The sequence below is a fragment of the Pipistrellus kuhlii genome, unplaced genomic scaffold (genome assembly GCF_014108245.1).
Source record: "Pipistrellus kuhlii isolate mPipKuh1 unplaced genomic scaffold, mPipKuh1.p scaffold_m20_p_3, whole genome shotgun sequence".
NCBI lineage: Eukaryota > Metazoa > Chordata > Mammalia > Chiroptera > Vespertilionidae > Pipistrellus > Pipistrellus kuhlii.
In genome coordinates, this window is record NW_023425529.1 from 81,878,236 (window position 1) to 81,948,620 (window position 70,385).

The window sequence follows — 70,385 nt, forward strand, 5'->3', positions numbered from 1 at the left end:
TCCTATATAATAAAACCCTACAATGCAAATCGACGGAACAGTGGAATGTCCCGCAGAATGACCGGTCGCCATGACACGCTGACAAGCACTGACCACCAGAGGGCAGACGCTCGATGCAGAAGCTGCCCCCCAGGTGGTCAGTGCGCTCCCACAGAGGGAGCACCACTCAGCCGGAAGCCGAGCTCAAGGCTGGCAAATGCAGAGGCGGTGACGGGAACCTTTCCCACCTCTGCAGCAGCAGCAGTGCTAAGGAGCAGCGAGCTGAGTGGTAAGGGGCAGCGAGCAGCGAGGATAATGCGCGAGGAGTTGCAGACTGTGAGGGGGCACAGGCCAGGGTAAGGACCAGGCCTCTAGTTGAGTTAATAAAGGACTCTTGAAGATGTTGAAGAATTTTCAAACCTAAGGAGTGCATTCCTAAGAATAAAGTTGGAGGAGACACCGTTCAGTGTTGGGGCCAGCCCAGCATCCCAGTATGCAGGTCACTCACTGATTTGTTAGTGCATACAATTAATCCCATGGAATCAACCACCAGGAACCAGCACAATGTGTCAGTGGATCCTTTTCGACCTTTATCCCAGGCAAATGTGTGGTGGTAGTAGATGTCAAGGCATGGGAAGGAACTGAAATATTTCACTAAAATAGAGTCTAATTGAAGCAGGATCTGGTGGTCTAGAACTTGATAAATGGAATCATACTATAGTTTGGTTTTCATTTCATGTTTATCATTTTTATCAAATTATTATATATATTTTAAAATTATTTTTACTGATTTTAGAGAGGGAGGGAGAGGGATAGAGAGAGATAGAAACATCAATGATGAGAGAGAACCATTGATCAGCTTGCCTCCTGCACACCCCCTTCTGGGGATCAAGCCCGAAACCCAGGCATGTGCCCTTGACCGGAATCAAACCTGGGACCCTTCAGTCCACAGGTCAACACTCTATCCACTGAGCCAAACTGGCTAGGGATATATATCTATATATATATATTGATTTCAGAGAGGAAGGAGATGGAGAGAGAGAGAGAATCATCAATGATGAGAGAGAATCATTGATTGACTGCTTCTTGCACGTCCTCTACTGGGGATTAAGCCTGCGACCCAGGCATATGCCCTGACTGGGAACAGAACCGTGACCACCTGGTTCATAGGTCCTTTTGGCATAATGGAAACTGAGCGAGACTTGGGAGACAGAACACAAGGGTTTGATTCCTATGGTTCTGCTGTATAATAAGTGAGTCTTGGGCAAATTTTCAAAGTCTAAGTGTATTCCTTTCCTGGGCTGTCATAACAAAATACCACAAACTGGGTGGCTCACAAAGAGAAATGTATTGTCTCACAGATATAGAGGCTACAAGTCCACTATCAAGGTGTTGGCAGGGTTGGTTCCTTCTGCGGGCTGTGAGGAAGGATCTGTTTGAGGCCTCTCTCCTAGCTTCTAATGTTCTGCAGGCAATTATTGCCATTTCTTAGCTTGTAGATGCATTACCCCATTCTCACCCCCCATGCTCATATGGTTTTCTACCTGTACATCTCTCTCTGTGTCAAATTTCCCTCTTTTAATAAGGATATATACTCATATTGGATTAGGGCCCACCTTACTGATTTCATTTTAACTTGATTACCTCTATAAAAGCCCTATCTCCAAAGAAGGTCATCTTCTGGGGTACTGGAGGTTAGGACTTTAACAAATGAATTGGGTGGATCACAACCCACAACACATAGCTAGTTTCCTCAGCTGCAAATGGGGTTCATGATAAAATACTTCCTCATACTATTGTAGTGGTGGTGAAAGTGCCTCAAAGAGGCTTGGTCCATAGAAAAGCAGAGGGTACCTGGTTTGTCTGAATGTGCACTTGCCTTGGGAGTGTTTGGGCCAGACCGTGTCCCTAGGGAGCAGGGCTCCAGTGGGTACTCATGCTGTGAGTGTCCACCACATGCGAGCAGGTGCTTGACCAAAGCATTTTGATGATGGTGAAGACACAAGGCTGGAGAGAAAAATCTGAAGACAGATGAGTCAGCACTATAAGAAGTCCGATACTAAGTGTGGGTGAGGAAGTGGAGCCCAGGACACTCCATACATTCCTTACTGAAATGAACACTTGTATTTTGGAGGGTGATTTAGCATTATCCATAAATGGAGAAGCAATTCTCTAGGTATATACTCTAGAGAAATGCTTATACATGTCCCCAGGTAAGATATGCAAAAATGTTCATACCAGTAACCATTGGTTGGGGGGGAAAAAAAAAAAAGGAAAGGAAAAAGAAAACCTAATTTTTCTAAATATGACATGTTCATATAGAGGAATACTATACAGCTGTTAAAGTAAATGAATCAGAGCAATGTGTATCTCATGGATGAATCTCACTAGTAAAATACTGAGCAAAAAAAAAAAAAGACAAGTTGCAGCCAAAACTGGTTTGGCTCAGTAGATAGAGCATTGGCCTTCAGACTAAAGGGTCCCAGGTTCGATTCCTGTTGTGAGCACATCCCCAGTGTGGGGTGTGCAAGAGGCAGCTGATCGATGTTTCTCTCTCATTGATGTTTCTAACTCTCCTGTTGTGTTTCTCCTGTTTGAGCAGCGCCGGCTCAAACAGGCCACCCATCCCTCTCTCTTCTTCTCTGTAAACAATCAATAAAATATATATATTTTTAAAAGACAAGTTGCAGAAGAATATATGCGATGCGTCAGGCAAAACTAAAAGCTGTATTGCTCAGGATACATACACAGTTATATGTATAAAGAGCATAAAAACAAGTGTGGGAACAACAAACACCAAATTCAGGAGGGATGTCATACAGGGAGAAGGAAAAGTACAAGCTGAGCTTCAGCTGTTTCTTGTTTGTTTGTTTGTTTGTTTGTTTTTTACTCCCCCCCCCAATTGATTGTTTACAGAGAAGAAGGGAGAGGGATAGAGAGTTAGAAACATGGATGAGAGAGAAACACCAATCAGTTGCCTCCTGCACACGCCCTACTGGGGATGTACCCGCAACCAAGGTACATGTCCTAGACCGGAATCAAACCCAAGACCCTTCAGGCTGACGCTCTATCCACTGAGCCAAACTGTTAGGGCATGTAGTATTTTTTTTTTTAAATGAGGTCTACAACTAAGGTGTATCATTTCTTTATAACTTCCTGTTTGTTTGAATTAGGCCTTTTTTTTCTTTTTTTTTTTTTTTTCTTTTAAGCCAGGGCTGGGGAAGCCTTACATAAAACAGAGGGAGAAGCTGGGCTGACTTGTGAGAAGATTCAGAATTGCTCTTGCCAGCCCTGGAGCCCAGACCCCACAGTAATGGGAACTGATGGGCCACACCGAAAGGCTGAGTCCAGAAACGTCTCCTGTTGAGGGGAGGAAATGAAGGGAGGACATTTTGATGCTGCCCCCTCTGGTTCTGAACCTAGTTCTTGGCCTGCACCTGAACCCCTGGGCTGCAAGAACCCCAGGTGGAGGGGATGGGGGTAGAGGGGTGTGGAGGGCTACAGAGCCATCTAGTACCCAGGCCCATGGATGCACATGCCTGCATGTCTTACTCACACCAAGCACACCCATGCAGGCTGCCACCCCCACTGACACACACTGCCTTTCAAACAACAGTCCACAGCGCCTTTACAGTCCTTCAAGCAGGCACACACACACACACACACACACACATACACGCCCCCCCCCCCTCACCACCCACCCCGGCCAGAACCCCAGAGCTGGAGCTGCTGCAGAGCCGGTGGCAGGCCCCCAGCACCTCTCCAGCACTGCGTTTTTCCAGCAGATCTCACTCCCTCTACCGTATTCTCTGGGAATTGGTGTCTGACGCGGCTGCTCCGGCACATTATTTATTTATTTCCTCTTCCTCCCGCCCAGACCCTCCTGTCAGGAGAGCTGCAGCCCAGACGGAGACCGCAGGAAGCTACAGGACACAGGAGGCAGAGGGCGGCAGGAGGACCTCGCAGAAGCCCCCGCCCGGCACACCAAGCTCATCAAGTCTCCCCGTGGCCATGAGCACCCGGCAGGAGACCAGAAGAGAGGGGGGAGACTCCAGCAGGAGGGGGCAGGGGGCAGAGCTCCGGGACCGAGCCCACCTGAGCCAGCAACGCAGGCTCAAACAGGCCACCCAGTTCCTGCACAAGGACTCCGCCGACCTGCTGCCCCTGGACAGCCTCAAGAGGCTGGGCACCTCCAAGGACTTGGTGAGGAAGCCCTCTCCCCTTCCCCAGACCCCCCCAGAAGACCTCTGCCACCTCCCCCCCCCCCATCTCTCCACTCCCTACCCTGAGGGGGGGAGTGATGACATTTAACTGGGGACCCTAAACCTTCATATCCCCTCCCTCACTGAGAGTGGGAACAGGCAGACCCGCCGACTTGAGGGGCTCCCTCTGATCATTCTCAGCTCCTCATCAGGAATATTTCCATGACTTGTGGCTCCGAGGGACCCGATTCTCATTGCTCAACTTCCCCCTCCCCAAACCCAAGGCTTATCTTGGAGTGAGCTCTGCTGTTTGGGAGTAGAGGTTTTTAGGGGCACGGAGCCTCTGGAGTGGTTGATTACAGCTGGAGGGCCTGGAGGATTGGCCAGTTTAGGGTTATGATTTCCTTCCTCTCCCTGAACCAGAGCCTCTCATACCAGCTCTGGCCATTCATGTGCTTTCCCCCCTCAGAATGAAGCCTTAAGGCCTCCATCCCTGCCAAAGCACAGGGTTTCTAACAGCACTGGCCAGGCCACCTGCCTCCTGAGGGCCCCCTTCCTCCTCTCAGCCTCCCTCCAGGCTCCTTTCCTCCCATCTTCCCGCAGCAGCTCTGACCTCCAGAGGGAATGAGGTAGGGTGGGGGGAGGGGGGTACCCGTGGGAGGTGAGTGGTCAAGGGACCTGCGTATGTGCATTCCCTCAGAGAGAGGGGTGAGGGGCATGGGCTTTGGAGACACGCTGCTTAGATTCAGATTCTGCTCTGCTACTTGGGCAGGTTACTTTATGTCTCTGCCTCAGTTTCTTCACCTATTAAATGAGAATAAAAGTAATAGTATCTACCTCATAGGGTTGTTGCAAGGGTTAACATGAGCTAAAACCCATAAAAGACTTAGAACAGTAGCCGAGTGAGAGAAAGCCATGTGTAAATGCTAGTTATTAGGATTCCTTCAGCGACTGTGCTACTTAGCCTGGGAGAAAGGAAGCTCTGTAGGATGCAGAGAACCTGGCATTGTATCTGGCCTCTTGGTCGTAACAGAGAGGAAGGCTTTTGTACAAAGGTCTGGGGGCACTCCGTTCACTTAGGAGGGTGGGTACTCCTGCAACCTGAGGCACAAAGGCATTTCTGGGGGCCTCAGGCCACTCCGGCAGCTCCTGCTACCTGAGAACCTCACAACTCTTCCCTGCCCTTCTGGCCCTCATCCTACTTTCCAGATTCCTCCCAGCCAACTGCTCCCGCTCCAGAGCCCTGACCAGAGGCCAGGCAACCCCCTAGTCCCGCTCAGCAGCCCCCCAAAAGGAAAGGTGATCAGACTAAGATTTCAATTGAGAGAACCTCCTCTTCGCAAGCATGGCAAGCACAGCCGAGAAACCACGGACAGTGAAGCAGGTTTTTTGGTCTTAGGGCTAGGACCTTTCAGCTTTACCCTTAGGGGACCGTGGATTTGGCCCTGGAGAGGGCCCCCCCCGTGGGAAAGGTGGGAGGAGACCTGGGAACTGCGAGCTGCTCTTTCTGGCCATTCCCAGAGCTCGCTGCCCTTTTCCCAGAGTTGGTTCTCCTGCTGGCAGCCTTGCTGGCGGGAGCAGCCTCAAGGGCCTCATTAGGCCAAGGGTGGAAAAACAATCCCAGGCTCCCACGGAGAGAGGGCAGGTGGGGAAGCATGTGTGGAGCCTGGAAAGACACAGTATTCCTCAGCAAGTATATGCTGGGCTCAGCCCAGCAAAACAGAAAAATGAATGAGATGCAGACCTACCTGGTCTCAAGTACTCGCCCAGTTAATGGGGGAGTGAAATCCAAAAAGAACATCTGTGAGGAGCATGACTAAGGGGAGTGCCCCAGCCTTGTGTGTGGAGGGAAGAGCACAGAGGTCAGAGAGCGCTCCCTGGAGAAGGTAAACCTGCACTAATTACCAAGATGCATGTGGAACCCCAGACGTTTCTCCTGATAATTTAGTTCTTGAACAAAGTGTGTTGAGCTAGTCATCCAGTCTCCGGAATAGGCGAGAGCAGAAGCAAAGGCACGGAGGTGGGAAAACAGCCTGTGCAAGCAGTATGAGCAGGTGGCCGGGGCAGGAGTGGGGTGGGGTGGGGTGGGGTGGGAAGGGTGAGCTGAGGCAGAGTCCGGCAGTGACCAGGTCATCTGGGCTGAGGATCTCCTTAAAAAGTTTGAGCTCTACCATGTAAGCAATGGGGAGGGGGGTGCTTTGATGGATTTTAAAAAGAGGAGTAACATGTTTTATTTGAACACTTCTCAAACTTTAATGAGCACACCAATGATCGGGGCATCTTGTTGGAACTGAAACTTCTGATTCAGTAGCTTTCCTGCATTTCTTCCAGGTGATGTTAAAGCTGCTGATATGAGGACCACACTTTGAGGAGCAAGGGTTTTAGATAATCATTGGCTTTGAGCAGGTGTAGTTGAGAGGCAACAGTACTAGAGGCAGGTTCTTATGAAGGCAAAGGGCATCCCAGTGAAGCAGGAGAGCTGGGGTGAGTCTGGAATAAAGGCAGCAACAGCAAGTACGATGGACTATAAACACAGGAGGCAAAACTGGTAGACTTTAGAAAGAGATTGGTCTGTGTTGGAGGGAGGGGGTTGCAGGTGAAGGAGAGTCCAAAGATGACTCCCAGCACCCTAATTTTAAATATTTTAAGTTTCTCCTTTTTTTTTTTTTTTACTTTGATTTTTATTAATCACACCATCAACCCTGGAACCTGCAATCCATTCAAGGATAAGGTCAACAAAGCGGGGGAAATGTCCAAACAAACAAACAAACAAACAAAAAAACCTGTTGTAGACTTGAGACAGAATTTCCCCTAAGCATAATACTAGTTCCTGAAATGTACCATCAGCCAATATTAATCAGTCAAACCCAGATGGGCTATTCCCTTCCCATTTCTTCATCGCTGAGCAATTCTTGGGGTCCCAGGAAATGGCATGATTTGATACTGGGTTCACTCTGCTATAATGATCTAACTGCTGGGAGTCTTGGGTAAGCTCCTGCCCCTTTCTTACTCCTGTGAGACTCAGGACTGGGTGGGAGTAGAGACAATGTCCTGGGACATCTGAGGTGGGGAACCAAGCAGCCTGGATACTTGGCTTCAGACCTATCTTCCTTCATTGTTCTGTGATGGAGCTAGCAGCCGCATAGCGTGATCCAAAGACGCCTGTTAGAAGGAAACCAGAGTCGGAGTCAGGGAGAGTCTCCCCTGGTGCAGGCCCTGATGCATGGCCAGGAGAACAGGAGGAAGACGAACACGCCAGAGATTCCAGCTCTTCTGGTCAACTGCAAGGTGAGAGGCCTCCCAGGGCATGGCTTTCCTTAACAATCCTGCCTGTGACTGGCTCACTTCACCCACTCTCCTTTCTGCCCTGGGTATCGAGGGAAGGGAGGAGGGAGAAAATGAATCTCTCTCCTAAGCCTGGACCAAAAAGTGGGATCCTCTATCTCCTTTACTCTTTGCCTCAAACCATCTTCCCTCTATGTGCACTTCCACCATGACTCCCTTTCCTTTATCAAAGTATAATCTTTAAATGTGAATATGTAAATGATCTTCAGGGTGCTCTACATATTAATAATAGTGTGTGCCCGGATGGGTAATGCAACCCTCCTGGAAAAGCTCATGTGATGGCCTGGTCATCTCTGAAGCCATTTAGCCACCCACCAATACTGAACCTTCCTAATAAATGCCCACTGCTCTTAGGCCACTGTCTTCGCTCAGCATTTCCTCTGCCTGCTTTGCAATCATTTTATGTCCACATTCCACAATCTTGTAAGCCTCAAATGTTACCTCTGCCTTGAAAACTTTCAGTAGGAAACAGCCTTTCCTCATAGGACACTTTACTGACAATCCTTTCATAGGTCTTAAGACTCTATCATACAGCAGTTACATTTCACTTCCCTTAGGCTCTGAAAAAATAGTATTCATTGCTGTGCCTTCCAGCAATATCTATACATAGTAGATGCTCAGTAAATGTTTGGAATGAGACCTGGCTGGTGTGGCCCACTAATTAGAGCATCAGCTTGTCCCCAGAGTCATGGGTTCGATTCCTGATCAAGAGCATGTACCTTGATTGCAGGCTCACCCCAGTTGAGGTGTGTGTAGGAGGCAACCAATCGATGTGTCTCTCACTAAAAAAATCAATGGAAAAATTATCCTCGGATGAGGATTTAAGAAAAAAAGTTTGGAATAAGAAAACCATGTGTTTGTGATATGCAGGTGTAACCCAGAATGTCTGTATATGTCCTAAAGAAAATGAACGGGTCTTCCTTTGCTTCCCATGGTGAACGTCTCTCTTGCTCACATTTGAATTTCCCAGCAAGGTATTCCAGTCTCCTCATCCCTCCCCCACTCCAACTAGATTTCTCTAACCTGGTGGCCCTCAGCCTCCCAAGAACTCCTCTAGACCAGGAGTGGGGATAGTCTGGCCCGTGGGCTATATAAGGTCCATGAAGTCATTTGGTCTGGCCCTGCAAAGGCATTAGGAGTTGGTTAAATGTTTGACCAAATTGAGTAGGCTAATTTTTAAAAAAATATATTTTATTGATTTTATACAGAGAGGAAGGGAGAGAGAGAGTTAGAAACATCGATGAGAGAGAGTCATCGATCAGCTGCCTCTTGCACACCCCCTACTGGGGATATGCCCGCAACCAAGGTACATGCCCTTGACCAGAATCGAACCCAGGACCCTTCAGTCCCCAAGCCGACGCTCTATCCATTGAGCCAAACTGGTCCCGGCTGAGTAGGCTAATTTTTAAGTTGATAATTTTGTATGGCTCAAGAATGATGTTATAAATATCCAAATGGCCCTTGGCAGAAAAAAGGTTCCCCACCCCTGCTCTAGACAAACAGATATCCGTTTCTGGTCAGATTGTTCCCAAACAGATAGACTCAGTATCCCATGCAGCTCACTTCCTTTTTTTTATTATTTTTTTTTAATCTGAGCCAGTTTTTTCTCAGTTGTACAAGTGCCATGAAAACCACTTTTAAAGACACAGTTCATTCCTTTCGTCCGCTTCTGAAAGGCTGGGAAGGTGGAGGTCCCCAGGCCATTCTCCTGGGACTCATTGAATCTCCCACCACCCTCTTTCTCAGTGTCAGGACCAGGTCCTTAGGGTGGCCGTGGACACAGGCACCCACTACAACCAGATCTCCGCTGGATGCCTCACCCGCCTGGGGTAAGAGTATGGCCCCAAATAGTGGATGGGGGATGGGGCTTCCTTTGGAGTGAGTGATGATATTGTGAAATTAGATAGTAGTGACTATATCTGTGAATACAAAAACCCACTCAATTGTACACTTTAAAAGGTGATGACTCCCACGGTATATGAACTATATCTAGCTGATCGAGCTCTGACAAGGCTTTAGACCCTATGTGAGGCCAGGGATTGGATGAGAACCCAGTGTGGTGGGGGGGACGTTAGCTGCCTAAGGGAATAGGAGTTGGGGCTGTGATGGCAATAACCCTCCTTCCCAACCACAGGTTAGGGAACAGGGACCCAGCACCTGGACTCCCACCCCAGGTGGAGCAGCTGGAGCTACAGCTAGGCCAGGAGACTGTGGCATGCTCAGCTCAGGTGGTGGGTAAGTCCTCCCTTAATCAAAAACCTCACTTCTCATCTCTTCTACCTTCTCTCCTGTGGGAAGAGGGTGAAGGGGGGAGCAAAGGTGGAATTTTAGCCTAGTCAGCACCAGACAAGGCATCCCCAAAGGTGCTCTGATTATCCCCAATATCTGTGCCAAGATTCTCAGACCTGGGGGGTGGAGTGGGCGAGAAGGGGCATGCACTGACGTGAGGGCAGCAGTGACCACCGAGTACCCTCCAGTCTCGTTTTCATGTGGCTCCTGCAGATGTGGAGAGTCCTGAATTCTGTCTCGGACTGCAGACTCTGCTTTCTCTCAAGGTAAGGAGGACACTAGCACTTTGGGGCCTGACCAAGGGCTGGGAAAGAGGCAGGAAGCACAGGTGTGGAAGCCTGGGTCAGGACCCAGTGAAAGACATGATATGGGACTGCAGCTTTGCTTCCTAAAGAGTTTCCTGATCTGCCTACAAGTGAAAAATATGGAGCACCGGGTCTCTCCCTGACACAGGGGTCCGGGTGAATGGAAATGGGGAAGCGGGAGGGGGAACAATTAAGAGGTGGCTGGGAGACAGGTTACCTGAGGAGGCAACCTCACATTTCCCCTCCACACCCCACAGTGCTGTATCGACCTGGAACACCGAGTGCTGCGGCTGAAAGCCCCCTTCCCAGAGCTGCCCTTCCTGCCTTTGTACCCAGAGCCTGGCCAGTGACTGCTGGCCCCATCAGTCCCCAGGGGGAAGCACTGTGACTTAGGGAAGAGCCATGAGGGGTACAGGGACATTACTGCAGCCAGGGAGTTGGGGATCGCTTTGTCTGTGCCTTCTGTCACCACCCTGATCCTACTGTCCTATTACCCTGTCAGCCACATTCGTCTCTGCTTCTTGGCAACTTCCCTATCCCCCAGGAGCTTTCCCAGAGGGCCCAGGATCTCAGGGCTCTGGCTTCCCTCTTCTCTCTCATTCCCCTCCAGAGAAGAGCAAAGCCAAATCAGGACTGCAGAAAGTGACTCAAGCGTCCTGGCCAGTGTGGCTCTGTTGGTTGCGTGTCATCCTGTGCAGAGAGGTTGCCAGTTAGGGCATATGCCCAGGTTGTGGGCTCGGTCCCTGGGGAGGGGTATGCAGAAGATGCCTCCCTCACATCGATGTTTCTCTTTCCCTTCCTCTCTCTCTAAAAATCAATTTTAAAATACATTTAAAAAAATTATACAAGGAAAATGGGGTTAGAAACTGGCCTCCACCTGCCCCCTGCCACCCCAAACCTCCTTGACTACCTTCACTCCCACATCTCTCATCTCACTTTCTGGGCTCATTATCTTTCAGAATTAGATGGCCCACTTCACCAACCAGCTCCCCATCCCGGCTGGTGCCTACTGTTCTGATTCTGCACACGCCAGCTCACAGCTGAGTGGCGGGTGGAGGGACACACTGAACGGAATGATTCAACACACTAGGAAGGTGGCTTAGTAGAGGAATGCCAGTTCACAAGGCTGGGAGCTCTGTTAGTTACCTTTTCTGGGCTTGCAAACACCTGAAGCCAGTTATTATTTGATTACCCTGCACGAAACCGTGGATATACCTCTAGTATTTGCTCCAGATATTTGTCCTCCACTTGCTTTTTCACCCACTGGGTCCCTGAACTTCAGGGTGTGTGGGCAAGAGCCCTGCAGAGAGCTGCCCCCAAAGGTGAACAGGATGGAGGGGTTGTCAGTACTTAGAGTCCTTATTTCTAGGACTATCCATCTCATTAGACCTTCTTCCTACCCCTCATCTTGGGCTTCTTGAGCTAGACCTTGTCTTGTTTTGAAATCTGTGGCTTTCTGTCCCCTGGCGGGCTCTAAGCCACAGCAAAGGGACAAGGAGGCTCTTCTGACTTCACTGTGGAGAAGAATCCAAACCTTAAGAAACTAGACCCCCGAGTGTCTTTCTGGCTGGTTTGAGCCTCTAAAATCATGGACGTAGAGGAAGAGAGTGGTGTAACGAATCTGACTAGGGAACTAGGACCTTGGGCTGGAAACAAAATCTTGAGCGTGGGGCAGGTTAGCAAGGAACTGCCCTGACACCCAGCCTTGCCTTTCTCGGCTAAGTCCCCGCCCTTCCAGGGCCCTCGCTGTCACAGTGCTAGGACCCTGGTCCCTCACTGCCTCGCTCCACGGCCTCTGCTTTCCTGGCCTCACCCTGCTCCTCTCGCTTCTGCCTCCTGCTGCTTCTGTAATTGTAGACACAGACTGCAGACTCCAGGCCCTAGGGCTGGCCCTCAGCTCAGCTGCTTCTCTATTTGAATAAACACCTATTTCTCTATGGTGATGTCCTCCTTTGTTCTTCTTCCATACCCACCAGAGCTGAATGAGAACTCTGCCCTTATTCCCTTACAAAAGGAAATATGAATGTGGACCCTTCCCCAGAAACACCCATCAGGCTGGGGTCAATATAATTGAGAGCAATATCTTTCAAACTCCTTTGAACATAATTTAAAGCAGGAGATACAGTTTATATTACACTCAATATACACATACAATTATAACCAATGTTTTCATATACTGTAGCAATTAGTACTTTATTTTTCATTCTATTGTATTCTATTTTATTTATTTAAAAAAAAATGCTGATCACAACCCACTAAAAGATTGCAGTCTACAATTTGAAAGATACTGATTTAAAGCACACAGAATTATTATAAGAGCAGAAGGGATAGAAATGGCCCAAGATAGAATTCTGATTATGGTCTGGATCATAAATCTGCATCAGGTTGTAAATGTCTATTGTCTGATAGACGATAAAGTATTTCTGTGGAAATGGGGGGTGGGAAATGGACCGAGGCCTAGGAAGATGCACAGTACTCGAAGAATATGGCAAAATGAGAGGCTGCTGCCCCAGTGTCTTTGGAAAATAGAGCGAAATCATCTCAGGGTTGCTGGGGACACAAAAACCAGACTGTAAAATGTCCTGAAAGGCCCCTAAAAACAAAGCAGACAGTTCTCCATTTTTGCAATAATCACCACTGTCAGAGTTGTGACATGGAAGATGGGGCTTGGGATAGGGCAGAGCCCCTCTCTCACAGCTGCACTGGCCGACGCCTTGTTTCCTCACAAGTGTCAGGGCCACCCACAGACTGGTGCTTCCTCCTCACAAACAAGTCTGCTTTCCATACGAGACTGGAGAGCTTTGGGGAGGGGGCAGTCCCAGGTGATGTGGAATGAGGTCAGGGTCCTTTACCCTGCTGATGTGATGGCTGAGGTACACAGAAATGGGCAGACAGTCCAGTTGTCTCTTCTCTCACCGGGGAGACCAGGGGTTCTATAGTTCACAGTCACCCTCCGGTTGCTACCATCTGTCCATGCTCCTCTGTAGTATACGTTCCCTCTCCTGCCAATACCATGATACCTTGGGGGCAGGGAGGTTCAGAGGATCCTTCTTCAGCCAAGAAGGAACGCCCCGCTAGGTGGGATCCTGGAGGCTTGCAGAAGCACACGGTGGTGGCTGGTCAGGATGGTAGAGGGTTTGGTGAACCAGAGTGCGGGCTGCTGGGAGATCATCAGGATCTGAGGGCAAGAAAGGAGCTGGTAAGAGGCTGTGGCCTCCTGCACCCCCCGATTTACTAGCCCCGCAGCTTGCTGGGACTCACCCAGGCCCAGCTCCTGCAGCAGGCTCTGGAACTCGGGCTCGGCCTCCAGCAATTTCAGCAGATTGGTAGACTCCATCCGCTCAAGCTGCACCTCCCAATACACATAGATCTTCTGGTTGAATGTGACATACACGAGGCAGGGGCTGTTGTGGCCGTCTTTGCAGGCATACAGGCCTGGGGGTGGGTGGTGAGACAAAGGTCCAGAAGTTTCAGTCCAGTGGTGGGAAAGCAAGAACAAAATACGAGTCAGCAGTTTTGACCCTCCCAGATGCCAAACAGAAAACCAAAGGCCCTCTTTCTAAGTCTTCTCTGATGGGAACTCAGTAAAACAGAAAATATCTGGCCCTATGCCACAGAAAAACTATCGTAACAAAACCCAGGCAGAATAGCATCCGGATATGTGATACTTCATTTGTCATGTTAGTGACAGCCTTGGAGTAATGACTAGTTTTGCTAGTCTAAGGGGTAAGTCAGCAAAATGTAATCAGAAATTAAGGTTTCTCTGAGGTGGCAACCCCTGTGCAAAGGCCCTGCAGTAAGGATGCCAGCGCACTGCTCAATTCTTCTCACTTCAGTAACCTCGCTTATCTCCATGTCATCCCGAGTGAGTGCTGGCTTCCAAGGTCCTAACTGGGAACTAATGGGAATGTCCTAGGTCAGCAATTTTCTACCAGTGTGCCACAAGAATTTTTAAAACATGCAATACCTGACTATTTAGTCAGGGGCACTGTTCTCTTTTCCCTTAGACTGTGAATAAAAAATGACAACAGCCAGCACAACAGCTGTCCAAAAATGTGAAAGAATCAAAATTATACTTTTTTTTTTGTCAGATTGTAAAAAAAAAAAAAATACTTTTTTCGTGTGCCGCAGGAGATTAGTGATTAGCTTACAAGTGCCATGAGAAGAAAAAGGTTGAACATCGATGGGCTAAGACCATGTCCTTCACAGAGTTTTGATATACTCAGATGGGAAAGAGCTTTCTGACGTCCTCACATAGATAGATAAGAAATCATACATTCTGCTCTAGCCAGTTTTGGCTCAGTGGATAGAGCTTCAGCCTGTGTACCAGAGGGTCCCACGTTTGATTCTGGTCAAGGGCACATGCCTGGATTTTGGGCTCAATCCAATGTGCAGGAGGCAGCCAATCAATAATGCCCATCATTGATGTTTCTATCTCTCTTCCTCTCCCTTCCTTTCTGAAATCAATTTTAAAAAAAGAAATCATACATTCTTTAAAATATTCAGAAATAGAGATCTCACTGTTTTTTCTTCTTCTTCTTCTTTTTTTTTTTTTTAAATATATTTTATTGATTTTGTACAGACGCTTCAGTCCCCAAGCCGACGCTCTATCCATTGAGCCAAACCGGTTTTGGCTGTTTTTTCTTCTTAATTAAAACTGTAAAGATGGCAATTGAGCCTGGCTGGCATGGCTCAGCGGTTGAGTGTCAACCAATGAAACCAGGAGGTCAAGGTTCGATTCCTAGTGGGGTACATGCCCAGTTTGTGGGCTCGATCTCCAGTAGGGGGTGTGCAGGAGGTAGCTGATCAATGATTCTCTCTCATCATTGATGTTTCTATCTCTCTCCCTCTCCCTTCCTCTCTGAAATCAATAAAAATATATATTTTTTTAAAAAGATGGCAATTGAGCACTCACCCATCACCCTCCAATGAAAGAGCTAAGGAACTCATTTGTTTATGAAGACTCACATAGGGGACACACTAAGAACGGGGCAGGGGCCCACCTGCACAGAAGGCTCGGACATTCTCATCCACTTGGAAGCGGACGACTGTGCGGTTGTGATCAATGATATACGTCTGCCCGTCCCAGGCACAGGCAACCACCTCCTCATGCCCGTTGCCCTGAAATAGGTCAGAGACAAGATTGCAAGGGGTGGCCAGGAGCCATGTTAGAAAGAGATCTAATGACAGGGATGAATAAAATACTGTACAAGGAGCTGTGGACTTGGCTCTGGATGACAACCAACCAGCTGGGAAAGAAGACAACCATATGTTTCTTACTGAATTTCTCCCATGTGCCAGGCACCAAAGGGGCTGTCAAATGAGCCACCTTACATAATGCTCACAACAATCCTGTGAGCATTACTCCCAATTTGATACTGAAGGAACTTCAGCTTATAGAAATAAAGTCATGTTCTCAAGGTCACTCAGCTGGAAGGTGGTGGAATCAGGCCTCCAACCCAGGCCTGTTCTACCAAACCTCAGGCCTTTTCTCCGACACCACTGAGCATGCATGACGGCAGCACAAAGGACAGCCCCCATTGCAGATTCAGGAGCCACAGCCTTAGTAAAGACAGACTCACACAGGACAAGAAAATAACATACATTTGCAGTTGGGACTGATGACTAACTTCTGGATCCAAGTACTAGTAATTATATGTTTCTCTTTGGAGTGATTACTGCTGCTGAAAGGAACTGGAAAGAGAGATTGCCCAGAGCACATAGTGCTATGCACTGTGGAACAGGGGAATGACTCACTCCAAAGAGAGTAAGAGCTGTCTAAAGAGGGCCCTAAGATAAAGTTGAGCTTGGCTGGTGTTGCTCAGTGGCTGAGAATCAACTTATGAATCAGAGGGTCATGGTTTGATTCCCAGGAAGGGCACAAGCCTGGGTTGTGGGCTTGATCCCAGTAGAGGGCATGCAGGAGTCAGCCAATCAATGTTTCTCTCTTATCATTGACTAGAGGCTTGGTGCATACAGGGGTAAAAAGCCTGGGAGCCCAAGGGGTGTGAGGCAACCCGGAGATCAGGGGAAGGTGACACCCCATCACACCTCTGCTGCTGCCACTGCTGTCAGCGCAAACCTTGGCCCTTGGCCGGCCCTGTTTACCTGAGCCTCAGGCGGCCCTGGGCGGCTGTGGAGCTGAGGGGACTGGGGGCTGCCATCTTATTATTATTAGGATGTTTCTATCCCTCTCTCCCTCTCCCCTTCTCTCTCTGAAATAAAAAATAATGTATATATATATTTTTAAAAGATAAAGGTGAGAGTTAACCGTGAAGTGAGAATGGCCTCACTAAAATCTTCTCTCTTCATGTGAAGGTAAGAACGTTCCTCTCCACCAGGTGTCCACCCACCGTGACATCCAATTTCTCTAGGGCGAAAAGCTGGTGGTCCACCTGCACGGACCACAACAGCTTGTCTGCTTCCTCCATGAGCTTCAGTGTCCCTGCAGGGTGAGAGGCAGGTGGATGGGTCAGGCAGGATCCCCGAGCAGATCCCCAGGCACACAGCTGGCCCACAGCTGATCTGAGGAACTCACCATCCATGGTGCAGAGGGCAAAGAGGCCAGAGCCACCATTCTCAGCAGTGTGGCCTGTGGGTAGAAGGACCAGAAGAAGAAAATGTGAGAAAGGCAAGATCAGAGCACACGTGGGAGGAATGGCCAAAAGGAGGGAGGAAGAGAGGAAGGAAGAGAGGGAGGGAGAGAGGGAGGGAGAGACAGGACTAGAAATGAGAGAAAACACAGCATCTCCTCTCCTAAAAGCAGTGTTTGCCCTCAGCAACCTGCCTCGTTTGATGTTGCCAATGAGGTGAGTAGAGACATTCTTGTTGTGGATGCGGCCGGATGTCTGGTGCAGCACAACATCTCGGGCAGACGGGGTCTCCCTGTGGGCAGAAAACTAGGGGACTAAGTGGAAGACCAAGTGAGCTTAGTGCTCTGGCACCTTTGAGCCCCATCTCCGTAAGAGCTACCAAGCTGTGAATCAGCGAGGAATCCTATTGCTGACCCTGTCTGGCCCGTGTGGCAAGTAGGAAACAGGGATGGAGCTATCAGGCTACAATCTTGGAACCTTTTCCAGTTGCTACAGAGTTAGAGCCAGGATACTCTGGGTCCCCAAATATAGGTCTTCCCTCACTAGGAGAGAGGTGCTTATGCCGTTCCTCGCCCAAGAAGTTCTGCCAACCGCAGACCTATCATCCTCTGCCGGGGACCCAATCTTGCTCTCATGCACCCCACACCATCCACAGGCCTACACCCCTTACCTAATGCCTTCTGTGGTCCCCTCAGAGGTAGCGGAGTGCCTAGCGTCCTTGTTCCAGGTGCACAGTAAAACCGCATAAGCACAGCCTGGCTGTGATACCATCAGCTCAGGAACACCCAAGGGACCCAGAGTCACCGAGAGACTGTCCACCTGCACCAGGGAACAGAGGCTTAAGGGGTCTGGGGAGACAGTAAGTAGAACCCTGCAAAGAACGGGGAAGGGAAGGGGGCAGCCCCTGCTAGCAGTACCCCAGGCTCCAAGGTAGCAGCAGGAGGAATAGTGTTCACAGGGCTCCTGCGGGACACACCTCTGCACATACACCACCTGCTTTCCTCTGTGCAGCCTCAAGTGGGGCCCAGTCCTGATACAGGCCCCACCACATCCCCATTCTTAGCTCTGGGCTCCTTCCTATTAGTTATTACTAGCAATTTCCCCTAATACTCTGATTTGAAATGATCTTTAGATATCTCCCAGCAAGGTGATTTTCCCTTCTTTCCACCCTGCATGATGGCCCAAGACTGTTCTCCCACAACCCCCTTCAGAAGGCCTTCTCTGGGCTCTGCGGCTCCCATACTCAGCCTCTCACCTGACCTTCCAGTGTCCATTTCTTAAGTGACACCAGCTGCCCTGTCAGATGTTCAGAGCCCTCGCCCAGATCTTCCCAGCGGAAAGCACGTACCACACGGTCTGTGTAACCTACCACCAGCTCGCAACACCCGTCTCCATCTGTGACGATCCAGAAAATAAGACAAGTTTGGAGCCAAAGTTGCATTCGTCAGCTTAAATCCTACAAGCATCTCATCCCCACTCCTCTGCTAACATCACTGCTGGCATTTTATCTGGTACGATTTCAAGCCCAATCTGTTGTGGAGCCGTCTCACACACTCTGAGTCTGGTGCAGGCTCCTCTGTCCTTCCTGCCCTGACAACACCTACCTGTTCCTGGGCCCTACCCACCCATCTGCTGCACAGGTCCTGTCACCACTTCCCTCGGACACACAACTCGAGGTGTCCTGATTCATCCCATATACCTACCACCACCTTCAAGACATTTTCTGGCCAACGTATCAGCCCAGTATCTATATAACTCACTCCTTTGCCATCTTTAAATTTTTTACCAAATGTCATCTTCTCAGAAAGGACTTCCCTGACAACTCCATTTAGAATCGCTACATCTACCTCAACACTCTCCTGCTCCTTTCCATGGTTTATTCCTCCTCCCCCTGAATCCCTGGAGATCTGCTCTATTACCAACTGACTCCCAGCTGCCTGCAAAGACAGCCATGCCCACCGATGTCGCTGATCAGCATGACCTTGGTGTTGGCAGGGATGTGCTGCTTAAACACCAGGCGCTGCTCCTCTCCCATTAGGGTCTCATGGTGCCCAGAAGCATCCAGGGTCCTGGCAGGTGTCAGGTCACACAAGTGAAACCAGCCCTCAGCACTCACCGCCACCACGAGATTCTGGGAGAGACAGAGGCATGAGAGATGGACTGGGAAGGGAGTCTGAGCACAGGCTGATCATCAGAACACAGAAGTCAGGGCTGAAGCATTACCTTCAGCCGATTTCAATCTTGAGACAGCAATCAATCTAAGTAAGGCCTTGGAGTTACAGTGAAATCCCAAGGTCCCTGAGAGTTCTTACCTTTCCTCTATTGCATACATCTCCAACCCCAACGCAAGTAAGCTGCAAAAGAAGAAAGGGAGGCTCAGGGAGACCCAGAGGAGACAGGTACTCCCTAATAGCTATGAGGTTGGAAGGACCAGGTTTTCAAATTACTATCATTCGCTGAAAAGCTGTTGCCAATGACCTACACTGATAGTCTGAGTTAATCAAGTTACTGTGCTATAGGTTTATTTGGTTTACCCAGACGGCAATATAAAGACCTGAAGACAATTTGGGCTCAAAACAAAATTGTTACAAAAACTCTAATATGGCCAGACTGTCACGTTTCTGGACATATTCAAATACTGCCCTCATTTTCTACTATTTAACCTAATAATAGAGTAATATGCAAATTAACCATCACTCCACTACATCAGCCAGAGTGAATATGCAAATTAACCCAACAAACCTGGTGGTTAATTTGCATATGCAGAGGGAGGGAGGAGTGAAGACAGAAGACAGCATAGAAAGAAGAGGGAGGGAAAGTGGAAAGCAAGGCGGCTGAAGCTGCTGGAGGGAAAGCACTAGCAGCACCTGCAGGACGAGGCAGAGCAAGGTGCGCAGTGGTGGAGCGTACAGCTGCGGAGGTGGCAGCGCGGTGGTGGGTCGGGTGGGGCACGCAGCAGCAGCAGCAGCAGCAGCAGCAGCAGCAGCATGCAAGACACCAGAGGAGGCGGCAGCAGGTGCGGCCGTGGAGGCAGCGGCAGCAGCCGCAGCGGCGGGCGCAGCAGGTCAGGCGTGCGGGGTGAGGCACGCAGTAGTGGTGGCAGTGCGCGTGCGCGGCTGCAGGAGCCGGCAGTGGCCACAGGTGCGGTGGAGCAGGCAGGACGGGTGGGGTGAGCCCGGCTTGCCCCGCCCCCCCCCTCCTCCCGCAGCTGGAAAGGTGTGGGCGGGAGGGAAGCTCGCCAGAAGTTTTGCAGGAATATTCCTACTACAGTTGCCTAGTAATTTATAAGATTAGACAACCTAGGCTGAGCAGCTGATGAGTTTAGGACACGCTGGTGGGCCCCTGTGTGGGTCTCAGCCTTGACAGCTCCTGGACAGAAGAAATCCCTTCCCTGACCTGTAGACCCCGGTAGTTGAATACTTACCATTCCCTGGCAGGAACAGGTGAGCCATGGCCGGCTGTCATCATTCTTATATACAGATAGCTTCCCACTGGTGTCTCCCACCACCAGTTCATTTAACTTCAAACGGAGAGAGAAGAGAGTTAGCATGGGATCCTGCTGACCCACCTCCAACTCTACTGGGCCCATCCTGAGGAAATCACAGGACATCAACTTGAATCTTCATTAACTTTACTGAAAATCTTTTGTGACCAACACAGCCATAGTTTCCCAGTTTCTTTATTTCCGTAGCGGGGGAAGGGTGGTGTGTGTGTGTGTGTGTGTGTGTGTGTGTGTGTGTGTGTGTGTGTTACAGGTAGGGGAGATTAGAGGAACAGGGTAATACAGAATCCATCCCAGGAAACTTTGACATCTGAACAAATTAATGCCCTACATACTTGTCCATTACAAATAGGACATACAGAATGGGGCAAAATAGTTTTACAACTGTATGGAAAAGAACACAATAATTAAACTGTTGAAAGTTTTGCTCAGTGGATAGGGTACTGGCCAAATGAAGGGTCCTGGGTTTGATTCCAGTCAAGGGCATATACCTGGGTTGCAGAATTGTTCCCTGGCCCTGTGGGAGGCAACCAATCGATGTGTCTCTCTCAAACCAATGTTTCTCTCTCTGTGTTTCTCCCCTCCCTTCCACTCTCTGAAAATAAATGAAAAAATATTGTGTGAGGATTAACAACATATAGATATATGCACACACACAGTATATACTAAAAGTAGTCTAGGTGGTTGTCATGCTCTGACACCATGACGTCCTCATGCCATCACAAGATGGTTGCGCACATAGCGAAGGCGGGTCCTGGTGGAGTCCCGTAGAGGAGGCAGGACCTGGTGTCTCCGCCACCTTGCACGGAGGAGGTGGGTCCTGTGGCTTGGTGTGCTGCACAGGCAGAAGCCCCATACTCTGGCCTACCTCTTTGGGGCAATCCATTGTGGGGCTCCCGCACTGTGAGTGGGCACAGGCCAGGGCAAGGGACCCTCCCTGCCCCGATGCACAGTGTATATATATTAGAGACCTGGTGCACAAATTTGTGCATAGGTGGGATATGGTTGGCCCACCCTGACCGGGACTGATAGGGCCAGGCCAGCTGGGGGCTAGAGGCTGGGGGCAGTTGGCTGGCTGGCCCCACCCCCTGGTTGAACTCCTGGTCAAGGGGACAATTTGCATATTATTATTATAGAGGGTAAAAGAAACAGTTTCTCATACTGTAAACTTACTTTTGCCCCATCCTGTATTTTGAAAACAATCCCAAATATTCAACTTTTAGAGAATTTAACTTCAAACCTCATATTCTATTAGAGGCCAGGTAAAAAGAAAATGTAAGCTCTGGGGCCCTTCTCCTTTAGAAAGACCTTTGATCTTGGTGTGTATGAGTGAATATAGGATGGAGGTTGGGGGTAACATGAAGGGGCTGCTGGGTGTCAGGATCATGCTCCGGGCCTCTGGTGCCCTCAAGTGGTGACTAAGCTCTCAAGAGGGCAGGCTCTATGTGATACCTTAATCAATAAAGAAATTAAAATAAAAATAAAAAGAGGGCAGGCTCCTGCATGGAGCCTCTTCACTATTTGGTTTTGGGTACTCCACCTCCTAGAGGTCCCCAAAAGCTGTCCACCCTTTCCAGAGACTAACGATAATAAATACTAAGGTAGCTCCAAACCCTATTTCCACTAACAGCTTCATAATTTCCACTGTGGGGACATGCAACATCCCCTTCCTGTCCTCGAAATAGAGTGAATATTAGAGTCTCAAGAGATTTAATTATTTTTTTCTTTTTTGAATTTATTGGTTAACAAATTTATACAGGTTTCAGGTGCACAATTCCACAAGAAGATTTAATTCTAAAGGCAACAAAGATATTATAACAACAACAACAAACCAGTAAGGAAAAGTTAGCAATGAATTGGAATTTATCAATATGATTTAGTTTATTTGAACCTTAGATTATTTTTAATAGTTATGGGAATATTATATTTATAGAAGCATAAAACAAGTTTACTTGCATTAAATCCTATACATCTGATGTTTCAATTACAGCTGCCCCTGGAGGACTTCTGCAGACACATAAGAGAGAAGCATGGCACAGAGGCTCAGATTGCACCTGCCTGCATTTGAATCCAGCTCTCTATGTCCCTATTTTTTCATCTATAAAATGAGGATCATAAAAGTAGCCACCTCATAAGATTGTTATGAGAACTGAGTTAACAGAAGAAAGCAATTAGAAGTGACTGGCATATAGTGAGGACTAATACCAAGTGGTTTTCAGCCTCTAGTTAAATATCTCCAAGGCTAGGGATCTTAGCATTTTTCATATAATCCATTCTTTTATTATACCTTCATTCAACAAATGAATCTATAGTAGGTCTTGATAGAATGTTTGTTTAATAGACAAATACCAACAAAGATTTTTTAACTTTTGTTTAACAAACAAAAATGTCTGAGCTTTCTGTTCATGCTGAGGTTGAAGCCTCGTGGTGACTGGTACCATAGATCTGTCTCTCACCCGGTGGGGCGAGCTGGGCCCTCCCTGGAGAAGAAACCTGGCTTCCCCAAGATATGTGATCAGTGCCGGGACCTCACCAACAGGTGAGGGGATCCCAAGGCAGGTGCTGGGTGTGGAGGCACCAGGGTATAGGCTACCAAGGAGACAGAACTGAACCTCACGTCACCCTCCTTGGCCCCAGAGGATGGCTGGTTAGCCAGAGATGGGTAAGATTCCTCAGGGAAGGAACAACCTAAGACAGGCACAGTTGCAGAGGGGCCATCAGGAGAGAACTTGGGAATCAACTGAGGTGGGGCACAGATCCTCCCCCCTGAGCACCCACAGCTGAAGCTAAGTTCCCATAAGGAGCCTTAACGACCAATCATCTGGGACCTGAGACTATGCCCTCCCCCGCACCATGGGGCTTGATAAGGGACCTCAGGCCACCTTCCTCACATGGCAGGGCATGACGGGGAACCTCAGGCCACACATCCCCCACCCGGCAGGGCTTGACAGGGGACTTCAGGCCGTGCCCCCTGCCCTGGCATCAGGCTGGGGGACCTTAGGCCATGCCCCCCACTCCAGCACCAGGCCAGGAGACCTGAGGCCATGTTCCCGGCCCAGCTAGGCTTGACGGGGGACCTCAAGGTGCACTTCCTGTCTTGGTGCTGGGATAGGGGACCTCAGGCTGCTCCCCCCCTTTTTACCCGCCCCTCCCCGCTCCTCTCACCGCCCCCCCCCCCCAAGCGCCAGACCAGGGGACCTCAGACCACACCCCCTGCTCAGCAGGGCTTGAAGGAGGACCTCAATGGTGGGTTGGGGGAACTCAGGCCTCACTCCCTGCCCAGTGGGATTTGACAGGGGACCTGAGGCTGTGCCCCCCTCCCAGTGCCAGGCCAGGGAACCTGAGGCTGTGCCCCCCGCCACCTGGCTGGGCTTGACGGGGGAACCTCAGGCCATGCCCCCCACCCAGTGGGGCTTGATAGGGATCTCAGGCCATGTCCCCCACCTGGCAGGGCTTGACAGAACTCAAGGCTCGCACCCTGCCCTGGTCTGGGCTGGGGGACCTCAGGCCACGCCCCCTCTCCTGGCACCGGGCCAGGGAACTTGAGGCTACATCCCCTGCCCAGCGGGGCTTGACAAGGGTGGAACTGGCCAGGTCTGGATCTAGCCCAATGGAGGCAGGGGCCAGCTGGATCTCACACAATTATGAGGTGCAAATGGGTGGGCGGGGACTTGACTCTGGGTCCCGTGGTGTGCCTCAGACTCTTGACAGGAGGAAGGTTTTTATATACATTTTACTAATTTTCTTTCATATCTGACACTTCAATTATTTAAGAAAGGGCAAATAACAATATTAAATTATTTCCTCTAATCCCATTTTAATGTGCACGAATTTCATGCACCAGGGCCACTAGTAAAATCATAAAACAGTGTGGTAGGTGCAGTGAGCCAGGCAGAGTGAGATAATGCCACTGGAAGAGGACATTCCCAGGGCAACCTATCTGCTCTCTAGCATCTCAGTCGTCTCCTCTTGTCCATAAGGATATGTTCAAAGACTATAGTGAATGCCTGAAGCTGCAGAGTGTACTGAACCCTCATATACACTACTAGAGGCCTAGTGTATGAAATTCGTGCACAGGGTGCAGGCGTGTCCCTCAGCACAGCCTGCACCCTCTTCAATCTGGGACTCCTCGAGGGATGTTAAACTGCCCATTTAGATCAATCCCACTAGGATTGGGTCTAAATGAGTAGTCGAACATCCCTCTCCCAATCCAGGACTGCTGGCTCCCAACTGCTCTCCTGCCTGCCTTCCTGATTGCCCCTAACCACTTCTGCCTGCCAGCCTGATCACCCCCTAATCACTCACATGCCAGCCTGATTGATGTCTAATTGCTCCCCTGCCAGCCTGTTTGCCCCCAACTTCCCTCCTCTGCTGGCCTGGTCACCACTAACTGCCCTCCCTTGCACACCTGGTCCCTCTCAACTGCCCTCCCTTGCAGGCCTGGTCCCTCCCAACTGCCCTCCCTTGCAGGCCTGGCCCCTCCCAACTGCCCTTCCTTGCTGGCCATCTTGTGTCCACATAGGGGCAGGATCTTTGACCATATTGGGGCAGCCAGCTTATGTGTTGGTCAATCTGCATATTACTCTTTTATTAGATAGGATAGAGGCCTGGGCACAGATGGGGGCCAGCTGGTTTGCGCTGAAGGGTGTCCCGGATCAGGGTGGGGATTCCCTTGGGGTGTGGGGCAGCCTGAGCGAGGGGCCTGTGGTGGTTTGCAGGCCGGCCACACCCCCCAGCGACCCAAGCAGAGGCCCTGGTATCTGGGATATATTTACTTTCTACAATTGAAACTTTGTAGCCTGGAGCAGAGCCAAGCCTCCTGCTTGCTCAGTGGTGGAAGCTATTTCTTTCTTCCTTTCTTTCTTCTTCTTTTTAAAAAAAAATATTTTTTATTGATTTTTTTTACAGAGAGGAAGAGAGAGGGATAGAGAGTTAGAAACATCGATGAGAGAGAATCATCGACCAGCTGCCTCTTGCACACCCCCTCTGGGGATGTGCCTGCAACCAAGGTACATGCTCTTGACCGGAATCGAACCTGGGACCTTTCAGTCCGCAGGCTGATGCTCTATCCACTGAGCCAAACCGGTTTCGGCATGGAAGCTATTTCTGTTTGGATTTGTTTACTTCTATAATTGAAACTTTGTAGCTTTGAGAGGAGGCTTAGTCTGGCAAGGGCAGGCGGAAAGCTTGGCTTCCTCCATTGCCGGGGAAACGCCTCCCTCCTGCTCTCTGTGGCTGTAGCCATCTTGCTTCTATTTGCATACTTGCTCTGACTGGCTGGTGAGTGTGGCTTGTAGAGTGGAGTTATGGTTAATTTGCATATTACTATTTTGTTAAGTAGGATAGAAACCATTAGCCAAAAGTGATGGCCACAGTGATTAAGTGCTAGTTCTTTAAACTAATTTATTTTCTGCTATGTTGGAGGAAGAAGCCATGAATAGAATACACTCCCTCTAAAACTACACACCCAAGCCTGGCTACACCATGGGAGAGAGAGTCTCTACTTTCTAGAAGGATCTTACTTCTGTTCTCCTTTAGCATCTCTGACTGTTGGTGTACTATCCAGCTGGGGTTCTTTAGTGTCACTGAGTGGCCTCTAGAGCCAGAATCAACCAGAAAAGCAGAACTGCTGGGAAGCGTTATACAGTAGTCACCCCTTAGCCTCATTTTCAATTACCTACAGTCAACAGAAGTCCAAAAATATTAAATGGAAAATTCCAGAAATAAATAATTTATAGGTATTAAATTGTGTGCTGTGCTGAGTATCACAAAGGAATCTTGCTCAGTTCCACTATATCCTGCTGGAGATATGAATCATCCCTTTTTCCAGTGTGTTCTCACCATAGACATTACCCACTGTTAGTCACTTAACTGCCTGGGTTATCAGATCAAGATCAAGATCAGTATTGCAGTATTTGTGTTTAAGTAACCGTTATTTACTTAATAATGGCCCCAAGCATAAGAGTAGTGATGCTAGCAATTTGGATATGCCAAGTAGGAGTGGTAAACTGCTTCCTTTAAGTGAAAAAGTGAATGTTTTAACTTAATAAGAAAAGTAATCCTACAATACGCTGAAGTTGCTAAGATCTGTGATCAGAACAAATCTTCTACCTGTGAAATTATGAAGAAAGAAAAAGAAATCCATGCTTGTTTTGCTGTCATACATGAAACTGTAAAAGTGATGGTCACAGTGCCTGATAAGTGGAAAGGTGGAACAAAATATGTTCCAGTTGATGGTAACATGTTACCCCAGAAAGCACTGAGCCTGTATGAAAACTTCAACAAGGGACCCCCCTGAAATAAGTGAGCATATCTGCATAACTTTTATCATAGTGTCTAAAATAATAAAAGCATAATATGCTAATTAGACCAGATAGATGAACAACCTTCTAGACATCCTTCACGACAATCTTCCACACAAAGCCAGGGCTGCAAAGCCCGAGGCAAGCCACCACAGCGGTGAGAGCAGAGCCTCTTGCACAAATTTAGTGCATCAGGCCTCTAGTATTGTTATAACTGTTTCATTTTGTTAGTAGTTGTTAATTTCTTAGTTATAAATTAAACTATCATGTATTTATAGGAAAAACATCCTACCTAATAAAAGAGTAATATGTAAATTAACCATCACTCTGCTCAAGCCATGCCCACCAGCCACACCCACCAGCCAATCAGAGTGAGTATGCAAATTAACCCCAACCAAGATGGCTGTAGCCACAGAGAGCAGTTGACTGGCTTGGGTTTCCCCGGCAACGGAAGCCAAGCTTTTCACCTGCCTTAGCCAGCCTAGGCCTCCACTCAAAGATACAAAGTTTCAATTATAGAAGATACATAAAACCAAACAGAAATGGCGGCAGCCAGAGTGAGTGAGCAGCGGGTTTGGCTCTCTCTGCTCAAGGCTACACAGTTTCAATTGTAGAAGGTAAATAAATGCCAGATAGCAGGGCCTCTGCTTGGGTTGCTGGGGGGCCTGCAAACCACCACAGGCACCTTGCCCAGGCTGCCCCACACCCCAAGGGAACCCCCATCCTGATCCATGACACCCTTCAAGGCAAATCAGCTGGCCCACACCCATTCACTAGGCCTCTATCCTATCTAATAAAAGAGTAATATGCAGATTGACCATCACTCCAACACACAAGCTGGCTGCCCCAATATGGTCAAAGATCCTGCCCCTATGTGGACACAAGATGGCCACCACAAGATTGCCAGCAAGGGAGGGCAGTTGGGAGGGACCAGGCCTGCAAGGGAGGGCAGTTGAGAGGGACCAGGTGTGCAAGGGAGGGCAGTTAGTGGTGACCAGGCCAGCAGAGGAAGGAAGTTGGGGGCAAACAGGCTGGCAGGGGAGCAATTAGACATCAATCAGGCTGGCATGTGAGTGGTTAGGGGGTGATCAGGCTGGCAGGCAGAAGCGGTTAGGGGCAATCAAGAAGGCAGGCAGGCGAGCAGTTGGGAGCCAGCAGTCCTGGATTGTGAGAGGGATGTCCAACTGCCCATTTAGGCCCGATCACGGTGGAATCCCAGATTGGAGAGGGTGCAGGCTGGGCTGAGGGATAATCCCTCCTCCTTACCCTCCCGCCCCCGCCCCCCACCACCCCAGTGCACGAATTTCATACACCAGGCCTCTAGTGTGTGTGTGTGTGTGTGTGTGTGTGTGTGTGTGTGTGTCTCTGTGTGTGTATATACATACATATATATATATATATATATATATATATATATATATATATACACACACCTAAGCGACCTTACAACTGAACAACTGGCTGTGTAGCTATGATGCACACTGACCACCAGAGGGCAGACGCTCAACACAGGAGCTGCCCCCTGGTGGTCAATGTGCTCCCACAGACAACCCTCAGTTGGCCAACCTCCCACAGTCCCTCCTTCAGGCCAGCTGCCCCAATCGGCCCAATGGGGATTGGGCAAGAAGGCCCCAATCAGCACTGATTGCCAGCCAGGCTGAGGAGTGCATGAATTTGTGCACCAGGCCTCTAGTCGTAGAATAAAATAAGTCTTTTTCCTGCCCCAAATCTCCAAATGCTGGCCTGGGGAACCAATAATAAAATTTCTATCCACACTTCTATAGGCTGAGTGTACCACATTTGATCACTAGCCAACTATCTCACTACTTGCCTTCTTTCAATTATATTTATTAATAGGCAGAGGCCTTCAAATTGCTTAGATACATAATAACATTTGCTTTTCATAACAATCATCATTTATTCAACAAACATGTACTGAGTCCCTATTATGTGGCAGGCACTATTCTAAGTGTTGGGAATAAAATAGTTAAAAAACAGACAAAAAATTCCTACCCTAATGGCACTTACAACTTGGGGGGGAGAGGGGGGGTTAGTTAATAATATACCCAACAAAGCAGAACTGTGTAGTCTATTCACTTAGAAAAGTACAATTTCCAAAAGAGCTAGTGCTATGAAGCTATTTTAAAAAGCATGTATTTCCCTTGTAAACAAGACATTCAGATAAAAATGAAAATAATGCACTTCTAAAGTCACTTTGTTAATTTATTACTTAAAAATGCCTCCCTTAATTTTGTCATAAAAATTGTACTGCTTGGCATATGAAAAAATGTGAAAGCCCCCCAAAAAAATACAAATTTATGAGAATAACTTTTTCCTTCTTAGAGGAGTAGAGCCAAAAGAAGCCTCATAAAATACCTCTCCATAACAGCACAAAGGAATCTGGAAAGAGAGGAGGATGTCCTAGCTTTTCGTTTGTTTGTTTTTTCTTTCAGGCAAAAGACAGTACGGAACAGCAGGGAGGCAGAGTAGGGAGATGGGACAGACGGTAGGAGAAAAAGGCAATAAGGTGCTCTGTATTAAAAATATAGAGATTGGTAGTTAAGGCAATATAATCATTAATAGCCATTTGTAAGCTTCCCAACACAGGAGAACAAAAGACCAGGAAAAACTTGCTGGGACACCAGGAGTCATACAAGGAATGAAACTGCCCTAAAAGCAGGAAGGCACCTGGTCACACACCTGCATTCTAAGCCCACCAGCTCTGCCCCCGGACCACTGACAAGTGTCCTACCAGTGACTGCATGTGAGGATGGAACTCCAGCCCGACTGCTGCCATCACAGACCCAATGCCCCCCCTGGCTCTGTGATGTGCAGCCCTTCCCTTGGGACATCGCATTCCCAGCCCCTTTCCTTAAAGAAATTCCATTTTTAAAAAAATATATTTTATTAATTTTTCACAGAGAGGAAGGGAGAGGGATAGAGTTAGAAACATCGATGAGAGAGATACATCGACCAGTTGCCTCCTGCACACCCCCTAACAGAGATGTGCCCGCAACGAATGTACATGCCCTTGACCGGAATCGAACCTGGGACCCTTCAGTCTGCAGACCGACGCTCTATCCACTGAGCCAAACCAATTTCGGCTCCATTTTCTTTAATCACCAGCTGAGTTGGCTATTTAGCCTGAATGTGTACCACCATGTTAACCTTTCAGAGATAAATGGAAAGATAAAATCTGGAAGAAAAAAAAAGAGTGTTTCACACCACCAATAGCCCCCATCCTCTTTGAAGCTTCACCCTAGAACCTTTAACATATTTTAATCAAGGCATCTCATTACATCTTGTTATTCTATGACTATCACCCCACCTGATTATGAGCTACCTGAAGCCTGTGTCTGTCTTGTTAATTATTTAATTCCCAGAATGTAACAATCCTTGGTGCCTAATGGGCAGTTCAATAAATATTTGCAGAAAAATATGATACAGGCCGAAACTGGTTTGGCTCAGTGGTAGAGCGTCGGTCTGCGGACTGAAAGGTCCCAGGTTCGACTCCGGTCAAGTGCATGTACCTTAGTTGCGGGCACATCCCCGGTAGGGAGTGTGCAAGAGGCAGCTGGTCAATGTTTCTCTCTCATCGACGTTTCTAGCTCTCTCTCTCTTCTACTCTCTGTAAAAAATCAATAAAATATATTTTAAAGAAAAGAAAAATATGATACAAATTTAACAATGGCGCTAACACTTTTTACTGTGTCCCAGGCATGATGCTACCTGCTTTACCTTATTAATTCATTTAAACAATGGGAAAAAGAACGACGCGAGGGAAGAAATGGTAGATGGGAATTATTTTTGTAATTCACTTCAAGACTAGAGTGTCCAGTCACTTGCTTGTATGAAGGAGCAGGCACCATAAAAAGACGTTCAGATTGAGGTATTGGGGGCATGCATCTGTCGCTCAGGCTGAAGCTTAGTTTACAGATTAAATTGGAATAAATTCAGCGCCTCAAGAAGCCAAGTGTAAGAATGGCAGAGGTGCTTTTAGAACCCGTTTAGAGGCTTTAAAAAAAAAAAAAAAAAGCACACCTGTATTTTCTTTAAAATGTATTTTTACTGACTTCAGAGAGGAAAGAAGAGGGAGATAGAAGCATCAATGATGAGAGAGAATCATTGCTTGGCTGCCTCCCGCACAACCCACACTGGGGCTCGAACCCACAACCCCTGGCATGTGCCCTGACCCTGAATCCAACCGCGACCTCGTGACTCATAGGTGGAGGCTCAACCACTGAGCACGCCAGCCGGCCTGTTTTGAGACTCTGAAAGGTAAAGTGGTTTTAGAAGGGATAGCCCTGGAGGAAGCGCAAGGGACCAGGAGATTTGGCCACCAAGGTTTAATAGGCTCTTACGGTAAATAAGTTACTGACTTAGAGTCAGTCATCTATGTTCCTAGAAGAATACCAGACCAGGGAACGAGAACGATCGGCCTGGACACCCCGCCATTTACGCCAAACATAAAAGCTTTCCGGGGCCGCCACGCCACCCCTCGCGCAGGCGCCGCTCGCGCCCGACGTCCGCCGCTCCTCTGGCCCCGCCCCGCCCCGGCCCGGCGTCGCCGCAGTGCGCATGCACTGACCGTGTCGTTATCGACGTCTCCGAGGCAGATCGCGTGCGGAAAGAGGCTTCCGCTGAACTCCAGGGTCACGCGCTGCACGTAGCTAACAGACCGCATCGCACTTCCAAGGGCTGAGGGGTTGGGGGCCTCGCTAAATGTTCCCCGAGCCTCTCCCGGCCGCTGCCCGCGCGGAAGGCCACCCGAAGCGGAAAGTCACGTCACCCCCTGAACCTCCAATCCCGGCTTTCCTCGCTGAATCTTAGAGAGGCGGGCCTTCCGAGCCCGCTGGGTCTGGGGCGTGACCGCTGATGTGAGTGGCAGGGGCGTGGGCCACTCGTTTTCACCCGAGGGCTGGCTCCCAAGGGCAGACCCATCCTAACCGAGCTGATCCCTTCCCTTGGCAACAGGACTCTCTAGTGCTTGACCTAATAACCTTGATCTCTGCCTTTGTCGCCCTGTCATCAGATCATCCATAAGAATCATGAGAATCGTAATAACTGCCAATTTTATAGTTTCCAGCAGTGCTTTTTTAAAGTTGCCCGTTAGGAGTTGTGAAAACTATATGGTCGATTGAACCAGCATTTAAAAACACAAAATAGAATAGAATAGAAAATATCAAGTGACATAAAAGTATTGTTTTGGTGAAACCTTTGTTTCAAGTGTATATATTTATGTGTGTGTATATACTGGCTAATGTAAAAAAAAAAAAAAAAAAAAAAAAACACAGTGTGTGCACTTTGTGATCAATAGCTTGAAAGCCACTGATGTAAAGCACATCTCACATATTATTTCATAATTAGCACAACAAAAACGTGAGCTTTATTATTATTTCACTAGAGGCCCAGTGCATAAAATTTGTGCACTGATAGAGTCCCTATTGACTGGGTACTCCTTCCCTTCCCCTGGCCACCTGCCACCACAACTCCCAATTAAGGGGACAATTTGCATGCTACGCTTTTGTTATATAGGACTAGAGGCCTAATACAATAATTTTGTGCAGGAGGGGGAAGAGGAGAGGTGTGTCTCCTCAGCCTGGCCTGTGCCCTTTCATTTTCCGGGAGACCTTAGGGCATGTCCAACTGACAGTTTAGACATCCTTAGTGCTGTTGCAGAGGTGGAAGAGGCCCCTGCCACTACTGCTGTGCTCACCAGCTGTGAGCCTGGCTCAGGGCTTCTGGCTGAGTGGTGCTCCCCCTGTGGAAGTGCACTGACCACCAGGGGGCAGCTCCTATGTTGAGGGTCTGCTCCCTAGTGGTCAGTGTATATCATAGCTACCCATCGTTCCACTGTTCAGACTATTTGCATATTAGCCTTTTATTATATAGGATTATTTTGGATGAGAAAAACAGATTCAGTAAGATTAAGTAACAAGGAAGAAAATGGTAGAGGTGGAACTCAAACTGGAATTGTTTGATCCAAAACACTAGATCCTTTCATATCTATCTATCTATCTATCTATCTATCTATATATATATATATATATATATATTAGAGGCCTGGTTCTCAAAATTTGTGCATGGGGGTTGGGGGGGGGGTAGTTGTCCCTCAGCCCAGCCTGTACCCTCTCCAATTTGGGACTCCTCTAGGGATGTCCAACTGCCCGTTTAGACATCCCTCTCACAATCCAGGACTGCTGGCTCCCAACTGCTCGCCTGCCTGCCTTCCTGACTGTCCCTAATGGCTTCTGCCTGCCAGCCTGATCACCTCCTAACCACTCCCCTGCCAGCCTGATTGATGTCTACCTGCTCCCCTGACAGCCTGTTTGCCCCCACCTTCCCTCCTCTGCCAGCCTGGTCACCCCTAACTGCCCTCCCCTGCAGGCTTGATTGGCCTCAACTGCCCTCCCTTGCAGGCCTGGTCCCTCCCAACTGCCCTTCCCTGCTGGCCATCTTATGGTGGCCATCCTGTGTCCACATGGGAGCAGGAACTTTGATCACATGGGGGCAGCAATCTTGTGTGTTGGAGTGATGGTCAATCTGCATATTACTCTTTTATTAGATAGGATATTTTATTGGTTTTTTTTATAGAGAGGAATGGAGAGGGAGAGGGATAGAGAGTCAGAAACATTGATTCAGCTACTTCCTACACACTCCCCACCTTTCCTTTTTTTTCAAAATGTATTTTATTAATTTTTTTTACAGAGAGGAAGGGAGAGGGATAGAAAGCCAGAAACATCGATGAGAAAGAACCATCGACCAGCTGCCTCCCGTACACCCCCCACCAGGGATGTGCCTGCAACCAATGTACATGCCCTTGACCAGAATCGAATCTGGGACCCTTCAGTCCACAGACCAACGCTCTATCCACTGAGCCAAACCGGTTTTGGCAGCACTAGATCCTTTCTATCATTTATGTCATAGTTCCTAGGAAAGTCCTCAGGTTACAAGTTAGGGTTACTGAGATTCTGGACCTGCCCTGCCTTGTGTGCCCCTGCCATAAAGCTCTTGCCTCCCTTCCTCAGTGGCCCCACTCTGTGGTATAAATGGGACATCACCATCATGGCTGGCTTCTTAGGGAAACTTTTCATGTTGGATCAAGTCCAATCTTTCTTTGGGTGCCTCATCAATTAAGACACCAAAGTGTTGTTGTTATTATTATTATTATTATTATTATTATTATTATTATTTTATTGTCTAAAGTTTTACATTTGTCTTCTTTTTCCCCAATTGACACCCCTCCCCCCCAGCCACTCCCACCCCAGGCAAGTCCCCACTGCCTCAGTGCCTGTGTCCATTGGATATGCTAATATGCATGCATATAAGTCCTTTGGTTGCTCTCTAACCTGCACCAAAATATCATTTATTTAATATGTGTATTTATTGATTTCAGAGAGGAAAAGAGAGGGAGAGATAGAAACATCAATGATGAAAGAGAATTATTGATTGGCTGCCTTCTACACACCCCCTACTAGGGGTCAAGTCTGCAACCTGGGCGTGTGCCCTTGACCAGAATTGAACCTGGGACTCTTCAGTCCACAGGCGGATGCTCTATCCACTGAGCAAAACCGGCCAGGATCAGAGTATTATTTATTAAATTGTGCGGGTGTTGTATGCATTTTAAGGTTTAGGTCTGCTGGCCCAGGCTGATTTCCATATTGATCTTTCAGGAATCAATACTGGGAAAGTGAGGATATCTATTTCACCTGGGGATGTTAGACCAGGGCTTGTTCTGCTTTGTGAACTTAGAGAAGATGCTGGAGGGCAAGACCTTGGCCCCTGGGGACACAGGAGGGGACGGCACATTTCGTCCTAGAGGTTCCAATGGATCTGATGGCCAGATAAGATGAGAATAAGGAACAGCAGGTCAGAACAGCAAACAGGAGACAGTCTAGCCAAGGGTGGAGAATGTCAGGCCAGCAGGCCTTAAGGCCCAAAGAAATCATTTGGTCTGACCCTAGCAAGGCATTAGGGGTGAGTAAATGAAATGTTTGACCAAATAGCTGGCTAATTTTTTTAAAATATATTTTTTTATTGATTTCAGAGAGAAAGGGAGAGGGAAAGAGAGATAAAAACATCAGTGATGAGAGAGAATTACTGATCGGCTGCTTCCTGCACACCCCACACTGGGACTTGAGCACACAACCTAGACGTATGCCCTTACCGGGAATTGAACCATGACCTTCTGGTTCATAGGTCAATGCTCAACCACTGAGCCATGCCGGCCAAGCTGGACTAGTTTTTAAGATGATATTTTTTGTATGGCTCTCGAATGACATTATAAATATCCAAATGGCCCTTGGCAGAAAAAAGGTTCCCCACCCTTAGTGTAGACAAATACTGGGACTGTAGTTAACCTGAAGTTTCTGTTTCTCTTGGTGTACTGTGGGATTGACCAGTTTCATGCAAAGGCTCTGGGTTACACAGGTGTTTCTGGTACTTAAAATACATAATCTCATTTATGGAGGGATTGCATGCTACCTCATGTTGCCCTACCATGTCTCTATTCTTCTCTCATCTTAGCTCAAACCCTAAACTTCATGTAAAGTTTTAAATGGTGAAAAAACAAGCCAGTTTAAAAATACTCACCTCTAAATGTAAAGTTAACTAGTTTGAATTATGTTTCTTTTCCCTACTGTTTCTACATTGTCTTCTCTTTTTCCAGCCCTTAGAATGAAATTTGTAAAATAAATAAATAAACAAAAAAAATAAACAAGTAAATAGTCTAGCACAAAACAGATAAGGATCACCCTGCTTCTGTCACCAAGTGCCCTTGCCTGACCCAGTTCTCTAATAGAGGGTCCTCAAACTTTTTAAAGTGGGGGCCAGATCACGGTCCCTCAGAGAGCTGGAGGGCCGGACTATATGAACTACTAATTCCTTCTGTAACACCTCGGCTGCGCTTACTGCCCAAAAAACCTGGCGGGCCGGATCAGACTCCTCTGCGGGCCGCATGTGGCCCGCGGGCCGTAGTTTGAAGACGCCTTAGATCATACTCTGATCCAGCTCTCCACAATGCCTTAGTTTTGTCTTCCTCATCACTTGTTTTTGACCTTTCTGTGCCTAGTGGGTGCCTATTTCTGTTTGTTCTGTTTTTGCCGTAAAGGTCATGTCATTATGATCACAACTTGGATACCATGCCTTCTGGCTTTTGTCAAGAGAGCCAAATAAAGTTAGAAAGGGAGGAAAGATGAGACTCCAGAGAAATATTTCATGAATTACGTCTTTTCATTCCATGTCTTTCCCCACCTTGTGTCAATTACTTTAAGTGCATTGAGTGTTAAATTCACAGCAAGTGGAATACAGGACTAGGCACTGCAGATCATGTGGACAGATCCTGGCTCTCCAAGGAACATCCTTGTTCTTGGCTCTTGCTAACGGGATGGTTGGTCATTCTCCACTGGTACCATCTATAGCCTGTCTTGTTTCAGACAAGCACTCTGTCAGCATGGGTTTTGGCTTACTCCCCAGAACTGCCAAACCAGTACATCTTCCTGGTTAGATGACACGGATACAGTTGTGCGGGTGGCATAGTCTTTACAAAACAGTCAAACAATAGTTTCAATAGAAGCCTGCTATGGGACGGGAGGCATTAAAGGAAAACATTTCTAGGGAGGTTATTTGTCCATTTCTTCATCCAAGAGTAGTCAGAAGGTTCCTATCAAGTTCTGTCTGCTTAGGATGCCCACGTAAGAAACAAGACCTTTAAAGCTCTTTCTATAGGGGAGGCCCAGAGCCACTCACTAACCTGGGGACAGGACCAAGGCCTTGCTAATGGGCTGTTGGGGAGACTTCCTCTTTCTCACTCCCCATGTAGTTCACAGTGCACCTTAGCACACTAAAGATTCTGCGAAGTCATGAAGTACAGAAACCTGATTCTCACGCAGCCCTGTTGAGTGAAATATTATTCAGAACTTTACTTTGAGTCCCACCTATCACAAGTTTGACCCTATCAAAAAAGGACCAACTCCCAGAAAAGAAAAAAAAGGGGGGGAAAAAAAAAAAGGACCAACTCTGAAAAGCTTTGATCCTAACACCTATTAAGGTTGTTGTCTGTTCAAGACTCCATTGACCATTAACTAAAGGATGATAAGTAGTTCTTCATTGTCTCTGAAGAACATGAGGAAATGGACTTGAAATGCAAAGGATGATGAACATGTTAGAGGTATAGAACTAGATAGAGATGTTGGGTGCACAACATTGTAATTGGATTAAATGCCACTAAATTTAAAATGTTTTGTTATGTAAATCCCCTCCCCCTCAACACACACACACACACCCCAAAAAACAAAACCAGAACCATTTTATGTGTGAAGCATTTCTAGTAATGGAACAGGCAGTCCAAAGAGCATACATAGCTTTTAGGGGTTGGTAATAAGGTATGCTGATCTCTTCTAGCCAAAGAACTCTTAAGTTCATGAAGGCATTGCTTTTTGTTGATTATTCCTCTTCAGAACTTCATTGTGAGTCTTATTCTCACTTTGCCTCCCGAATTGGTATATTTAATATTAATTATATAATAAGGTTTATTATGACTATTAGCTTTAATAAGCATATTTGATTTAGCCAAGTTATGAGGTTAGCAAGCAGCTGGGGAACTACAGCTATAGTCAGCAATAACAATATCCAGAAAGAGGACAAGTTTTCCTCCTTAGAATATGTTCAACTTTTACACTGGCTTTATTCAGCACTACCCTCAGCCCACTGTCATTTCAGTTTAAGGGTTACAAGGCTCAGAGGTATATCACATTTAGAAAGGGAAGATTGTCACTGTGACAGAAGAAATAAGGTATGTAAGTTTCCACTGATTTTTTTTTTAAAAAAATAAACCAGTTGTTTATTTAAAATTGTATGCTTATCCAACAGTATTATCTTTTTATCTGGATATTCTTTCATAAATAAGTTGAGAAATAGACGATAGGTGACAAATGGATCAACATTTGGATGGATAAAAAGACAGGTTTACAATTCGACCCACTTTCTAAAAGCTACAATTTTTTTAGTAGTCCCGCCTAAAATGTCTTTTACATATTATTTCTCCAATTGAAATGAGCTACACAGTTCATCCTTACACCCAGGGTGGGTGTGGCTATTGTAGAGTGAAGGAGTGTCAGGTGTGTATTGATGTGGGTAAGGCAGACTGGGCCAGGCCTTAAAGGGGTTTTTGGCCTGTGATAGATTCTGGTGGAGGCCAACAGAATGGAGATTGTAAAATAAGGTACTTAGGAGGTATCTTTGTAGAACTTGGTGTTTGAACCAGCAGGATTAAATTTTCCAGAAACTACTTGCAAATTTGTACTAACAGCTAAAAGTAGTTACTACTAGTTTTCCTCATTCAAGCACATTCTCTCCATATTGGAAAGGTTTAAGTGTTGGTGAAGAAGGTGCAACTATCTGGGAAATTAATTCGAGCATTGACCTGGAGGGAAGTGGAGGAAATGGTGGGTTCATTTTTAAGCTTAGACTTCTAGCCACTTTAGTGTTTTTTGTTAATTCTCACCTGAGAATATTTTTCCATTGGTTTTTTGGGAGGGAGAGATAGAAACAGCGATTTGAGATACATCCATTATCTCCTGCTCATGCTCCAAACAGGGCTGGGGATCAAACCTGCAATCAGGGTATGTGCCTGGAATCGAATCCAGGACCCTTGAGTCCACAGACTGACGCTCTATCCAGTGAGCCAAACTGGCTAGGGCATGGCCACTTCAATAAAACATCCTTACAAACCAAGTCTTGTCCATCTGCAGGGTGCTACACAAACACTTGTTTGAATTTCTTGGATCCCTACAGAAGCACTCACACTGGAAGGAGCACTTTGTCCATCTCCCTATATTTGCAGTTGAGGAAAGAGGCTCCACTTTTCCAAGGTCACAGAAACCTCATGGCTGACTTTGGATTTGTTCACGATTTTACTTTCCAGGCAGATCTTTCATTAACTTCCAAGCCTTGGTTTCCTCACTGCCCTGGTCTGGTAGCTCAGTTGTTTACAGTATCATCCCAATACACCAAGGTTTGGGTTTGATCTCTCATCAGGGCACTTATTCAACCAATGAATACTAAAGTGGAATAAGTCAATGTTTTTTTCTCTCAAATTAAAAAAAAAAAAAAAGAGGGGAGTAATACCTCCTTGGTAGGATGGTTACAGAGATTAAGGTTAATCCACATGTGGCTCTTAGTTTAGTTCTACGTTTACATCATGTTAACTATGGTTACCTATTATTGTTGATTGCAGAGAGGGCCATGTCCAATCTTGAAATACCAGAGACCCAGACACATAGTCCAGGCCCCACGACTATGACGTGAATCCAGCAAGAGAGAAAGTGGTGACACTAGGAAACTATAACACCCCAAATTTTATTATTATTATTTTTAAAAAAATATTTTTATTGAGTTTGTACAGAGCGGAAGGGAGATAGAAAGCCAGAAACATTGATGAGAGTCATCGATCAGCTGCCTCCTGCACCCCCCCCCACTGGGGACATGCCCACAACCAAGGTACATGGCCCTGACCGGAATCGAACCCGGGTCCCTTCAGTCCCCAAGCCGACGCTCCATCCATTGAGCCAAACCGGTCTCTGCTTATTATTATTTTTTAAAATATATTTTATTGATTTTGTACAGAGAGGAAGGGAGATACAGAGTTAGAAACATCGATGAGAGTCATCGATCAGCTGCCTCTTGCTCACCCCCTACTGGTGATATGCCCGCAACCAAGGTATGTGCCCTTGACCGGAATTGAACCCGGGACCCTTCAGTCCCCAAGCTGACGCTCTGTCCATTGAGCCAAACCGGTTTCAGCAACACCCCAAATTTTAATTCTGGCTCCAGCACCAGCCATGCTGTAGGACTAGATGAAACTTTCCACACACATTTTCACCTTCAATAGTAAAAGTATGAAGAAAATTCTGGAAGGAACACTGTAGGCCTGTGGGTAGTCAGACTAGCTCTGTCACTATGTAGGAATTACTCAACAGGACGAACAGGTGAGAATAGGGACATAGATGTAGGCTTTGGCCAGCAGCCAGGTCAGCATAACTGCCTCATGCCCCTGGCTTCTCCAGGGCCTCATGCCTATAGGAGTGAAGGGTCAGCAGTGTTTTCCTGTTAGGCACAGGGAAGCTGGAAAACAGGCCTGCGTGCCTGTGTTCTCTGGCTTGAGGACTCTTCTTCCCTTTTAGTTGTGTAAAAGGTGTCTGATGGGTGTGACACCAGGATTTTCCCTTAAGAAATCAAGGAAGCTTGTGCTTTCTAGGAATTAGCTAGGGGGAAATAGCCAAATCTAACTTCAAAATAAACAAGTGGTCCTTATGTTTTAAAGTTCATATTTCCCTCTTCCTAAGTGTTAGCAAAGACAACCAGAGTTGGCAAAATTGCCAGGCTGCTTGGAGGGGGCGTGGCAAGGCCTCAGCACAGGCCCTGGTTGGAGCCTATACAGTACCCAGGAAGCCTTGCATGGCAGTGTTGCACCTGTTCAACTACAGCTTCTCTATCAGGTGCTGCATTCCAAACAGGACTGGGGACGTGAGGGGTGACTCCGACAATTTTGCCCCCATAGTGTAGCCACCCATGCTCACCCTCTGAGGCCAAACAAAAAGGATTGCCTGACACCCAGGTTTTGTTGTTTCCACTTTATTGTTCAAGTACAGAACTTGAGGTGAGCCTGGACCTTCAGCAACGTGCAGAGAAGAGGCCGAGGGGGGTGGGGATGGGGACACAACCTGGCTGAGAAGAGAAACAGGTTGGAGAGGAAAATACTGGACGGGGACACAGGGGGTGGTCACCATGACACCAGAAGACAGCATCAACCACACCATCTGGGTGAGGAAGGGAATGGAGACGTAATGGGCACAACAGTGGTTTTTTCCATGCCCCTAGCACCCACGTGGAGTTTACATGTTTGGAAATGGACAGGGAGGAGGAAAGGAGGAGGAAAATGGCTGCCCAAGGAGGTATCCTCTCCACCCTGATTTCACATCCAACCCCACATCCCTAACACCCTTCTACCATTTGAAAAACAGGCATAGCAAAAGGAAGCAAAATAAATTAACATTCTGATGTGTGTGTGGATGGACATCCGTTCATATGTAATGGGGGAAGGAGGAGGGGAAGGGGGGATGAAAACACCTAAAACGATACCCCACCTCAACCCCCCAGTCTACTCCTCCTTTCCCCGTCCCCCCAAAGCCACCATCCAACCAGATAGAAAAATAAAGGTCTAATTCACTCAAAATTCTTCCGTTTTTACAAAACAAACAGGGCGGAGCAGAATAGGAGCAGGGGAAGCAGGCAGCTGCAGGAATAGGGCTGGGGAGAGGCTATGCTTCCGTCTCCACCTGAGGCTGGCTCCCTGCCACATCCTTCTGCTCGTCCTTCATCTCTGCATCAGCATGACGGTCTCCTGCAGCTATTGCTGCCTTGGCCTGTGAAAAGAAAGAGGGCGAATTCCAGCTCTCATTTGGCTTTGGCCAGCAGCCAGGTTTTCACTGATAAGAAGCTGACTTATTTCATGTCTTCAACTCTTACCTGCCTGCACTCATCTGGTCTGGTGCCACACACCTAGCACCGTCACCCTGTATGTAGTCTGTTCCCACAAATACTCACTCCCCAAGTAAAAACACATACACATTAATTTCCAGCAGAATTCCATGGACAAAACAGGTCCCTTTTCAGACATGCCCTAAAGATACACCTGCACAAAACTATGAATTGATAAAATCATTCATTGCAATACTGTTTAGTCTGAACTTATCCACCATGGAAGCTACTACATGTGGCTACTGAGTACTTTAAATTGGCTAGTTCAAACTGATATGTTTTAAGTATAACATACATATTGGATTTTGATGACTTAGTTTGAAAATACATAAATGCAATATTTAAACATGTTTAATATTTAGATAAATTGGGTCAACTAAATGGTATTAACATTAATTTCACCTATTTCTTTAATATAGCTACTGGAAAATTTAAAAATTAGTTATGGCCAGCCTATTTCTACAATGCTGGTCTAGAACACTGAAGACTAGAGATAGGGGTGGGGTGAGATATGATGCACCTATGAAATGGAATACTATATAAGCATAAGAAAGAATGTGAAAGCTCTTTTGGATGTTGATGTAAAGGAAGTATCCAGGTATAATAATAAGAAAGCACAGTACAGGAAACAGGTAGCGCGTGCTACTTGTGACTAGGAAAAAGGGAGAAAACATGAATGTATCTGGTTGTACATGTATTCAACATCCTGGAATGATACAAGTTGCTTTTGGATGGTGGGAGGCTTTTTACTATACATTCTTTTGTACAATTTGAACTATGTAAATGTATTACTATTTTAAAATAGATGTTTAAAAACTGTTTTAAAAAGGCATAGAGAATTTATGTTGGAAAGAACACTCAGCAACCAACTCCTGACCTCTAAACCTTGCAAGTAGGTTCCTAGCCCTGACCAATGAGGAATGCTGGCCCTGACAGCAGGGGTTTTCACTGGGGAACACCCACACTTCAGGGATGAGGGCAACTTCTGGTTTCCAGGATTGGCACAAGCAATCACAAAGAGCCCACAACAGCTGGGTTGGGCAGAGGGACAAGGAAATGAGATGGGCAGAGGGACATTACTCGTCCCTGTGTCTGCCCCGATCCTCACCTTGTTCTCTTCCTCAGCCAGCCTCTCGAACATATTGGCATAGAGCTTCTTCTCCCGTGCAAGCTGCTTGCGGATCCGCTGATGGCAGATGGCCAACTGGGCCTTGGCGGCTTTGTTGCTGGGGTAGAGCTGCAGGACCTTCTGGAAGTCAGCCCGTGCCAACTCAAAGTCATTCACTGCCAGGTGAGCCTCTCCCCGGCGGAAAAGGCCCTTCTCATTGTTGCTCTCCAGCTCCAAGGCCTAATGATGAAGGAGGAAGCAACAGCGAGACCTCAGCTCCTGTAGCTTATCTGGCCAACACTGGGTTCCAGAGGATGATGGAGAATGGAAACAGCTGGCTCTACTCCAGGAAGAATGAGTCTTAGAGCATTAAATGGAGAAGACCAAGGTCTAGGAAAGAACCTCATTTAGTCCAAGAGGCAGAGAGGGAAGACAGGTCTTCAGATGGGAGAAGGACGTCTGACATCATTTCCATTCTCTTTAGAATAAACCAAGTATGTAAGAGGTAAAGGCTAAGAACCAGGGTAAACAAAACATTTAAGTAGCTCTTACCATCCAGTGTTTCCTTCCATCTCTGGGTCAACTGCCTCCCACCTCTGAAGCTAAGGCACTTGCTTCTCCTGGCCTCTGCCTCTGGACCCTTAATTTCTGAGCTCCCAATGTTCTACACCCTGCTTGCTTCCATCCTAGTCACTGAGGGCAAGATTCAGACATGCTGGCAGCTCATCCCCAACCTTCCTGTGAATGTTGCTCCCAGGCCTTCTTTAAAGGGGCCTCATGCCCTAGCTGATTTGGCTCAGTGGACAGAGCATCGGCCTGCGGACTGAAGAGTCCCAGGTTCTATTCTGGTCAAGGGCATGTACCTTGGTTGCAGGCGTCCCCAGTGGGGGGTGTGCGGGAGGCAGCTGATCGATGTTTCTCTCATGGATGTTTCTGACTCACTGTCCCTCTCCCTTCCTCTCTGTAAAAAATTAATAAAATATATTTAAAAAATATATAAAGGGGCCTCACCTTGTTACAGTTTTCAATGGCAGCTGTGAAGGCCTGTAGTTTCAGATGACACATGGCCAGGTTGAGATGGGAGGCCAGCCGAAGGGCCCGTGCCTTCTGTGCTTCTTCATCAGAGAAACTCGACTCGTATTCCAGCCAGGACACAATCTTCTTGTATTGAAGCAAAGCTTGCTTGTACTTGCCTTCCTAGAATGGGAGGGAGGCTCAGGCATACAGCACAGGTCCAGTGGCATCAGGCAGTTATACCTGGCAGACACCAGTGGGCCCATGGGCATAAGAGAGACCTGCTTACCCTTAACCCCCCAACCCCCCACAAGCAAGACCAGCTAGCTCAGATATATAAAGGGAAGACTGCAGGTGCCACTTGTCTGTTCCCTGCCAGAAAATGATCTCAGCCACGGGGGACCATGGCTGCTGGCTTACCTTGAAGTACACAGTGCCCCGCTCTTTCACTATGGCGCTCTGTTCCAGCTTCTCATCTGAATTCATCTCCCAAGACTCCTTGGCCTGCCATCCCCCAAAGAAGAAACACAACTGTCAGTTACCCCTGAGAACCACTTGCAGGGTGGGACCTGACTCTAGGATAGGGAAGACCTTGAGCAAACTCACCTTCTCAAAATTCTTGAGCTGGATTTCATATTTCAGGTCAGCATTTGGTGGGATTTGGAACTTTTCCTTCCCCACATTGCCAAAAGCATAGCTGTGGGGACAAAAACAAAACACACAAACAAGAAAAACCCTCTAGGTCATCTCAGCAACATTTAACCTGCTCCACACATTAAAGGCTTTATTATTTGTTTCCTGGAAAGTACCTCCCCATCCCCTGAAACCTGGTTCAAATGTTTCCTATTCAGTAAAGTCTTCCCTGACCTCCTTATACAATCAGTTCGTCTCTTAGTATCTTACATACCCTTGCAATAACTCATACTACATACTGGCATGGTTATAAACTTAAATGGCTTCTCAATGAAAAATGAGTCAATAGATGGCAGGAACAATGTCTCTGAATACCCAGGAATTTTCAGCATTGTGTCTGGCATGGAGTAGGTGTGTTTTAATAAATATCATTAACGAGTGAAGGAATTCATGGGAGATGGAAATCTTGATGTCAGCAGAGAGTCACCCTAGCTGGTTTGGCTCAGTAGATAGAGCACTAAACTGTGCACTGGAAGATACCAGGTTCGATTCCAGTCAAGGGGACATGCTCGGGTTGCAGGCTTGATCCCCAGTAGGGGGCATGCAGGAGGCAGCCAGTCAATGATAATCTCTCATTGACGTTTCCATCTCTATCTCTCCCTTCTTTCCTGAAATCAATTAAAAAAAATACTAACATATATATATATATATATATATATATATATATATATATATATATATATATGAGCCTATAGCAGCCATGACTGAAAATATTACGTTCTAACCCAAGGAGATGTGGGCAATTATGGCCACATTCCTAAATGCAGCAAAGAGATCATAATGGTCTATGTTTGGTGTACCCAGAGGCACAGGGAACAGTAAGGAAGTGGTGGGGTAGTGAGCACATGAAGAGGAAAGGACACACATGGCCAGTTATACAACTCACTGTGGACATGGTTCACCCCTGCTCTACAAAGTGCCCATTCCTCACCTGGGTTTGAGGTGCACAATGGAATGTTCTCCTTTTTCCATGTGCTGAATAGCTTTCTCCAGCCCACAAGGCAGATCCAGACTCTCACCCTCGCCGATCTCAAAGTGGAGCTCCCGCTGATCAAAAATCTGGTCCTTGTAGTACCCTTCCAGTGCGACTGGCATGCAAGAGAGGCAATGTACCAGGTGTGTGAAGGCAGATGACTGAAGGATGCCACGAGCCTCCCTCTATTACCGCATCACTTCTTGCCACTAAGAGGCCCGGGCTGTGCTCTCAGACTTGGAAGGCTAACTAAGAAGGTATGTCCAATCCATCATTTTATAGACAAGAAAAGAGGATCAGAGAAAGAAGTGACTTGCCCAAAGCCACCCAGATACTAAGTATCAGAAACCACATTAAAACCGGACCACTGTCTCACCCTCCACCATAGCACCATCGTTGGGCTTGGAATAGCCTTCGCCCCGAGTCCGTATCCTCCGGATGATTCCGCCATCTTCCTCTTCTGTCAGGTCCTCTCCCTTGAACTCAAATAACTCTATCTGTGGGAAAAGATGTAAGGTGACACAACTCCTTTCAGCACTAACTCATCAACAGTGAGATATAACTTCTATTCAGGAAAGTCCCTAGTAACTGCTAGACTAGGTTAGCCACTCTCGGAGTGGACAAAGTGACACTTTTGCTAAGTTGTCAAGATCTCCCCTAGTGTTAACTTTGGTAGAGACAGGGCACAGAGATTAACCAGAGGAGATCAATTTATTTACTACCTGCTCCACATAACAAGGACATGTTCCAGACAATCCTAACTTGGTTAACTGAGATGCCCAATCTGATAGGCATTAGAAATGACCCAACAGCTCCCAGTAGTCTTCTGAACATTCTCCAAGTATTAGTGGCCATCAGGGCTCAACTACGTTCAGACTGAATGGTGTCAACTTCCACCTCCTCAGGCAAACTTCCCTCACTTCGTTGGCCCATGGAGGGAGGCATCTTTCTCCACCTCTGATCTCTAGGCACCAATATCCTAGACTGTCATTTATAACTGCATGCAGATTCTGACCTCCAGACTCCTTTCAGTTAAAGTTACACCCCATCTCCTCTGGGCACTGCTTTTGAGATAAACATGTCTCAACCCGTTATCCTGCTTCAAGTTTGAAAAGGGGATTCGTGGACACCTTTTGTCACCGGAAGTCTCCATCACAGCCCACATGCTCGTAGCCTTCTCCTCTTAAAGGCCAGGCCCTCAGCCTTGGTTACATTGTCTCTCAGCAGCAGGAAGGACTGGAGGGCAGCCAGACCCTGAGCTGAGATAACGCTGGCTCTTTGCCTTGCTCTCTGGCTGGACATTTACCTCAAACACAAGTGTGGCGTTAGAAGGGATCTTCGGAGGGCTGCCTGCCAAACCGTAGGCATAGTCTGGTTTGCAGGTGATGCGGCATACTTCTCCCACCTTCATGGTTGCTACAGCAACGTCCCAAGCCTTGATGACCTCCCCTGTATGTACAAAGAACAAACAGGTCCTCCTTGGTAGGGATGCGACTCAAGGCCCAGTGGCCTCAGAGTACCATGTCCAAGGGGAAGTTGGACAATCTTTTGAAATGGGACCAGAAAGGTAGAAAACCTGATTGCAACCAGTGCTGTTGTCCCAGGCATCTTAAAACAAACAAACAACACACACTCAACTCTAGAACAAAGGAGTTCAAGAAACAGCAGTTCACTCCTGAAGAGGGAGGTATTCAGAGGTGATCAGGGGAAAAGAGAAAGAAATGAACATAGTTACAGGACAGTGGAAGAAAAAGGAGTAACTACAACAACATAATCAACAATCTGTAATAAACCATTCCTCTTCAAGCTTCTGAAAATATGGATTGTGCTCGTCACAGCTTACACCCTCCTCAAAGCCTATCTACCAAGCCAAGGTTTTGCCTACCTTTTCCCAGGTCAAAGGAGAACTTGTCCTTGCGGTCTAGACTGGAGTCAAACTTGGTACCATCCAGTAGCCAGCCAGTGTAGTGAACAAAGACTCGGTCCCCAATCATGGGCACCTCTGTGCCTACGCCCTCTCGCTTGATGACCTGGGAAGAAGGGGGAGAAGGTGAAATCCCCAGGGATGGGGACAGAAAGAGGCAAAAAAACTGCCTGCACACCCCTGTCAGGAACATAGAGGAGGTCTTCTGCCCCCTTGTAAATAGATTCAAAGGACCAATCCTCAAAGGATTCTGAAAACGAGCTTGGCTAGAAGTCAAATGACTTCCCAATCTTTCTTAAGGTGCAGTATAACTTGTTTTGAAAAACCGGAGACACTCAAACTCTCTAGATCTTATTTGTAAAGTAGTGATGATAATCCATTTCCAAGTTGTTGGAAGATTAAATTGGTAAAATTTATATCAGCAGCAAAGAAGAAGTATTTATGCTCTATTTTCTCATCTGAGTAGGGTCTGGTTTGGAGATAAAGCGAGAAATAGAGAAATGGAAAGTCCAAAAGGAATATACCAAATTAAAGGCCCATCACACATAATTTGTGCATGGGTACAGTCCCTAGGCAAGGCCTGCGATCAGAGCCATCTTCCCTGGCTGCTGGTAGCTGCCCTCCTCCCCCCTTCCCACTCCTGGTTTCCAGGTTGCCATCGTGGATTGGAGCCTGCCTGTGGGGGGAAGGGATGGGGATGGAAAGTGGGGAGGGAACAAGGTGGTGGCCGGCAGGCCACAATCGGGCCTAGGGGTGGGGGGCATTCCTGGGTCGAGCACCTACCCCCTGGTGGTCAGTGCGCATCACAGAGACCAGTTGTTCTGCCAACTGGTCAATTTGCATATTACTCTTTTATTATATAGGAGGATTATATAGGATAAGATTGCAGATGAGCACAGGTGTCAGGCCCTAAGCTCCGACTCAGAACATGGGCATTCTGAACTGGTAGGCTGGTTTAAGTCCTCCATTTCTGGGCTACTTATAAGTCTCCACTTCTCTTCCTTAGCATTTATTCTCTGCCTCCATGGGCAACCTGGTTGTCCTCTTCAGCAAAATTTCCAAGATAGAATAGACAAGGGATTAAGGAGTAGAAAAGTTAAGGGAAAGGAGAGGAGGATAAAAGGCGTACTGTCCCTTCCTTGTAGAAATCACCAGGACCTTGGAGAGAAAAGGGGAAGCCACACGCCCATTGGTAGAGCAACTTGGGGTTTCAAGATCTGCAATGCATTTCTGGACCAAGTAGGGGCTGGGCTCCTGGAGGTTTGTCCAGGCTGGGAGCGCACACACACGTGGCGTTCAGCAGTGGCCATGAGATCCGGGCTGGGATTTCGCTATCCTGGACTCCGCAGAACCTGCTCTGAACCACCGGTGGTTGTCCTGACCCAGGTCAAGCTGCCTTGCTCCCTGAGTCCTGACACCTCCCTCTTTACCCTGGCTATTTGCAGTCTGGCGGGTACACAGCAGCAGGCTCCCAAGTGAAGCACCTCCTCTCGGCACCGCACCCCACACCCCGAGCCCCAAATCAGGAAAGGCGGGGGGTTGGGAATCCGAGGTGGGAGGGGAACTACAGGTCCCAGCATGCACCGCTCCCCGGTTTCCCCGGGACTTGGGGGAAGGGGACAGCATGGCTGAGCGGGTGACCTAGCTAAGTCCCAACCTTTAGAAAAGGGGCTAATGCGAGGGCAGAGGGCGCCAGGACCTTCCTCCCGGCCAGGTCCGGGCACCAAGTGGCACATAAGCCTCTCGGTCAGGAAATGACTCTTGTAACTCGCTTCCAGTTCCCGCTCACATTTAACTGCTAGCGCTAGTAGGCGAGTTCTCGCACCACCACCGACGACGACGGCGGCGGCCATAGGCGTTCCCGGCTGCTGCAGGCGGGGAAGGAGCTGGCAGCCTGGCCGCTGGCAACTGGGGGGGCGGGGGGGTCGAAACGAGGTGAGGGAGGGGCGGGTGGCGCAGGCCCGGCCCGGGTGCACGCCGCCCAAGGCCCCCAGCTCCAGCTCGCGTGCCCCGCGGCGCCCCATTTCTCCCCCCGCTCCCCCGCCCCCTCCCCGCGGCCAGCACAGCCGGAGTTGGCGCTGCAGGGCCGGGGTCCTGCGCCCCGACTACAGCTTCCAGGGGCTCCGGGAGGGGGGTCCGGGGGAGGCCCGCGCACCCAGGCCACCCCCTCCGGAGCCCGCGGCTCCCCAACTGCGCAGCCAAGGCCGGGAAGGCGTTGCAACCAGCCGGCGGCTGCACGGCCGCTCCACGGCCCCCGGGAGAGGCTGCAGCGGCGGCCGTGCCCTCCTCCCTGTCCCCGGGGCCCTGCGGGGCGCTGCCAGGCGCGGCGGGAGGGCGGCTGCGAGGGGGGCCTCGGGGCTCGGCGGCCCCCAGCGGCCCCGGGTCCCCGCGTCCCCCGCCCTCACCTTCAGCACGCCTTCGTCCAGCTTGGGGCTGATGTCCACGCCTTCTATCCGCAGCGGTGCGGGCTGCGCCCCGCTCTCGGCCGCCTTCATCTCCTCGGCGGTCATCTCCGCTCCGGGCGCCGTTTACTCGGGGAGCTGGGCCCCGGGCGCGCGCCAAACCCTCCGGCCGCCGGCCTGTCTGCTCGGGCTGCGGCGCGGGCTCGCGGGCTCCGAGCTGCGTGCGATCCGGACCGCGCGCGGGCCTCAGCCTCCGGCGCCCGCGGCCGCAGCGAGTCCGGGGGGAGCGGGAGGAGGGGGTGCCCGGCGGCCAAGGGCGCGATTGGGTGCCTCCCCGCCGCGGGGGGCGGGGCTGGGCGGGGCCGGCGCGGGAGTGGGAGGCGCGGGGCGGGGGCGGGGGTGGAGAAGTTTCTGGAGACGCGGCGGTTCGGCCGGTTCGTCCTCCGGTGCGGGTGCCGAGGGCGCAGTTCCCTCCTGCGGGCTGCCGGGTCCGCCGCCCCACGCCCGGACCGTCCGACTCTGGGCGCCGCCTTCCCCTCCCCCGAGGCCTCCCTTTCCCGCTTCCCGATCGAGCCGGATCCTTCCAGAACCTTCCCGATGCCCCCACATCTCTCTCCAGCTCCCGGCCTGCCACCCCGCTCCGCCCTGTGCACGGCAGCCCGCCACGCGGTGTGCGCGGAGCTGCGCGGCGGGTGAGCGGCAGCAGCTCGGTGTCCCCGGGACCCTGGACGCGCATGTTTGTAAATGCCGACCGTACACACAGGACGGCATGGTCCCTCCGTGTCCACTCGGCGTGCACACTTAACGCATTGGGGAGCACGGCCGGGAGGGAGGGGGGAGTGGCCTGGACTGAGGAGCGCTCACCCCAATGCACTGAATGGGGCCGGAGCAGCCTTGACTTCCCCAGAGCCCGGAAGGCGGCGGCCTTCGGCTTTTTAAAACCGTCGGAGGAGCTGATTTGCAAGAAATGACCCGCTGAGCGAAGGATTCTTACAACGGGGCTGTAGTTAAGGGTCCGCCCGGGACAATAATAAAACTGCTATTTCGGTTAATACTTAAAAACAAATGGTTTCAACTCACGAAAAAAGTCATTTCGTTTTACTAAAGACCCGTGCAAGATATATTTTCTTAATACTCGATTCCCAAGTGTGCGGTGGGTCAGAGCTCTGCAACACCTAGTTACCCAAACTATAGCTTTTCGAGCAAAAGACCCTTCTGGAGAGGGTCTTAATTTTGCTCATAACTTAACCCGTTTATCTTTTATTGCTTGCTTATTTTTTAAATTATTATTTTAAATCCTCACTCAAGGATATTTTTTCCATTGATTTTTAGAGTGGACTGGAGGGGGAGAGACAGAGAGAGAAACATCGAATGTGAGACATACACATCCATAGGTTGCCTCCCGCGTGAGCCCCAGTGGGGCAGAGGATGGAGCCTGCAACTGAGGTATGCTATTTGCTTCCAATTAAGAAAAATATTCAGAAAAGCATGACCAGAATCAAACCCAAGACCTTCAGTCCACTGGCCAGTGCTCATCCACTGAGCCAAACCGGCTAGGGCTTAATCCCAGTTTAGCATTGCCTGGTGAGTGATATCAAATAATCATTGGCTACTATGAATTTGTATTCCAATATAATAATGACAATAAAACTTTATTTTGAGCCCTGGCTCTGGCACTTTGCTATTGTACACAAACTGTCCCATTTAGATAGGTAATCAAAAAGGCAGTTACAGATAAAATTTCAATACCTTAATGTAATTTAATAATGCATCATAATTCTTTCTGATCAAACTTTACCGGAAAGAGATGCAGAAGAAATGAAACTGCCTTCTCCAGCAATTTACAGCAAATGAGTATAGCCACAACCAAAACATTTCTTATTAGATGACTGGGGAGACCCTGGGAGGATATTTCGGGAGTTGGTTGACTCACTAGGGGTACATCTGTTTATTTTCTACACTTTTCCTTAGCAGGGTAAGAAGGAAGTAACCGTGCCCAAACCCTCTAAAACTCCAGGAGACAGGGAAGGCAGGGTGCTGGCTTGCTGGTTTGGCAGTTATTTTGCTGTTGGCTTATGCACCTGCTTATTCTCAACACGTGCTAGTTTCTTTTAATGCCAGGTTTTATTTGACAGAACAAGTTAGGATAGAAGAGAAAAGTTCATGCTTTTCTGAATATTTTTCTTAATTGGAAGCAAATAGCATAAGCCTATGTCTTTTAATTCCTGTCAGCACACATTAGTCGGGTACTTAAGCTGTGCCTGTCATTGCATAAACACACAGTTGCAGTAGTATGAGCATATGCATTGGAGCAAGCAAAGAACTGGGTCGCTCATGTACTAACCATTTGATTTGGGGCAGGTTATGGGGCTAGTAACATCTGTTGATGAGGGTAGTTGTGATGGTGAAAGAGGAGGAAATGTATGTTAGCTCTTTTGCATTGTGCCCACCTTCTAATGTGGTAAGTGCAATGGTGGAGATGGGAACAAAGTGCTAGGAATAAAATAAGGGAGGGGAAAGACAAGAATGGAAGGGAAGGGGGAGGACAAGAGGGAAAGGTTTCTATCAAAAAAGTTCTTTCCCTATTCAGTGAGTGAGTAGATGAGGGGCTAGGCTGTGGGAGAGAGAGGGAAGGGCAGTAGGCATTGGATTCTTCAATCTCAGCAGGACCTTATTGTTTCTAGATTTTCCCCCCCTGGTTATTAAGGTTTTATTCTTCCAATTGTAAAACTTAACACATATTCGATGTAGAACGTACACAGATGTTCTGTATTTCCCCTCCTCTTCCTAACCCCTTCCTCCCACCCACCCTTTGAATTACTTTTCTCATCAAAGACATTTAACAATGTAATTATTTTCATTCAGTATCATTCAGTCATGTAAAATCCTTCCAAAAATTTCCCCTTTTGCTGGAGAGAGAGAGAGAGCACACTTTAAAAAAAAAATCATCCGCCATAGTCTGTAAATGACTCATGCTAAGGTTAGGAATTTTATTGCCAAAAGGAGCCACCCTGAGCTCATCTGGTTCATCTTCCTAATGCAAGGCCCATCCTTCACACATGAAAACCCCTTGTTTTTTTTTACGTTGCTAGTTTTTCTTCTTAGACTACCAGTGCTATTAAATATTAAAAATTATATAATATTTGGATCATTTAAAAGAATGAGATGAGAATGTCTATGTATATACATGTACACACACGTTATATAACATACCAATGTAATGAACCTTGGTAATATACCACCCAAGCTAGGAATTAGAACATTACCATTATGGTTTATGTAAAAAATGTAATATCAAAGCACTGGCTGGTGTGGCTCAGTTAGTTGGAGCATTGTCCATTACACTAAAAAGTGGGGAAGTTCAATTTCTGGTCAGGGCACATACCCAGGTTTCAGGTATGATCCCTTGTGTACATACATGTAGGAGGCAACTGTTCCTCACACTGATGTTTCTCTCTGTAAAAATCAATTAAAAAAAAGTAATTTCTAAAATGTTAAGTATCCTTACATAATTTCTTGGTGTCTGTTGACTGAAAAACAAGACAACAACTTATAAACTATATCACTGACCAAAACAGCTACTACACATTTAAAAAAATATATATTTTATTGATTTTTTTTTTTACAGAGAGGAAGGGAGAGGGAGAGAGAGAGTTAGAAACACTGATAAGAGAGAAAAATCAATCAGATGCCTCCTGTACACCACCCCCCCCGACTGGGGATGTGCCTGCAACCAAGGTACATGCCCTTGACCAGAATCGAACCCGGGACCCTTGAGTTCGCAGGCTGACGCTCTATCCACTGAACCAAACCAGTCATGGAGTACATATTTCATAAAACATTTATGTATTAATTTTAGTGATGACAGCTCCATTTTCATAATTTGAAATAGAGTAGACCTCTTTGTGAGGTCTGCACATAATGGAGATCTGCATAGTGAAAAAAGGTTAAGCTGATGGGCACTGGATTGGGTTTACCTGGGTTCAAATTTCAACTTCATCATTGAACATTTCATTGGTTGCGGGGCAAAGGTGTAATATTTATCTAGATTCATATATATTTAAAACTGTATCTTATTGATTTCAGAGAGGATGGGGGAGAGAGAGAGAGGTAGAAACATAAATGATGAGAGAGAATCATTGATCGACTGCCTCATGCACGTTACACGTTGGGGATTGAGCCTGCAACTTGGGCATGTGTCCTAACCGGGAATCGAACTGTGACCTCCTGGTTTATAGGTCGAAGCTCAACCACTGAACCACATCTGCCGAGATAGATTGATATATTTTGTTTGTGAATGTCCAGTTGTTCCAGCATCACCTATTAATAAGACTATCTTTGCTCCAACTTATTGCCTTTGTTTGTTGACTGTATTTATGTGACTCTATTTCTGGCCTGTCTTTTCTTGTTATGTTAATCTATTTATTCTTTCACTAATATTATACTGTCTTAATTATTGTCACTTTATGATTTTTCTCTGTCAATATTGTATTGGCCATTCTGAGTCTTTTGCATCTCCATATATTAGTACACTTTATAGAAGTTTGTTAATAACCACAAAAAATACCTTGCTGAATTTTTATTGGGATTGCATTGAACCTATAAATCAAGTTTGGGAGAACTGACATCTTGACAACATTGAGTCTTCCTATCCAGAAACATGGACTGTTCCCAATTATTTAATTCTTTGGGTTCCTTCATCAGAGTGTTATAGTTTCCTTTTTTGTAATTAATTGTTTTTATGACTTACTTAAATTTTTTTACAATATACAAAATAAATCTATTATCAGATTGTAGGTATAAAATAATTAGCCATTTACATGCAATAAATAAATATTTTTTTATTTCAGGAAAATATTTAATTTCAAGAAAATTTTATTTCAAGAAAATATTTAATATTTCAAGAAAAAAGATTTCAAATCCTATTTAATAGAGAATATGCTAATTGACCCTCATGCCATCACAAATATGGCAGTGTCCATAGCCAATAAGGAGGGAATATGCTAATTGCTGCCCTGCCCTCAAGGATGGTATCGACCACAGCCAATAATGAGGGAATATGCTAATTAACTGCCCTGCCCTCAAAGATGGCAGCACCCACAGCCCTGTCAGAGCAGCAGGTGCATGGCAAGGCCAGGATCCCCCCTGGGAGGGCCTGGTTGCTCCACACCTACCTCTGGAGTCCCCCAGTCCCCTCAGCCTCCCAGCTGACCAGGGCCGGCCAGAGGCACAGGCAAGCCTCTGAGGCTCATATAACCAGGGCTTGCCTAGGCTTGTGCTGCTGGCAGTTGGCAGCAGCAGAGGTGTGATGGGGCATCACCTTCCCCTGATCACTGGGCTGCCTCCTGCTCCTGAGGGCTCCTAGACTGTGAGAGGGGGCAAGCTGGACTGAGGGACCCCCCGTCCAGTGCATGAATTTTCATGCACCAGACCTCTAGTATAATAATATTACCAAAACTGTACTAACATGTGTAATATCACAAAAGTTGTAGGAAATATTAAAAATCTGCAAATAACAGGATTACTTCTATTATATTCTAAAATATATTTTCCCTCTGGCTCTATTTTTTTTTAATCAGTTTATGTTGTTCATTATATTCCACAAGTGAGTGCGATCATGTGATATTTATCTTTCTCCTACTGGCTTATTTCACTTAGCATACGGTAATGCTCTCCATGTCCCTCAATGCTATTGCAAATGGTAAGAGTTCCTTCTTTTCTATAGCAGCATGGTATTCCATTGTGTAAATGTACCACAGTGTTTTAATCCACCTGTTGATGGGCACTTAGGCTGTTTCCAAATCTTAGCTATTGTAAATTGTGCTGTTATGAATATAGGGATGCACATATTCTTTCTGATTGGTGTTTCTGATTTTTTGGGATATATTTCTAGAAATGGGATTACTGGGTCAATTAGGAGTTCCATTTTTTTTGGGGGGGGGTTTCCATTTTTATTTTTTTGAGGAAACTCCATTCTGTTTTTCACAGTGGCTGCACCAGTCTTCATTCCCATCAGTAGTGCTCGAGGGTTCCTTTTTCTCCACATCTTTGCCAGCAGTTGTCATTTGTTGATTTGTTGATGATAGCTATTCTGACAGGTGTGAGATGGTACCTCATTGCATTTTGATTTGCATTTCTTGATGATTAGTGACTTTGAGATGTTTTCATATGTCTCTTGGCCTTCTGTATGTCCTCTTTTGAAAGTGTTTAGGTCCTTTGCCCATTTTTGATTGGATTGTTTATCTTCCTTTTGTTAAGATGTATGAGTTCCCTGTAAATGTTGGAGATTAAACCCGTTTTGGAGATAACATTGGCAAATATGTTCTCCCAATCAGTGGGCTTTCTTGTATTTTGTTGCTAGAATTGCAGGGCGGGGCTCTTGCAAAGGAGGCCAAAATATATTGTTTTCTTTGCTGCTCCGGTCCTGCTGGTACAGCTCTTAATAAGCAGAATGTGGCAGGGTGGCTGACTGACCACTTCATACCATGTCTCCCCACCTCTGGAGCTCTTATGAGACCTTTGTCCCTCGGATTCAGAATTCCTCCCAGCCCTCAGACAACGAATTTTCCATTCTCTTTCCTACTTCTACTTAGCATAGGACTGTTCAAACCCAGCCTCCTTGCTGATAGCTCCACCTAATTGAAAACACTTTTTTTCTATGCCACACATTTTGAGTGTCCAGTGAACACAAATATCCCATTTTATTATACACTAGAGGTCTAGTGAATGAAATTTGTGCCTGGGGGAGGGGGACGGTTGTCCCTAACCCAGCCTGCACCCTCTCCAACCTGGGACCCCTCGAGGGATGTTTGACTGCCCTATCAGGATCGGGCCTAAATTGGCAGTCAGACATTCCTCTCACAATCCAGGACTGCTGGCTCCCAAGTGCTTACCTGCCTGCCTTCTTGATTTCCCCTAACCTAGGGGTGTCGAACTCAATCAAAGAAGGGGCCAAAATCTAAAATCCAGCCTAAATCGCGGGCCGAATGGTTTACTGAACAGTCATAAACTGTCATTGTGATGGAAACGCAGCGGAGTGCAGTGATGACAGCACCGTGCGGGCCACATTGCAAGGCCTGGCGGGATGGATTTGGCCCGCGGGCCTTGTGTTTGACACATGTGCCCTAACCACTTCTGCCTGCCAACCTGATCACCCCCTAACCGCTCCCCTGCCAGCCTGATTGCCCCTAACTGCCCTTCCCTGAAATTCTGGTCACCCCTAACTGCCCTTCCCTGCAGACCTGGGTCTCCCCCAATTGCATTTCCCTGCAGGCCCAGTCGCCCCCAACTTTCCTCCTCTGCCAGCCTGGTCACCCAAACTTCTCTCCACTTCATGCTTGATCACCCCCAACTGCCCTCCCTTGCAGACCTGGTCCCACCCACCTGCCCTCCCCTGCTGGCCATCTAATGGCAGCCATCTTGTGTCCACATGGGGGCAGCCATTTTTGGCTTCATGGGAGCAGCCATCTTGTGTCTTGGAGTGACAGTCAATTTGCATATTACTCTTTTATTAGATAGAATAGAGGCCTGGTGCACGGGTGGAGGCTGGCTAGTTTGCCCTGAAGGGTGTTTTGGATCAGGGTGGAGGTTCCCTTGGGGAATGGGGCAGCCTGGGCGAGGGGCCTGTGGTGTTTTGCAGACTGGCCATGCCTCCCGGTGACCCAAGTGGAGGCCTTGGTATCTGGGATTTATTTATCTCCTATAATTGAAACTTTGTAGCCTTGATTGGAGGCCAGAACAGGCCAGAGTTGTGGGGAGTTTGGCTTCCTCCATTGCCCGGGGCAACTCAAGCCTCATGTTCTCTCCAGCTCTGTGGCTACTGCCACTTTTGTTGGTATTTATTTATCTTCTATAATTGAAACTTTGTAGCCTTGAGTGGAAGCCAGGGCAAGCCAGGGCTGTGGGAGGCTTGGCTTCTTCCTTTGCTGGGGAAACCCAAGCCTCCTGCTCTCTTCATGGCCACAGCCATCTTGGTCAGGTTAATTTGCATATTCACTACTGATTGGCCAGTGGGCATGGCTGATAGTCTTAGCGGAGGTATGGTCAATTTGCATGTTGCTCTTTTATTAGTGTAAATTACATGGTTTTCTCCAATCATCCTGGAGAAGCCAGTGCAGATGGACACCTTATCTTCCAGTGAAATTACAAACTTCTTGAGGATGGGAACAATCTTTCTTCATATGTGCCATGTCTCACCAAACATATTGTCAACTGCTGGAGGGCAGGTATTGTTTTACATGAAGATAGTGTTTATGGTGCCTTTCTGAAAGTAGTTCAGTAAATTCTTCAGGGAAAGGATAAGTGGACAGGAACTAAATAAGAGAAAAGGAGGACTTCTTTGGAGCCCAGAAGGCATTATTTAATTGCAAAAGGCATTTCCTGCTCTCTCCACCATGTAAGGACACAGTGAGAAGGTGGCCATCTACAAACCAGGAAGTAGCTCTCACCAGGAAATGATCCTGCTGGCAGCAAAATTGTAGGTTTCCAGGCTTTGGAACTTTGAGAAATAAATAGATGAACAAGACATAATACCTGTCTTCAGGGAGAGGTTTCCTGGTGGAGCACAGAACAAGGAGTGAGCATTTATTTGTACCATTACAACATGCAGAAAAACCCAGAAAAGGGGAGCAGGCCTGGCATTTGCACCCCAGTACAGCAGTTGGCAACACCACCAGCACAAAGCGAGACACATAAAGGGGCTACAATCTGCGATGATCTGTCAGTGGTGGCAAAGGTGAGGGGTGCAGCTGCTACTCGTCCTTCTCAGAAGATTCTCAAATGTGTAGGCCACGAAGCAAGCATTGTCTCTCTCAGGCACAAGGGGGTGCTCTGGTCTCACAGTCTCAAAGCCCATAAAGCTGAAGGTACGGAGCAAAGTGGCTCTCTCATCATGGTTCTTGTGGAAGCAAATGAAGACATGGTCAGCATGCAACTGCTCCTCTGCAAACTCGAACTGCGAAGCTGTCTTTGCTTTCCAGGCCAGAGCACCACCTGGGATCTGAACGTAGAGGCAGCTGCTGCTCAGCACTGCTCTTTAGATATCTGTGAACCCAGTCTGGACATTGAGAATTCTCATCTTGTTATTTTTTATTATTATTTTTTAAAAATATATTTTATTGATTTTTTACAGAGAGGAAGGTAGAGAGATAGAGAGCTAGAAACGTCGATGAGAGAGAAACATTGACCAGCTGCCTCTTGCACACCCCCTACTGGGGATGTGCTCGCAACCAAGATACATGCCCTTGACCGGAATCGAACCCGGGACCTTTCAGTCCGCAGACCGACGCTCTACCACTGAGCCAAACTGGTTTTGGCTCATCTTGTTATTTGATGTTAGTTCCTCTGTTTATAGTCAGCCTATTAACAGAGTAAAATATATTGGCTGAAAGGTAAAAAAAAAAAAAAAAAAAAAACAAAAGAAAAAAAAAAAAAAAAAAAAAAAAAAAAAAAAAGAAAAAGGCATTTCTTGTCTGGCCCATGTGGCTCAGCTGTTAAAGCATCGGCCTGTACACTGAAGGGTCACAGGTTCAATTCCTGATTCCCTGGGTTGCAGGTTTGACTCCCAGCCCAGTCGGCGTGTGTGCAGGGGGCAACAAATCAGTGTCTCTCACATGGAAGTTTCTGTTATTCTCTCTTTCTCTCTCTCTTCCCCTTTCTCACTTCCTTTCTCCCTAAGAATCAATGGAAAAAATATCCTGGGGTGAGAATTAAAAAAACAAACAAACACAAAAAACCCCAAAACCAACCAATCAACCAACCAAACAAAAAACCCCATTAGACCTGCAGCCCCAATAGGAGCTGAAATAATGCTTCTTTTCACCAGGAGGGGGTGCATTATGTCACAAAATTTGCTGACATGGGAAGGAGTGGGAGTTAGGGGAATTCTAATTGGGATCTGGATTTTGACAGAGAAACACAGAACATCAGAGACAACCTCCTATCAATAGGAAGCTGAATTAAAATTAGGAGAAGCTAGTGGTCAGTTCAGACTTCAAATATAGGGTCAGGCAAAAGTAGGTTTACAGTTGTGAGTATGCAAAAACAGTTTATGCTTGTATTATTATTCATTAATTATTGTATTATTTTCCATGCAGATAACTATAAACTTACTTTTTTTGCCTTACCCAGTACAAGAAACAACACATACTTTACAACAATGGAGGGGAAAATTAGTGATCACCTACTAAAATAAATGGAATCAGCAGTAATAGTAACAAGACAATAACAACAATACAGAATGGGAAACAATTAAGATATAATCCAAATATATAGTTTAGTGTGTGTGGAGGGTGTCAGACGTACTCTAAGGATGTGCCCCTCCTTTTGTGCATCCTACCTTGCATGAACACGTGTGGGAGCTGATAAAAGTATCCTACCAATACCTCAATCCAATTTGTCTCTTTAGACAGCTCAATATCAGCTTCTTTTTCTGCTTTCCCTTTTTTTTTTTTTTTTTTGGTGGGGGGGGGAGATGTGTGGATGCATGGGAGCATGAAGGGCAGGAAAGGGATGTCTGTGGTTAGACAATGCTGCGTGTTGCCAGCAGATCATTTTCTCTACTGCCCAGGGGTAATTTATCTCAGTGCTTCTAGGATTTCGGTAGTTTTTATCAGTGGGTACTGAGGGCCCACTAATGTGCTAGGCTGTGCTAAGAAATGCAGTGCTGACTGAGATATCAATCCTGCCTCAGGAGGAGCTCACCTCCCTATATAAAAGGCTAATATGCAAAGTGTCCCCTCGGGAGTTTGACTGGGAAACCAGTTCAACTGCTTGCTATGACATGTGCTGACCACAAGGGGTGGCACAGAATGAAGGAAGGCCCTAATCAGCCCTGATTGCTGTCCAGGCTTAGGGACTCTACCTGTGCATGCATTCCATGCATTGGACCTTAGTTGCTGTACAAAGATGCAACCAATTCCTAAATTTCTTTATTTTTTTTGGTATATTCTTTAGAAATTTTCTGTATATATTATTAAGCCACTTGCAAATAATGACAGTTTTACCTCTTTATTTCCAGTTTGGATGCCTTTTATTTCATTTTCTTGTGTGATTGCTGTGGCTAGGACTTCCAAGATTGTGTTGCATCAAAGTGGTGAAAGTGGACATCTTTCTCTTGTTCATGATCTTAAAGAAAAAGCTTTTAGCCCTAGAAAGTTTGGCTCAGTGGATAGAGCCTCAGCCTGTGGACTGAAGGGTCCTGGGTTCAATTCTAGCCAAGGGCACATGTCTGGGTTGTGGCCTTGATCCCCATTGTGGGGCATGCAGGAGGAAGCCAATCAAAGGTTCTCTTTCATCATTAATGTTTCTATCTCTTTTTCCCTATCATTTCCTTTCTGAAATCAATAAAAATAATTTTTTAAAGATTTTCAGATATTTAAAAAATTTAAAAAGAAAAGGAAAAGGTTTTAGCTCTTCACCATTGAATATGATGTTAGCTGTGGGTTTGTCATATATAAATTTATTACATTGAGATATGTTCCCTCTATAACCATTTTGCTGAGATTTTGTTTTTTTAAAAATTATGGATTTTTCTCAAATGACTTTTTACATCTATTAATATGATCATGTGATTTTTATATTTCATTTTTGTTTATGTGGTGTATCACCTTAATTGATTTGCAGATATTAATACAGCCTGATGGATTAAATTCCACTTGAACATGTTGTATGATCTTTTCAATGTATTGCTGAATTCTGTTTGCTAATGTTTTGTTGAGGATTTTTGTATCTATGTTCATCAAAGATATTGGCCTATAATTTTCTTCTTTTTTTTCTTTTTGTACTGTTTTTGTCTGGTTTTGGTATCAGGGTAATGCTGTCCTCATAAAATTAGTTTAGACGCCTTCCCTGCTCTTTAAGTTTTTGGAATAGTTATGAAAGATAGGTATTAATTCTTTGAATATTTGGTAAAATTTATCTGTGAAGCCATCTGGTCCAGGGATTTTGTTTGTTGGAAGTTTTTGATTACTGATTTGATTTTGTAGTTATCAGTCTGTTAAGATTTTCTGTTTCTTCCTGATTCAGCCTTTTTTTTTAAATCCATTCAGCCACCCTATCTCTTTGGAGCATTTAGTCCATTTACATTTAGAGTAATTACTGATAGGTACGTGGTTATTGTTATTTTATTCATTGTTTTCTAATTGTTTTTGTTGTTCTTCTCAGTTTGTTTTTATGCCTTTGCTTTCTCTCTTGCACATTGTTGACTTTCAATAGTGTCATACCTGAATTTCTTTATTCTTTTTTTATATCTCTTGTCAATTTTTGATTTGTGGTTTGTATGGGCTGTATCAAGCTATGTTTATAGCAGTCTAGCAGTCTATTTTAAGGTGATAGTCACTTAAGTTCAAACACATTCTAGAATCACTACAATTTTTACTTATCCTTTATGTGCTGCACCAGCACAGCCAAGGGTTCGGAGAGCCTGAGCGGGGGCGACAAAGGATGGAGAAATGATAGACAAAGAGAAAAAGCTGTGTCTAGGTGGATCTTCTTGCTTGGCTGAGGCCACAGAACAGATCCAGACTGAAAAGCTCATGCTTTATTTATAGTCAGGGACAACAAGGTAATCTACAATGTTCTTATAAGTTTCACTTGTTTTGGCAGCACTTGCTGACCCTCCCACAGCCCATTAGCTACCAGGAAAGATTTAGGGAGCAGTCACAAAATCAAGCTTAATTATGCTTAGAGGACTGTGCCCTCCAAGCTGGGTCTTGTTTGCTACTTTGCCAGTAGGTCAGTCTGAGGCTTAACTCTGTAATCGATTCCTACATCTTTCTACATTTATGTTTTTTGTAATTATTTTTAGTTCTTATGTCTCTTAATTTATTGTTGTAATTATACATAATCTTCCTATGTTTACCTTTTACCTTTGTACTAGATGTATAGTTAATTAATCCACTGCTTTTACTGTTTGCCTTTGTCAACTTTTTCTTTCCTCTATTTTCTGTTTAAAAAATTTTTATTTTATTCTCACTTGAGGACAAGTTTTTGTTGTTTGTTGTTTTATTTGTGGAGTGTTTTTCTTTTTCTTTTTTCTTTTTTTAGAGTGAGAAGGAGTGAGAGAAACATCAATTGGTTGCCTCCTGAACAGATTTGGATTGAACCCACAGTCTAGGTACTAGTATGTACCCTGACTCAGAATCAAACCCATGACCTTTTGGTGTATGGGACATTGCTCTAACCAACTGAGTCATACTAGCCAGGGCTTCTCTATATTTTCTTATTCATATATTTTTAAAATCTTTTCTCCTTAAAGAAGTCCTTTTAGACCAGCCAGTGTGGCTATAGAAGAAATGGGCTCAGGAAAAAAAAGTTGGCAATAGACAGGCTCAATTACGGGAAAGATTGACTTTTGTCAGGGAAGATTCTAGCCTAAGGCATGACTACCAGCCATGAACTGCTTTTGCTTAGAGTTTTAATTCCAGACCATCCTGTGTGGTAACTTCAGGACTCTGAGTTTGTAAGGCTCCCCAAGGGCTTACCCTGTGCTTGTCAGATTAAGATGTGGCCCCTTTTTGTCCACATAATGTACAAATATGCTTTCTATAACTCAACAGTGAGAGCTATTTAACCCTGTTATGTATTCCCTTTTGCCTTCTTTGCTAGTAATCACAGAGCTAAGTATTGTGTGTTGTTTTAAGTTCTTCATTGGCCAGCTTTTTTTTGATACTTTTATTTTTTTATTATTATTTTTAAAATTTAATAAATCTTTATTGTTCAGATTATTACATTGTTCCCCCTCCCCTCCATAGTTCCTCTCCACCAGGTTCCCATCCCATCTTCTGCCCTTACCTCCCCCCACTGTCCTCATCCATAGGTGTATGGTTTTTGTCCAGTCTCTTCTCGCACTCCCCACACCTGTCCCCATGAAAATTATCAGTCCCCTCCCATTCTATGCCCCTGATTCTATTATATTCACTAGTTTATTCTGATCCTCAGACTTTTAATTCACTTGATTTTTAGATTCACTTGTTTATAGATATGTACTTGTTGTTCATAATTTTTATCTTTACTTTTTTCTTCTTCTTCCTCTTCTTAAAGAATACCCTTCAGCATTTCATATAATACTGGTTTGGTGGTGATGAACTCCTTTATCTTTTTCTGATCTGTGAAGCTCTTTAGCTGACCCTCAATTCTGAATGTCAGCCTGGCTGGGTAGAGTAATCTTGGTTGTAGGTTCTTGCTGTTCATCACTTTGAATGAATATTTCTTGCCACGGTCATCTGGCCTGCATAGTTTCTGTTGAGAAATCAGCTGACAATCGTATGGGTACTCCCTTGTAGGTAATTAACTATTTTTCTTTTGCTGCTTTTAATATTCTCTCTTTGTCTTCTGTCCTTGGCATTTTAATTATGATGTGTCTTGGTGTGGACCTCTTTGGATTCCTTTTGTTTGGCGTTCTGTGCACTTCCTAGACTTGCAAGTCTATTTCTTTCACCAGGTGGGAGAAGTTTTCTGTCATTATTTCTTCAAATAGGTTTTCAGTATCTTTCTCTCTTCTTCTGGCACCCCCATAATTCTGATGTTGGTATGCTTGAACTTGTCCTAGAGGCTTCTTATACTATCTTCAACTTTTTGGATTCTTTTTTTCTTTTTTCTTTCCTGGTTGAGTGTTTTTTGCTTCTTTGTATTTTAAATGTTTGACTTGATTCTTGCATTCCTCAAGTCCACTGTTGGGTCTCTGTATAATATTTTTTTATTTCAGTCAGAGTATGTTTAATTTCTAGTTGGTCCTTGTTCATATCCTCAAGGGTCTCACTAAATTTATTGGGCTTTTCTATAAAATTCTTGAAAAACTTTATAACCATGGTTTTGAACTCTATCCAGTAGTTTATTTTCCTCCATTTCTTTCGTTTGTGATCTGTTTCTTTGTCTCCATATTTTCGCTGCTTCCCTGAGTTGGTAGGGTGGCTTTGTGTGCTAGGTGTCCTATCTGGCCCATTGGGTCGGCATCCCAGTTACCTGAGGTGGACACTCTTGGTGTACCCCTTTGTGTACTGTGTGTATAGCCTTATTGTACAATAGTTAAGTCTTGATTATTGTTGGTGTCACTGGGAGGAATTGACCTCTGGGCCAATTAGCTGTGAGGACCCACTGTGTCTATAATGGAAGAACTGCTGTGCTGGAAATATGCTTATGGGGTAGGACTTGCTTCATGGGGCTTTGGTGCTCACTGAGTCTGCCTCTGGAATGTATCACTTATGGATGTGAATAATTGAAATCTGGTGTCATCTCACAATGACCACTAGATACACTAGCTTCTGGATCTATAATGGGGTGCAGGTCACTGTCTGAGGCCATATAACTGGAGCCTCAGCAAGAACTACAGTTTTCTCATCTTTGCTTGGGGTTTGGAGGTTTTGGAATTGTCTGAGCAGAGCTGCAGTTTGTTAGGTTAAGCTGCGATAGGGCAGGCAATTTATATGCAAAAGCTGCTGTGTGAAGCTTGGTGGGTTTGTAGATTATACGGGGTGGGGGGTCTCAGGGAGTCACTAGGCTAGGACATGGCAAACAGTGATGGCTGCCAGTCAGCCATCTCTGCATTTCCATGTTTCCAAGCCCCCGTGGCCTGTACGCCAGCGCAGTAAACAATGATTGCTGGGCGCACCTCTGCAAGAAAGTGACCCTTGCCCTAACCGCTTTGGCTCAGTGGATACAGTGGCAGCCTGCAGACTGAAAGATCCCAGGTTCGATTCTGGTCAGGGGCATGTACCTTGGTTGGGGGCACATTCCTAGTAGGGGGTGCAGGAGGCAGCTGATGGATGTTTCTCTCTCATCGATGTTTCTAACTCTCTACCTCTCTCCCTTTCTCTCTATAAAAAGTCCATAAAATATATTTTAAAAAAAAAAGTCACCCTCACTTTCTGACCCAATGGCACCCAGTCTGGCTTCTCCCCATAAAAGATTGGGTCCTTAGTGTCTCCCCAGAAACTGGAGTTCAGAGTAATTGGGAGCTTGTCTCCTTTCAGGTTGAAAAAAAAGCAGCTTATCCCATCAGCTGCTGCTAGCCTGATTTGCAGGCCTCCATACTTGAGCTTTTCAGCGCTTGTGCACATCTCACTGCTCTTTTCTCTTTCCTTCTAGTTGTGGAACTTCCACTGAGCCAGCTTTCTTGTGGGTGATAAATGTTTTGTCTTTTAGTTGTAGTTTTGAAATTGTTGTGTGAGGCAGCAGTTTAGATGTGTACCTATGCCACCATCTTGGTTTCTTCCTTTTTTGATACTTTTCCCCCCTGTTCCCATTACTTCTTGCTAATTTTAAGTATATACCCTAGTAAAGTCACACTGCTTGGGTGCAGATCCCTCCTCTAATATTAACTAGTTGGGTGGCCTTAGAATGTTGCTTAAAGCCTCTGAGCCTCAGTTTTCTTAGTTATAAAATGGAGATAATGACTGGTACTATCTTGGAGATCTCCCTCCTGGGAGCACATCTGTGGCTTCTTCCCCCCAGGCCAGTTCTCCTTGCTTCTCTCTTTCTCCTAAGTTGGAAAGATCCTTTCATTTTTCCCCTGTAACTTGTTTCTGGAGCCCATTTCTTCTATTGCTCATTTCTTCTATCTCTGTGACTTTTGGAATAAAATTTCTCTTACAGTTTTTGGGGAAAAGGACCTATTCTATGGGATTTTTGTGAGATCATTGAAATCCTTTTGGTAAGATAAAGGGCTTAGCACCTTGCATGCTGCATTATACAACCCTAAAAAAGTTTAACTAATATTAATTGGTTATAATTTAGTTACTGGACAGAGAGAGGGCCCATAGCAGTCTGCCTCAGGCAGGCCAGTAGGTGTGTGGGTTCTTGACTTCCTGCAACACAAGTCCAGGCAATTTCAAGAGTATGTTTATTGACACTGGGGAAAGTGAAACAGGAAGGGCTTAGGATAGAAGAAGCAACAAGAGACATATGTGGTCTGCTTTGGCCTCTGGAAATGTTATAGGAAAGAAATCAGCTGAGGCAGGGCTACTTTGGCTCAGAGAAAAGGGGCCTTGGAGACAGATTCAGGGGTTACCCTAGGATGAGCTGCTGCTACCCATTGCTCCCCTGGTTGCAAGTCTCATGGGGGACCCTTGGAGTTTGGGATTTGCACGCTTGTGGGGAATAAACAAGGGGTAGGGAAAGGCACAGCACATTCCCTGTGAGCTGGGTCCTTGTCTTGAGGGTTTTAAAGGCTGGGAGTTTAGGGGAGTTCTTAGAAGGATCTCAATAGAATATTCATCAGCTTTTTCAGGTATATCCTTTCAGGATCATAGTCTCTACTGACTGGTCAATGCCAGAAAAGGGGTCATTAGTTAGCTGGTCCTGGCTTGCCCCCCTTGTTTTGTTCTTTTCTGGGCCTGGATTTGAAATAAAACTGAGGCCTAGATGATATATCTAGGGAGGAAAGATCAGGGTATCTAAACCACATGACCAGCTATAGGAAAGGTCATTAACTGAGCATCAGTCCAGAAACTGAATTACCTTAGTAACTTAGAAAGTATCAGGATCACTACAGATACATAATCATTGAATTTACATTTGCTAATGGATGTGTATTTATAAAGGAGCCCTTTCCAGTGAGCAAAAGCTAATTTCCTATTTGGGAAGTGATGTGAGTTGGAATTGCTTGGTGATCATAGACTCAAAACCAGGAAAACATAGGGATTTGAGTGAGACATATTACCTAGGCACCAAGAAAGTCCCATGAAATGCGCCTGTCTTTTAAGAGAAAACACTTCCTAGAGACCAGTTGTTCCCAATCCCATTGCTTCTTCCTGGAACAGCACAATGTGTACCTAATAATACTTGTTTCTCTCAACCTCAGTTTATTTGATAATTGTCCAGTGTACATCTAATTATACTACTTTTGCTCATTAAACTACACTGTAGTGGGCATTGGACATATTCTCTTTCCTCATCTAATAGTCAGTAATTAATCAAACTGAATTTCCTGGCTGCCCCACTTTCACTGATTCCAAGAGGTATTCCATAGTTTTGAAAATGGGGGACTAGAATTCAGAAAAGAGGCAGTGTGGATGTATGGATTTGATCACCCCTGGGTAAAAGAATTAAACCTATGGTAAGTGATAGAATTTCTGAAGGAGTGAATAGTTTAAAAAAAGGGTGTGTATGTGATATACACATGCAAAAGAATCAAGTTGGACCTTACACTATTTATAAAACTTAACTTAAAATGAATTTAAACATAACTATAAATTATAAAAATCTTAGAAGAAAATGGGGGAAAACTTCATGATAGTGGGTGGCAATAATTTCTTGGAGACAATAAACAAAAGGCTGAAAAAATAAAAATAGGTAAGTTGAGCTACAACAAAATTTAAAACCTCTGTGCATCAAAATAAATAATCAACAGAGTGAAAAGGCAACATATGGAACAGGAGAAAATATTTACAAATCATATATCCAATAAAAGGCTACTACTAGAAAAAAAATATATAGAAGTTCTACAACTCAACAACAAAATCAGATAACCCAAGCCAGGACCAGCTAACTAATGACCCCTTTGGACAATTCTCCAAAGAAGATAAATGGCCAACAAGCACATAAAAAGGTGTTCAACACTAATCATAGGGGAATGGAAATCAAAACCATAATGAGATCCCATCTTATGCTCATTAGGGTGGCTATTGAAAGAAAGAAAAAAGAAAGAAAGAGAGAACGAAAGAAAGAGAAAGAAAGAGGAAGAAAGAGAAAGAAAGAGATAAGAAAGAGAGAACTAAAGAGTTCAGGGTAAGCAAGGATGTGGAGAAATTGGAACCCTTGTGTCTACTGGGTGGAATGTAAACTGGTGCAGCCACTATGGAAAACAACATTGCAGTTCCTCAAGAAATTAAAAATAGAATTACTATATGATAAGCAATTTCACCTCTGGGTATATACTCAAAAGATGTGAAAGCAGGAACTTGAGCAGATATTTGAATCTCCCTGTTTTTATTTTTTAAATTTTATTTATTTATTTATTTTTATTTTTTCGTACTAGTCAGTGTTTTATTTAAAAAAATAAAAATAAAACAAAAAACTTAATCAGAAAGTCTGATTAAATTCAATATTAACTCAAGCTCTCAAAAACCTATTGGGGAAAGCCAATAGGTACATCAGAGAAAGCAGGCAGCAGGCTGGCAATTCTTTGGTGGAAAAGGCAATTGCATACGTATACAACCGCCCTCATGATGATCAAGCCAAGTTTTGTTTTTCAAAAATAGGTTTCAAGATCTACTGAAGAAACCATACAGACCTCCCAAACAGTACAAAAAAATTAATGAAGGAAATAGGAAAAACCAAATTTGACAATACACATGAATTACTTATAAAATAAGCCTTTGACCTCAGAAAACCAAAAGGGGACCTCATGAATGGGAACACACATAAAATAAAGACTAATAGCACACAGACATTTTCCCAATGACTAATTAAGCTTTAAAGTGACAGGACACTATTAAGAGGTAGCTTTTCTTCTGATTATCAGTCAGTATAAAATTAGGGTACATTTTTTCTCCTCAAATTACTATCATTTCTTCTTTTGTACCATTTCCCTAATTTTCTTTCTTTCTTTCTTTTTTTAAAATATATTTTTATTGATTTTTTACAGAGAGGAAAGGAGAGAGATAGAGAGCTAGAAACGTCGATGAGAGAGAAACAACGACCAGCTGCCTCTTGCACACTCCCTGATGTGCCCGCAACCAAGGTACATGCCTCTGACTGGAATCAAACCCGGGACCTTTCAGTTCGCAGACCGACGCTCTACCACTGAGCCAAACCGGTTTCGGCATCCCTAATTTTCTCTAGCAACATTTTTCCTTTGCTTTGACCAGTTGAGCTCAAAAGGGTTGGAACCTAAAGTGAGCATCAACTCTTATTGGAATAGCACTTGGGAAATGCAATCCTGGAGAAGGCAATTTGTAACTGAAGGTCTGTTGAGTGTCCACCCCCATGCAACCACCAGGCTAATAGCTCCTCTCATGGCCAGATCACATGACTCACGGTCCCTGGTGAGGTGCTGGGGAGAGCTATGTGCACAAGCACCCATCCATGTGAGCTTTCAATAAATACAAAGCATTGTTTAAAACCCTGTCAGCAAAATAAATAAGAGATGCCGCATTCCTATTGGCCTGTTTCGCCTCTTGAGCTGGCGTGGAGCACTGTTCATGACCCGGAAGACACAGAGTTAATTAGTTGCCACTCCAAGCTCTTTAGACCTCAGTACCACCTGTTCTTCCAGCCTCAGCACCTTTTTGGCAGCGATAATAGTATTCTTCATTAGCATCGCCACTGTCATGGGACCAACGCCCCCAGGGACCAGAGTGATGTGACCGGCTTTTTCTGGACTTCTTCAAAATCCACATCTTCAACCAACTTGGGTTTAGCAGTGACGGGATCCTGAATTCTATTTATTCCCACATCAATGACGGCTGCTCCTTCCTTGATCATATCTGCTGTGATCACATTTGGAATGCCTGCAGCAGAGATAAAAATATCTGCAAGAATGGTATGTTTCTTCAGCTGCTCTTTGGGGGTGTATCGGTGAGATATTGTAACAGTGGCATCACCTCCAGGACGTTCGTGCGCCCCATCTGTGTGTAGCAACATTGCAATGGGTATCCCAACATTTTTGGACCTTCCAGCTACAACCACATTCTTCCCTAGGGTGGGAATGCCGGTTCTATTAATTATTTCCCACACGCCCCACGGGGTAGCTGGTAACATGGAATACTGGTCCAAACACAGTCGCCCCACATTAATTACAAGGAAGCCATCAACATCCTTGTTTGGAGAAACAGCGTTGCAGATCTTCCTCTCATCGATGTGCTCAGGGAGTGGCAGCTGAACCAGGAGGCCATCGACGTTATCATCATTAATTGATTAAGTTCAACAGTTCTTCCTCTGAAATTAAAGCGGGCTTCAAAATTGTCTCACTGCTGATTCCCACATCGGCAGCAGCCTTGGCTTTGTTGAGGACGTAGGAGTGACTTGCAGGATTCTCGCCGACCAGAACCACGCTCAGGTACGGCTGCCTGTTGCCTGCTGCCACCCACTCCTCCACCTCCTTCGGCACGTCCTGCTTGATCTGCCGGGCGAAATGACAACAGCTTCATTTGGAACAGCCGAGAGATGGAGCGGACGGTGGTGGAAGCAGCAGTTCCGAGCGGGCCGGAGCAGCCGGGTGGCCAAGGCGCACACGAGGGATGAGGCGGCCATGCCCCCGCGCCCGGCCTCGGAGCCCGA

The 70,385-nt window shown here is 46.3% G+C and overlaps 3 protein-coding genes and 1 pseudogene across 5 annotated transcripts; 1 reads left to right on the forward strand and 3 right to left on the reverse strand.

Moving 5' to 3' along the window:
- The first annotated feature begins 3,772 nt into the window (after positions 1-3,772).
- NRIP2 (nuclear receptor interacting protein 2) lies at positions 3,773-12,057 on the forward strand. Its single transcript, XM_036454755.2, has 6 exons — positions 3,773-4,182; positions 7,317-7,469; positions 9,273-9,355; positions 9,661-9,761; positions 10,029-10,081; positions 10,378-12,057. The coding sequence occupies exons 1-6, from the start codon at positions 3,991-3,993 to the stop codon at positions 10,468-10,470; spliced, it is 675 nt and encodes a 224-aa protein (XP_036310648.2). The 5' UTR covers positions 3,773-3,990; the 3' UTR covers positions 10,471-12,057.
- Positions 12,058-12,294: 237 nt separating this feature from the next.
- On the reverse strand, positions 12,295-31,447 carry ITFG2 (integrin alpha FG-GAP repeat containing 2). Of its 3 annotated transcripts, none has more exons than XM_036454752.2 (12): positions 31,106-31,361; positions 20,138-20,233; positions 19,026-19,067; positions 18,673-18,844; positions 17,969-18,108; positions 17,384-17,532; positions 16,908-17,005; positions 16,659-16,712; positions 16,474-16,565; positions 15,124-15,241; positions 13,382-13,555; positions 12,295-13,298 (listed from the first exon to the last, which is right to left on the reverse strand). In XM_036454752.2, exons 1-12 carry the CDS (start codon positions 31,199-31,201, stop codon positions 13,195-13,197), a joined length of 1,335 nt encoding a protein of 444 aa, XP_036310645.1. In that variant the 5' UTR covers positions 31,202-31,361; the 3' UTR covers positions 12,295-13,194. The 3 variants fall into 3 exon arrangements, with proteins under 3 accessions (XP_036310645.1, XP_045444320.1, XP_036310646.1); XM_045588364.1 differs by lacking the exon at positions 31,106-31,361 and adding an exon at positions 30,931-30,987; XM_036454753.2 differs by lacking the exons at positions 15,124-15,241; positions 16,474-16,565 and having other exon boundaries at positions 31,106-31,447.
- Positions 31,448-40,138: 8,691 nt separating this feature from the next.
- On the reverse strand, positions 40,139-49,424 carry FKBP4 (FKBP prolyl isomerase 4). Its single transcript, XM_036454750.2, has 10 exons — positions 49,173-49,424; positions 46,729-46,873; positions 46,150-46,292; positions 45,220-45,340; positions 44,802-44,958; positions 43,784-43,874; positions 43,598-43,681; positions 43,175-43,360; positions 42,164-42,403; positions 40,139-40,940 (listed from the first exon to the last, which is right to left on the reverse strand). The coding sequence occupies exons 1-10, from the start codon at positions 49,275-49,277 to the stop codon at positions 40,836-40,838; spliced, it is 1,377 nt and encodes a 458-aa protein (XP_036310643.1). The 5' UTR covers positions 49,278-49,424; the 3' UTR covers positions 40,139-40,835.
- Positions 49,425-68,920: 19,496 nt separating this feature from the next.
- LOC118729185 lies at positions 68,921-70,377 on the reverse strand (annotated as a pseudogene).
- Between the last annotated feature and the right edge of the window lie 8 nt (positions 70,378-70,385).

Coding starts and splice junctions, on each gene's coding strand:
- FKBP4 (XM_036454750.2), bottom strand. CDS start 49,277: ATGACCGCCGAGGAGATGAAGGCGGCCGAGAGCGGGGCGCAGCCCGCA. Junction 43,875..44,801: donor ATTGTGCACCTCAAACCCAG/GTGAGGAATGGG, acceptor TTGTCCCCACAG/CTATGCTTTTGGCAATGTGG. Junction 43,682..43,783: donor AGCTCAAGAATTTTGAGAAG/GTGAGTTTGCTC, acceptor GGGGGATGGCAG/GCCAAGGAGTCTTGGGAGAT.
- ITFG2 (XM_036454752.2), bottom strand. CDS start 31,201: ATGCGGTCTGTTAGCTACGTGCAGCGCGTGACCCTGGAGTTCAGCGGA. Junction 16,713..16,907: donor CATTGGCAACATCAAACGAG/GCAGGTTGCTGA, acceptor TTCTACCCACAG/GCCACACTGCTGAGAATGGT. Junction 13,556..15,123: donor TGTCCGAGCCTTCTGTGCAG/GTGGGCCCCTGC, acceptor ACCCACCCCCAG/GCCTGTATGCCTGCAAAGAC.
- NRIP2 (XM_036454755.2), top strand. CDS start 3,991: ATGAGCACCCGGCAGGAGACCAGAAGAGAGGGGGGAGACTCCAGCAGG. Junction 9,356..9,660: donor GGATGCCTCACCCGCCTGGG/GTAAGAGTATGG, acceptor TCCCAACCACAG/GTTAGGGAACAGGGACCCAG. Junction 10,082..10,377: donor AGACTCTGCTTTCTCTCAAG/GTAAGGAGGACA, acceptor CACACCCCACAG/TGCTGTATCGACCTGGAACA.